We start from the raw sequence: 72,089 nt of genomic DNA, 5'->3' as shown, positions 1-72,089 counted from the left end.
ATTCTTCTGTTGAACAGCAGTTTTATCTGAGACTCTGATCCCAAACGGATATTTAGCAAACCGTTATGCAAATTGCTTTATATTATAATGGCTATTGAGATGCAATCCATGAGCTGACACATTTCAACTGGGGAAAAAAGCACGAAACACTTTGTAATGTGTTGTTACATACATAGAGGACTCAATTCAGCTGCTTCCTGTACAGTTGCCCAGTGCTATCTGCGAATACCATCCTGCTCATTCCTCATCTCAGAATATTTGTATCTCATGATAGATTTCCCACGTGTCATATCTGCCAGCTGCACGTAGGTGTCTCTCATACCCCAACACTTCTTAAATGATATTACATGCCTGAATGTGGCCAAGGTTGGTAAGCCATGGATTTCTTTATTATTGAATTTAAATTATGTACAGGCCATCAAATATTAACTTGTTTTTGTTTCTTTCATTCAGCAAGTCTGAACTGCTTGCCACATCCCTGTAGAGCCGCTATCACTGTCTTCTGGCGCATGAGCAATTTACAGCATATATCTGTAAAGTGTTAATCATCAATGAGTAGATTTGTCCAACTTGCTACAACGAAACTGCCTTTATGTAAATTATCATTTATTTTAACTAAATGATCGAAAGAAAATGGAAAATCAGTTTAACTTCTAGCTATGAGAAAATGTGGCATAAAATCTCGTCACTGCATATATAAGAAAAGCTGCAAAGAAGTAGTCACTGAAGAGCAGGCTGGGTCTCTGAACAGATATAAATTGGGCATGATTTTCTTCATCTTAGTATCACTGGTCACGGTAAGGCATTGTGTGGTAGAGGCAATGGCTTGATTGTTAAGTGTCAGTTTTTAAAATCGTACGTCTGATAAATGTTATGTGGCATTGAACAGACCATGAACTGAGAAGCTTTTCATGTGCATGAGTTGGCGTAAACTTTGGATTCAGGGGGCTTTGGTAATACTTTGTAACCCATTTTGTGAGAGAAGGGAGAATGAATGAGACTCTTGAATGAATCAGATATCCATTCTTTGTATTTCACCTACGCTTACAGCATGAGACTGTTATGGCTATAGCCAAGGACAGATTGGCCCTTTAGAAAAAACCTCTGATAGCCCAGCTGCTGCCTGTGGAGTTCAGGCATGCTGGCTCAAGCACAAGAGGTGTGTATATTTCTGAGTCCCATTAGCTGCCCATGAATAGAGTTCCGGAATTCTGATTTTTTGGCTCTAACATCAACTGAATTTCTGAAGATCTTGAATTTCGGTCAGAAGCAGCAATAACAGAGTTCATATGGGCTGAGAAAACAGACGGGGTCAGTTTGCCAGGAGCTTCAAGCCTGCCTGTAGGAATTACATCGCTGGTTTAGATAGAGCACTGAAGAACTTGCCAATGTCTTCATATCTGATTAACATCAAAGTGAGATAGGAGAAGGTATCCTCAGTTTCTGCTTTATCTGAAACAGTTACCCCTATGCCAGAGGCTTTGAGTTTTTAATTTGCTGCCCTAAGAGTACTCAGAAAGGGTGGGACTGAGAAAGCTTTTCCTCAGATAGAGAGCAGTAGATAAGGCTGAGCTTGTTGTTTGAGGAGCCCTGCAAGGCAGGCATAAATAAGGGACTGACTCCTTTGCAAGTCAAACTGTGTGGCATATCACCACTTCAAATGATAAAGGAAATAGCGGTAAAATAAATGGTGGGGATGAAACAAAACAGTCTTTACAAATCTAGAACAAAGCCTGGAAGGAAGGGAGCCCATAGCTCTTACACACTGGGTTAACATTGCTTAGTTGCATCTTTCTATAGTCTGACAAGATTCCTCTCCACCAGCACTTGACTCCTTACTCTCCTGTTCTTGGTCTTAAGCTTAAGCTTCAACACATTTTCTAGCTTCCCTTCAGCTCAGTCCATTTTGTTTGTTTGTTTGTGTCAATACAAGGAAGCGATATGAACTGCAAGCACCTTTACTCACTTACCTGTATTCTAACCCATTTAGAATTTAGAAGATGCACAAAATGTGTCAGAATGATAGGTCTGTGGTGGAAAATTTTCAACAAAAATTTAAATTTCCTAAAGGAAGTACAGACCTACACATTGAAAGATTAGTCCCAGTTGCTTAGTCTTTTGTCAGCGTTTTGGTCAATCATCACTAGCACAGGCTACAGGGCAACAGAAAATAAACTGGCTAAAGGACCAATGCTGAGGAGAATTGTCTATTACTGCAGTCTTATCTATCGTAAACTTGTTTATGCAGTAAAACATATCATTGTCTACCTGCAGTCATTTAAGAATATGACAACAAAGAATTGCATTAAGAAGAAAGATTAGGTTCATTTGGAGTTATGAAAAAAATCTGCATTACAGTCAGGACTTTCATTCTTTGATATATTTATCTAAAGGAAATTGTGCTTCCTTTTTGCCCGTGGACAAGACTTTGAATGTAACAAACTCACCAGTTTAGCTACATATGAATTGTTGAAGTCATTTAAAGAAAATCCTAAATTGCTGAAGATCTCTCTACTGGATAGTGTCAGCAAAAGCCTTATGAATTACTTAAAAGCCTCAGACTATGTGTGCATATATATAAATAAATATATATATACTTTTTTTTTGGTATTTTTTTAAGGGAAGAGAGATGCTACTGTAGTTTTTCTACATCTAGTGCGGATTTTTTTTTTTTTTTAAAGTTCCCATTGCATGATACAAGGCAGGGCAGAGAGGTGCAACAGCTGGGATGTGCATGAGGATGTTGTCTGACATTCTCATACAAGCCAGGGTTGTTATTTCAGGTGTAAAAGCAGCATAATATGAGACATTGAAATCCAAGCATCTGCAGAAACAGAAAGACTGAAGGTTCTTCTTTTCTAATAGTTGTTAATATACAAAAGTAATGACAAATGAGTTTTTGGCTTATGAGGACCTAGAAAGCTGAATTTTTAAACTGGCAGACAAGCATACATTTTGTTAGATGTAAGATTCATGTAATTAGCTGTCAGTGGAACTCAGCATTTGTTCTCCCCCTTACCTTTAAACAGAGAAAATAATCCAGATATTCTTCTGGCCATGCTCAATGCCCTTTGGACTGATTCTGGCTTTCTAAAATATATATTATATATACATATATATAATATATATATGTATTTTTTTTTCACTAAAGTCATACAAAATGGAAGTATCCAAAAGGAGCATTCAAGTACAGACAAACTGTAATACTTCCAGTTGTGAAATCCCTGTGCAACCAGTCTGTTTTGTTTTTTTCCTTTGAATCGGATGTTATGAAGTTCTTTGTGCACTGATAACAACAAATTTTGTTATTTGCAGCAGTATGTTGCACTGCTTGTTATGGTTATTGGTTTTCTGAAATTTTCTTATAAGGAGAAATTGACCTGGTTAGCAGCAAAGCAATGCAACCTAACACACCTGATTTATAGCACCTCACCTTGCAGCTGTGGGGGACTGTAAGAAGTTGAGAAGCCTGTACACAACTGCTTGAGAGCTACATGGGTTGCACAGATTATGTGTCCCTAAAGAGGCCAAGAAAGCAGGAAGGGAGCCAGGCAAGGGACAGATTTAACTAGTGCACAAATTTCCTTATTACTTTTGGGACTGATTCCGAAGTCTTAACCTAAGAAAGAAAAACCCAGGCTTGGCAAAATAAATAATCTGTACTGTACAATACACGATGTCTCAGGCTGATTTGTGACATTCAGTAATACTGTATGTCATCAACAGCACCGGGGGAATAATCTGCAGAAACACAGCTGGTTGAAAATTGCTTCCAAGGCTGTTTCTAAATGAACAATGAAACCAAAATTTTGCCCATTTTATAAGCGCCGTAATGTAAAAGCAAAACAAAACAAAGAAACTGTTTTCTTTTCATGAAAGTGCAATTTCATTAGAGAAATCATCTCAAAAAATACTCTTGCTGGGAATTACTTGGCAGAGATCACTTCTGCATTTTTCATAATTTGCTGTTTTAATTTTGAGATGGCTATGACTAGAAGAAATCACTCCTATGATACAATTCTGTATTAATAATTAAACTAACAGCAGTCTTGTTGTCACAAATGCACGTGACAAGCAAGTTTAGTATTTTACTTCTGCTAAATATCCATATATAGATGGTATTTCCATTTAATTTCTTACAGATACCCTGACTGTACCCAATTAAAATGTGATGTACAAGGAGAGGAAAGGCACATACATTAGTTGAGAGAGTTTGGGCATATTTAAGTTTGTTCTGTTTAGCACCAGCTACATGCATGGAACATTATCCATAAACAGTAATAGTGGAGATGTCTTTTATCACACTATCTCCTCTGTTTGTCATTTTTGAGCAAGGATTAGCGGGAAAAGATTTTTCTATGTTTTGGAAGTTTGCTGTGCTAAAAAGCTACTCTTAAAAATCCTCTCTTTAACAGTCTCAAGCGGTTTATAATGTCTAGCGAAAGTAAAATTAATATTTATTGATTGGAAATGTACAGATCTATTGTGTATGTTTTTACTAGAGACACTTACCAGGAGGAAATATTCTCTGTGATATCGGATATGTATAGACTGTTAAGTAACTGCAGTTATTGTTATCCCAGGACAGGTGATGTAATTAAAAACATCTGTGGACTCTAGTTAAATGGGAAACCACCATTTGCAATGCTGTTTTTCTCATTAGAATGAGAGCCGGAGCAAAAATTAACTTTCCATGAAGATTTTATGTCTTCATAATAGGCCTGAGTTACAGCGCATTTTGGACAAATTTGAGAGATTGCTACTGTGTGGGGAGGACCGTGTCCATAGTGAACGGAGGAGCTTAAGGACATACAGCTATCAGAGAGCATTCAAAGGAGGGTAACAAAGGTGGTGAAGGGTCTAAAAGCAAGATGTATGAGGAGTGGCTGAACTCCCTTTGTTTGTTCAGCCCAGAGCACAGGAGCTGAGGGGAGGCCTTGTGGCAGCTTACAGCTCCTCACAGGGAGCGAAGGAGCAGCTCTGATATCTGCTGTTGGGTGGAAGCAACAGGACCCAAGGGAATGGCATGGAGGTGAGTTAGGGAAGGGTCAGTTGGGTGTTAGGGAACGGTCCTTCACCACAGAATGGCGGGCATGGAACAGGCTGCCCAGGGCAGTGGGCACAGCCCCAAGTGCCACAGTCCAAAGAGTGTTTGGGCAGTGTTCTCAGACATGAAGTTTGAAGTTTGGTGGTCCTGGGAGGAGCCAGGAGTTGGATTTGATGATTCTTGTGGATCTCTTCATACTCAGGATATTCTGTGATTCTATGGCTCTGTTCTATGATGCTATGAACTACCTGCTTGTTTCTGATTCTTTTGATGCCATGGTTTACAGTCTACCGTAGAGTACATGATTGATGCTAGTATGCACTGTTTCTGCCAGCACTTACACAGTGCGATGAATGTGCCAGCAGTGCAGTCACAATAAACTCTGCCAATCACTGCCTTCAAACCTGTAAATTCATTGTCAACAGTGACCGTGTATGTGCCAGCAGTATCTCAGACCTAACATTTAATGAAATTTCATCCTGACTCTCAGCAATGCTATTCTTGCAGCAGACCAAATAATGTTCCTTGGGACTGCAGCAGAAAATAGTCAGAAAAAAAAATGGCCCAGAACTTAGACAGAAAATCTTGTGAGTATGTGTTTGTGCAAAAGAGGTGCTTGCTCTGTGGCAGGCACTCTTAAATACTGCCTACATAAAATGCAGTGCAGTAAGTGAAAGCGACGGTATATGTATGAAATCAGAATAAGCAATGTTATTTGGGAACTGCTGCCTGATTTCCTGCTGTGTTTTTCCATTCTAACACAGAGTGCATCTTTATTAACGTATGTTTAATATGCATGGTTTTCATCAAACTGTAATGTTTCATAGAATCATAGAATCACAGAATCACAGAATCACAGCTTGGGTCGGAAGGAAGGGACTTCTAAGACTACCCAGTTTCCGGGCTGGGCAGGCATGTTACTCACCAGATCAGGCTGTACAGGGCCCATGGCCTGTCCTTGAGTGCCTCCAGGGAGAGGGCATCCACAGCTTCTTTGGGCAGCCTGTACCACTGCCTCACCACCTTCTGAGTGAAAAAGTTCCTCCTAGTATATAATCTAAATCTCTTTGTTTAGTTTAAAACCATCCCCCCTTATCCTGTCATTATCAGATGATGTAAAAAAAAAATCTGTCTCCCTCCGGATTAGAAGCCTTCTCTTCCAGTGCATGGGCCTTTTCCACAGCATATGGGTTGTGTCCAGATATCCCTCTCCATCGTATGCACAGACCCCACTGTTCTGTGCCTGCTGATGAAAGACATTTCAGGGACAGTATGGATGGCAATTAGTCAGCCTTTTGGCTGATTCACCACCATTGCTGCCAGGGCAGTTAATGGAAGAAATTTAGGTTTAGTGTAATGACAGAATGGCGATAATCCACATGCTATCCTGACTTGGTGGAGTAATGAACTTCTCCATAGTTTGAGATGTCTGTATGCAGAGATGACTTTTGCACACTAAAGTAGGATTTTCCCAGTATTACTTGAAATAGTAGCCTCCCCACCCTGACTAGTTTGCCGTTATAAGAAATGAATCCTTCAGTTCTGGCTTGTATCCCACAAATGGCTTTTTACCACTGGAGTGAGAAGGGAGGCACAGGAGAGCCTCTGCTTTTTGCACTTTGAATAATCAGTGGCAATACTGGCCACACTGAAGTCTTTTCCACATATACCATGAGGTGTCCCCACATCAGTGCAATCTTTTCCCTTTGGAATTTCCCAGCCTCTCCCCTTTTGGGCCCCTCCTTGATGCCCTGGCGCAGGCATCCCAGCAAGGCGCTGCGGGCAACCCCGCCACTCCCTGCCCTGCCTGGGGACACACCTGCCAGTGAGTTGGAAGCCAGGGCGGTTCCTGACTTGTGAGGAACACCGGTGTGCCTGCAGGTTGAGGAAGCGATGCTCAGTGCCTCAAGGGGTGCAGCACTGTGTGTCTGCCCTCCATCCTCACCCAGGCCTGCTTCTGGAAAGGAGCTCCCATCTGGAGCTGCTAGAGCTGCTCCTGGCCCCTTTCTGAGGGAACCTCATGCTGACTCTTGCAGATGGTAATGATACCTCCTCTGCAGATGGCCCCTGCTAATTTTCTTCTGAAAAACTAGAATTTGTTCTACGGAGGAGTACAGTTTTATGAATTTAGAGTCATAATTGTACACGTTTACAATGTACAAACACTGCAGGCTCCTTAAGCCTTGTAAAGGAGGCTAGGATCTTATAACTGAACTTCAAAAGGGACAGGAGAGAGCCACATAGAAACACATAGTGTCTTCTATTAGGACTTTAAACTGAAGGTTGCCTAAAAGTATCCTGAGTTTTATCAGTTGAACAAGCATTTTCCTTCTCAGAGCATCTGAACTCATAACTCAAGTTCTGTGTTAAAAAACTATTCAAAAAGCATTACTTAGTAATTGTTTCAGCGTTAGTGTAGAATTTATGTTACAGTAAAATAAACACCTGAGCAAAGTAAACATGGATTACCTGGCTCTATAAAAAGGGGAAAAAAGTGGTATTTTCTCCCATGCTGCTTTTTTCCTCCAAGGTATACTATTTCTCCTGGTACTTAATGAAGGATGCTTCTTATTAGTTTTGTGTTAAGTCTTGGCTCCCCCAGGTACTGTTAGGCAGACAACCTCAAAGGTGACTCCTTCCCTTTTCTTCCCAAAGAAACCCTAATGTGGCTAGCTACAGGATTTCACAGAATCACAGAATTGTAGGGGTTGGAAGGGACCTCCAGAGATCATCAAGTCCAACCCCCCTGCCAAAGCAGGTTCCCTACAGCAGGTCGCACAGGTAGGCATCCAGGCAGGTCTTGAACATCTCCAGAGAAGGAGACTCCACCACCTCCCTGGGCAGCCTGTTCCAGTGCTCCGTCACCTCACTGTAAAGAAGTTCTTGCGCATGTTTGTGCGGAACTTCCTATGCTGCAGTTTCCAGCCGTTTCCCCTTGTCCTGTCTCCTCTCACCACTGAAGTGGTGATTTGGGCATTTAAAGGAGTCACCTGGCATAGTGGGATGACTTCTTGTGGTGGCCTCACTTCTACAAGCATGATGGTGCCATGAAAGCTGGGCAAACTGTGCCAAAGCATTGCCATGGGCTTGTCAGAGGAGTGTGCCAGATCATGTCATCTCACCTCCCAGCTAACTTGGAAACACTATGTCCAGTCTTGCCTTATGCAAGCCCACAATACTTCCAGCATCACAACTTGCTGCAGAACTCAGTGGGAGTCTTAATTTAGCTCTCAGAAGTGAAGAATACTTGTGCTCTCAAGCCAGTGATATCCAGGCACATCTCCAGAAGTATTATATTCTTCCTAAGAAGGATGCTCTCTAATATCAAGCTTAGAGATTTGCAAAGTGATAGCAGGATAGCCCAAATGAACAATTAAAATTTGGCAGACTGCATTTCATTTCCCATTTAGAACAGCAAGGACTATGTTAAACTTTTATTTGATTAACATTTCACTATCTGTAGTGATCAAAAGACTGTGTCTGAAAAATTAGCATTTTAGGTGCTGGTCTTTGATAGCCAGCAATAAAATTCTCATACCGAGCCTGAAATCGTTCCCATCTGCACTCTTTAATGGTTTATAATTTATAAAGTATCATTAATAAAATCAAACAGATAGTAACCACACCTAAAGCTTCATTCTAATACAACATGAAGGCTCTACGTAATTAGGGTAACAGCTTTTATTTTACTTCTTTGCTCTGCCCCTCCTGCAATTAGTGTGTTTCACAGTTCAAGAGGGAAAGAGTCCGACTTTTCTCTAGATGCATCTTTAATCTCACGTTATGCTTTGTAGATGCCTTCTGAGAAAGCTGAGTGCTGACTCCCCCTTCACTGGGAGTCTACCAATTAACAGCTTAACCATATGGATTATGTCCAGGCAAAAAAAAAATAAAAAATCAGATACTTCAGCTAGAGTATTGCCTACTAAAGGACTTTACTGTTTATCCAATGGTATCAACAGAATTTGAAGAGCATGACTTACAAAGCAGGTACTTTTCCAACACATACAGTGCCACTGGGCACGGTACTTGAGGAAACATGACTATTTATTGACAGTTGGTATAATGCATAACTCAGGGAGCACAAAGGGTAAGGAAAGATTATTGTAGTAGGAGTTGGTTTGGGCTGTTTTCCAAGACCTGAGACTATACACTATAGAACATTGTTATATAAATATAACCTTTATAACATATTGCATTTAACCTATTAATGCCCCAGGGAATGTTTTATTTGGGTTTATGCTGTTTTAACAAAGTCTGGAAAGGAAGTATCTATCATTTATTACTTCTGACGGAAAATTGTTTTTCAACAAGTCAAACTTTTGAATAGCAAAATGTCCACAGAAAATTGTAAGTATTTTCACAAAGAAATGCAAAGTTGTTAGCTTTTCAGTGGGGAGTGAATGTTTTCCATTCAGAATTAGGGATCAGCTTGCATCTGGGCACAATAGATAATGCACGTGACTCTGGTCCCCACCTGGGGACCTTGGCTCCCCAGGGCAGAGCACACCCACTGCACCTGCAGGAGCTGCCCCCAGGCAGCCAACCTGACCACCTCTTCTGCCACAGGATCCTGCTTCTGTCACCTGCTGAAAGGAGCAAGAGGAGTCCTCCTGTCTCCATCACAAAGGTGCTGCCTGTCATCATGCATTTGCCTCTGCTGTTTCGAGGCAGGAAAAGCAACCATCTCATCACAGGTGCTGATTTCTTGTCCTCACAAGCGCAAAATCTAAGTGGTTTTACAAAGAAGCTGAGAATTTTAAAAGGCAATAGCAGAGTACTTACAACACACTGAGCAGTGTTTGCCTGCAATGAGACAGTAGATGGTCAGCTTGATGGGACTAACAGGGGTCTTTTCCCTATCTAATCATTAGTTAGCTGGCCAAAGAAACTAGGATGTGTGGTGCTAAGAACTGTGGTACTGTTTCTTCCTACTAGATTTTGGGGCACAGAGATGAAAATCAGAATGTGCGAATGTGTCATTGTTAAACTTGGCTCTGTGTTTGTGGGGGCTCTTCTGTGTTGAATTATCATAAATGTGTCCTGCATGTGTATGTCAGAACTGAAAAACTGCTGAAGACTCTAGCATCCCACAACAGTAGTCACAAGGCAAGAAAAGTGCCCATAGCACATATGGTGAAGTAAAACAGATGGAAAAAGATAAAAACCCAGCATCAAAGTCAAAATTCCAAACTGTTGTGGCAACTTAAAGAAAACATGTTGTCAGAAGTCACATTTTCAAAGCACTTCACAGAAGACGTGTAAGATGAAAATCACTGATTTGCAGGAACTTAATAGTATCAGTCCATTCTTGCTTGCAGTGACAGAAGTGTCCGTATTTCTCTCTCAGTCTTAGTAAACTATAAGGAAATGGATATTTAAATAAATTTAGTGATTAACAAGTCACTTAGGTGAGCAGATAGAAACAAAAAAATCTGGACATCACCTGACATAACAGCAGTTTGCAAGTCAGTAACCGATACTGAAGTTGAAATAGTAGTAGTAGCAGTTTTAGATAAGCTACAGAGGCTTTCTGCAAATACTTTGGGAGTTCTATGCAACATGTTTAGACTCTGAAACTTTAGCAAAAAAAGATTATTTTTTCAGCAACTTAGAATAGTACTTAGGGCATATCCAAATATGAATGTGTGGTATTGCACCTGTGACAGGCACATTTTGGCAGTGAATGATACTGTATGAGAGATGACAGGGATTTGTCACATGTACTGAAATTTTTACAATTTATGTGTCTGCCCTCTGCAGTTTCACTTAAACACTCTGAATAGTGAGAGATCATCCAGTCCAAGCCCTGCTAAAGCAGGATCCTTACCATAGGTTGCATAGGAAAGCATCCAGGTGGGTGTTGAATATCTCCTGAAAGGGATACTCCACAACCCATCTGTGCAGTCTGTTCCAGTGTTTTGTCACCCTCACAGTAAAGAAGTTTTTCCTTGTGTCTGTATGGAACTTCCTAGTTCCAGATGGTGCCCATTGCCTCCTTGTTCTGTCGCTGGGCACCACTGAAGAGTCTGGCACCATCCAATTGGCTCACACCCTTTAGATATTTATAAGCATTGATAAGCCCTTTCAGTCTTCACCAGACTGAAGAGACCCAGGTCTCTCAGTCTTTCCACTTAAAGGAGATGCTCCAGGCATCTCATCATCTTTGTGGCCCTCCAATGGACTTTGGAAGTTCCCTGTCTTTCTTGAACTTGGGAGCCCAGAACTGGACAAGTGCTCCAGATGTGGCCCCTTCAGAGCAGAGTAGAGGGGGAGGATCACTTCCCTCAACCTGCCAGTTTAATACACCCCAGGATAGCACTGGTCTTCTTGGCTGCAAGGGCACACTGCTGGCTCATGGCCATCAAACAGTATCTTCTTTATGACCAATATAGCATTAATATGTACTACCAGACATGGTCTGACACGGTTCTCTCTTGAGCTGTGAAAATGGCTTGCAGAAATAACAGAAATATTGACTTTTATAGTATAATAAATATCCTTGCTTTTTTCTTGAAGCAGCCCAAGAGGCTGTAAAATCGTTAGTATTTTTGGGTGTTTGATTTGCAGTCCCAGAACAAGGGGGGAAATTACAGCTGAGGAGCTACTTTGGATACTTCAGAAGTTCAAGAAAGGCATTAAATCAAATTTCTAGGTAAAGCTGAGAAGTGCTTCACTGCTAAGGAAGCATGAGCTCCTGCAAAGTGTGGACCCCCCAGTCCTCAGGAAATTGTTTCAAAGAAGAACTTATATTCAATGACAGTAGTTTTTGGATAGTCTCTATATCCACACAGAATTCCTAACATTAGTTAGGCATATGAATTATTAAAGTCAGACTGTACCATTGTAACTCAAGCCTTGAAAGCCTGGTGCCAGAACTGTCATTATCTCAGCATCTGTGTCGGATGTTATCATACCAGCTAGATACTCTTCATCATTTAGAAACTTATTGATCCACTGTTCCGAGTATGTAAATTCAGACTATTGGCGATGCAGTGCAAATAGCACAGGAGCCCTGTCATTCCACTGCTCTCTGGTACAAGATAACAAATGTGACCAAGCCTTTATGTTGGCCACCTCACTGAAGCAGCAATCTCATTCAAACCATCAGCACGACTCTCTGAAGTTCCTGCATTACTTTCCATGCTTAAAAAGCATGTCTGGACTGACAGAAGGTAAGACCTGCTAAGAGCCATTCAAAAAGCAGCAGACTGACATAAGGCAGTGTAAGCCTACAACAATCCAATAATCTTTATGAACACATTCTTTTATTTAGGCAGACTGGTTATTAGATTTGCTGCATATATTACGTGTTACAAAGCTGATCATTGCTGTGCAGTTGGCTCACAATGTGAGAAAGGATTGGTTTTTGCACTCATATAAAAAGGCTGTCAACATAAGGACTTAAGCTCTCTGTTCCTAGATGTATGAGGTACTTTGTTTTAATAGTGTTATTACCTACCTGACATAAGTGGTAAGCAGATGAACACAGAAAGCAAAATGTAAATGCTGTGAGCACAAAAATGATCTCAATGGATATGGGTTTGGTTCCCAAGTGAAATATGGGAACTCACATGCTTGGGATGAAATGACAGATCATTTCCAAAAAGGAGGAATTTGAGCATTTCTGTAAGGACATACATAACTTCTTATGTCAGGAATGAAACTACAGAAGAATAAACTCAGAAAAGAACTTTCTAGAAAAGAACTTTTTTAATAAATTTAGAAAAGAACTTTTATTTGATGAACCTTTGCCTACACAATAAAATGAAAAAAATTTAAATTAGAAGTAAGGATGCATTTTTTTATGAAGTGTTCAAAGTATGGCCTACTTTTGTCCAGTCATGTAGTATTTTCCTTAAAAGAGTTTTCACTAACTTGAAAGGAAAATGCTCACCAGATCTTGCAGAAGTAATCGTCGTTTCTTTACATGTTTCCAGACTATTAGAAAGTAGGTTGTAATGAGTGAGATCACTGGAACTCAGTTATTAACACCGGCCTTTTGGTGAGCATCTCTCAACTAGACCTTGAAGTTATTTCTGCAGCTTCACAATTTCTTTCCAATACTTGTGTTTTAACCACTGTTCATATCACCAAAAGTCTTTGAGTTTCCTTCAGCTGAACCAAACCAGAGCTTCAGTCCATGTGCACAGTAGGACTGCGTTCCTTTTCTCATGTTTCTTTTTAAAAACAGATGATGAACATAGCTAGACTGCCTTCAGACGTGACTTGGTTCATATGCGACCAGTGCAAAAATCACTACTCTTTGGAGCTTTGTGGATTATTACTATGGATAATTTTTTCATATTAGCTCTTGTATATTTTTATTGTAGTTTATGCCCACAAATATTGTATGTAGTCCTTTAACTCAGGAGATTCTCACCAATGTGTTAATCAGAGTTCTTAATCAGCAGCAACTTATCCTGCCTCCGTACATGCCAGTATTTGTCCATGGAAAAATGCAAATGGCTATATTCCCTCCAGATGGGAGATGGAGGATAAAGATAACAAAAACTGAGCAGAGGAGCAGAAATTAAAAGCTGTGCTACTCTTTCTTCTTCTTTTTGAGAAAATTCATCACTTTTTTACCAGCTGAAGGGAAGAGAATGTGAAAGATATTTGAGTGATGGCAAAAAGTGAAACTTTCTCTCAATCCAAACACTGCTTTGGCAGGGCACAATGTTCTCGTGAACTCTCTTCTGCAATATCAAACTAACCTCATCTCACCCCTTTAGTCCTAGGCTTCTCTGACAGTAAAGATGACAATATCAAATATGATGTTTGCTGTGCAGGTATTGTAAGGCACCACTGGGGCCTCAGTTGAGAGGGAAGCAGTTCTTACTGAAAGGGTCCCCAGGAGCTGCTTCATCCCACAGGTGTGGGGAGCTAACAGGCAGCCTGGCACAGGGCAAGGACTCAAGCTGGGGTTGCAGCATGCAGTAAAGCAGCATGCAGTAAAGCAGCAAATAATAGTATTAAAATAATAGGCATCACCACTGTTTTGACATAAAATGTAGTCTAGGCTTTTTTGTGATTCTGACAGTGTGCCTGAAGATCTACAGTTGCTGACTCTCATCACAGTGAGGTGCTGTCTGTGGGAATGATTAGTTTGTTGTTTGTTGTTTTATTGCAGTGTATTAGTGCAGCATGTAGCACCCTACAGGCACAAATTACAGTCTTTGCTATGGTCATAAAACATCACAATCAAAATTTCAAAGGTATTAGGCAGGTATCCAGTGTTAGATCCACCTCTTGTTAGGAAGAGTCTCTCTACCAACTTGCCCTACCCTAATTCCCTGTGAGCTAAACTCTCCCCACCCTGAATCACAGCACTAATTAAGAAAGTTTTGGCTAATTATGTTCCATACTGCTGGTTAGGTTGACCTAATTTGTGCTTGGCAGGCTCTGTAAGGAAGGTTAGTCAGACAGAATAAGGCACCATGTGTTGCCGTAAACAACGCAATGAGGCGATATCTGGGCAATCTAAAATACACATTTGTAGCTCTTCAAAGGTTAAAGTACAAAATGATTTTTGCTGTTAATTTTATAAGCAACTTCTCCAGCAAAATTAAGCAGTGTATTTGTTGTAGCACAAATAGTGTTTGAGCGCTGTGCTGAAAACTGGTGAATCATTTCCTGTTTGCTGCATTGTCACCTCATGGCTTTCCCCAAGCATGGGGAGTTATGTTGCCCAAACCAATCTAAAAAGCACATCTGGACATCGAGTTCCATCTGTTCTCCCTCTTGGCCATGGGGCCATATGCAGTGTGTGCAGCCTGTTGCGTGCCAGTGCAGACATGGTGGCCAGGGATGGGAGTGGAAGGAGCCAGGCAGGGATGGGCCCAGTTCCACCCAGCCCTGCCCTTCCTGCAAACTTGTGTTGGGGAGGCACTGCCTCTGTGATGGAGAGGTTGATGAAGCTTGCCCCCCCCCCCTTCAATGTTGTGAATTTTAACTTACAAGAGATAAGGGAGATCTAACTCCTTTCCTTGCTCACCTCATTCTCAGTCCAGCATAGCAATCTTTGGCAGTTCACACTCCCATAAAAAACATTAGTGAAGGCTGACAAGCAGTGACACAACTGCATTAGCAGGGACAAAGTCCAAACAAGTGATTACCTGCATGGCTGCCCTTGTGTCACACAAAGGTATAAAGATATCATGCTTGGAGTAACTTACTGCTCACTTTGCTGAACTGTTGCTGGAAGATCAAAGACAAATGATAGTCACAGAAATATTGGTCAAAAGATGCCCATGAAGGCCATCAACTCCAGCCTTCCTCTGCAAGCAGACTGCTGGTTAATCAGGTCAGTTGAGACACTCTTGAGACCTGGAAACATCCACAGGCTGAGGCGCCACAGCCTTTCCAGGTACCTTCTTCCAATGCTGCACTACCCTCCTACTGATAATTGGTTTTTGTAATGTCCATTCTGAACTTCCAGTTTGTGGCTGTATCCCTCTGTATCCTATATCATACCATCTGCCATATCTAAGAGGGGAGTTTGGTTTTTACACTTGTGTCTGACAGCGTTAAAATAATCACTGAAACCAATACATCCTCCGTCCAACCCTCTCCCTTCATCAGCATAGGCCATCATTTCATCACAGGCTGCAGTCAGGTTTGTCAAGGAGGATTTGCCTTTACATCCATACATGGCTGGAAATAATTTTCAGGACAAGATCCATGATCTTTCCAGGAACTGAAGTGAACCTGACTTGTATACTCCTCCTCCTCCTGATTCCTCCTTTCTGCTTTGCTTAACAATGGACAGAACATTTGCCTTTTTCTAGTAAGAATCATAGACCTCCCTTCCCCAGTTTTACCACTGTTAACAGCTCAGCAATTGCATAGTGACTTATGTAAAAGCCTCTCATGTGTACCATGTGTTATATGTGCTCTGCAGACCCCCATCATTTCAAAATCATTCCTGATGCTGCTCAGGACATTAGTTTTCTCATTTTCCTTGTAGAGTGCATGATCCACACGCTTTGTTTTTTTCATTTGGACACATCTGTGCATCTGGAACTTGAATAAGAGCCATTGAAAGTGGGAATAATTATGCAGACAGAAAAATTAATACGGGCTGAGAGGGAGCACTGAGTAGTGTCTTTTCACTGAAAAAAAAAAAAACCCACAAAATTTTCAGTCTTTAAGATATGTTTCAAAATATTCTGATTTGTTCATGTCATTTTTCTATAGAAACATTGCACTTTTTCTTCTTTTTGAGGGGAAAGGCTTGGAGGGGGAATATAGACTGTTTAGTGCTTTTGCAATCAAATTGCCAAAACATACTTTACACCTTTTTGAGTACTAGCAATAGATGTTTATGATAGGAGCTTTTTCTAAATTAAAGCAAATGAACTTAATGACTATTATGCTTTACTCAAGTTAAATTCGGCCTCCCAAAATACAGAGTTTACTTAATAGGATTTAATTAATGCTTTGGACATGAGGAACGCATACATACATTATACAGTTCTGTGTAAAACATGAGGAAATATTCCTCGTATGATTTCATCATGGAGCTCATATATCACATAATAACAACTGCTGAATAACAGTTGTCATATGAGAATATACATCATCCCACCATTTTTTATATAGCACTCTTTTTCCATAAGTCTTTTAAGTCCCAAATATGGTTCCTAACTCTTCTTGTTGATGTACATCTGATATAAATCTTAGTCAAACGGTTGCTTCTTTATTCTTTCCATTCCTTCTGATGTCTGAAATCACTTATCTGAAATGACAACATTAAAAAGTGAAATTACAGGGGCTGACAAGGCAATCAATCATATTTACTCAAGTTGTCTTTGTAAATAGGCTTCCCTCTGACAAATAAACTGGGAAATTGGCTAATGGAATTAAATGAATTGTACATGGGAATTCTGCTCTGTGCTTTGTATGCATAGGTTTTTGCCTAGAGATTCACTTTGCTAACACACATGTAGAGGTTCTGTGGAGATATGTGCTAAACAAGACACCAAAAATTAACTGCCAGCTTTCAACTGCTCACCCTTCAGAGTTGTTTTAATCCAGTTTTGCAGTGTTCTCCTCCCTGAACTGCTGGTGAGCCATCCTGCCCCATGCACACTCTTTTTTCAAGTCACAGTAAAACTGTGAGATGATGGCAGAAGCAAAGCTGCACATCACATATATGTGAGGAAAACAAAAGAGTTCTGCAGCGCTGTAGAAATTGCACAAAGAATGTGTGCATGGACATATGTGGATTAAGTATGGGGAACTTAATGGAGCTCAGTGTTCTCTTGGCGGCTCTCAGAGCAGCTCCAAGAGCCCAGTTTCAATGAAGGCAAGTGGCCAGCAAGTAGGTATTGAGAGCCTTTGTATCTCCTTAGCGGCAGTGCAAGCAGGAAAGCAGCAGCCAGGGTACAGCTGGCAGCCTGCAGGACAGTCCATAGCCAGTTTTAGACCACTCTGGCAGTGCTGTGATGGGCCCATCACCTGTGCCATCAGTCAGCCTCTGCAGCAGCAGCAGAAGGGCCAAGGTCTGGAACTGACAGCCCCCAGTGTGAATATTCTTCGTGCTAACAGTGCTCGCTCATCCCTATATCTGTACAGACAGCTAGTAAAAACTTAGTGCTTTGGGTTTTTATCTTCATACTTGCATATTTTTCCGTTTCCTGATCCAAAGTCAGATGATTTGTGTTCATTGCACATTAGAATGAAATTGCAGGTACTGCCCTGTCTCTCACACAGCAGTGTGTGGATCAGCACTCACGGCTGAGCTGACACATTCATACCAGTGGGTAGAAGCCAGTGGATCTATTCAAGAATAGTATATTATTCAATTAAAGGCGGAAGGGCAAGGAAGGAGGCCATTCAAAGCTCAGTTTCCTCCACACCAGCTTTATGGCTGGGAAGATACTTATTTACTGACCTATGGCAGCAATCAGCAAGAGAAGCAACAAAAACGATTGCAAGACTGCTGGATTCTCAGGAAGGTTTAAGGTCTGGTGTTGATACATTGCCACACAGGAACAAGCAAATTTGTTTTCAACAGCTTTTTTCTCCGGGTGATTAGATGGGGTAAGACAGGTTTGTTCTTAGCCAACCATTTCTCTCTCTTTTCAAAAACAGTACACAGAATCTATGAAACATAACTGATTGGACACACCCTGCAGGAGATAAATCCTTCCTACCCTTGTAAACCAACAAAATCTGTGTTTTTGATCTCAGACCAATAGGGTGAAGCAGTCTGGATGCTCGGGGCCAGCACCTCACCACATGTAATCAAAGCACTTCTTCTCCAGGCAGCAGAGCAGTGCCAGCTGTGCCACTTGAGATCAGATCTCCAAACCTCCATGTATGTGTCAGTCTGCCTACAGGAGCCATCTGAAGTTATCTGCTTAAAGAAATAGGCCTTCAAAGCTTGTGCAGAAAACATATTCTGCCAAAAATTTGCCCTTGTCAGGAATCACGAAGCCAGGGGTCTTTGCAAGAATGACTTTTACTCAGGCCTCTTGCATAACAGTCCAGAAAATGTCATCAGCACTTCCTCAATTAACTGTGGTGCACTGTACTTTAACCTGGTTTTGCTTATCTAGATTCCAGATATCTGTGCTAATATCTACAATTACTATTTTATGTATTACAATGTCTTACAAGCAGGTACAAACAGAAAAACTGTGCAACACAGACTGTTCTGTCTGTCAAACAGCATCCCTTCCAAAAAATTCCCTTATAGGCACTGCAAATCTTTTAAAATATCAAATGATATAATGTTTTTGAGTTCAGATTGCTTTAGCACATTGATCCACTCAAATATAACCAACAGACACAGTTCAAAAGAGCGGTCCTTCTCATTTTTCATAACCAGGGGTTTGCATGTTCAGCCAATTCAGACACTCGAGAAACTCTGGTTGCAGGAGGCTGACCTGCCTCTGCTCTCACCCTCCACTCTTTTCTTTCCCCATGCATGGTACATCCTGGTTTTCCAGAAAAGTTTCACAGAGTACTGGAGCCTGCCCAGCTCTATGCTCCTTGAGGTCCAGCAGAGGGAAGGGGTGAGCAGGTAAAACTTCTCTATGAATACAAAGTCTTTTGTCAGAGGAGAGTGGGACTGCATCTCCCAGAAAGAAAACGGCCTGTGGGATAGCAAAGAAGCCAGGGAGGAGTTCAGTCCTACCTGTGTACCCAGTTTAATGCCAGGCTGCATCCACCAAACCACAACAATTCAATGGAGGATCAGGTGCTGACCTGATAAAAGCCAGCAGGGTTTGCTGATCCAACATCATAAAACAGCACGCATTGACAGCATTGCACATAACACCTGAAAACTCTGAAAATAAGTGTCTGCACACATCTTAACACATAGACAATGTTTAGATACCATCCCCCAAAACAGAAAAAAAGAAAGTAAAATGAAGTCAAAACTCTGGGTTTTTGCTATTAAATTTTTCTCATCTGTCTTTCACTTGTTTGCAGTCATCCTTGGTCTTCTAACAGCTTAGGCAGCAGCACAGGTAAGCAGCAGCATTGTGCTGCCTTGGTAAGTGCAGACAGTTTGGTATTAGGAATACCATACACACATCTCTTTCAGTGTTTGGCCCTGGTTTCTTTGCTGCCCTGGCTTACTGCAGACCATCAAGCTCTGGAACTTCCTGAAGTGCAGGCATCCTGCATCAGGGACTGCTGCAGGGAGTTATCACAGGACGCCCTGGCTGCCTCTTCCTCCAGCATTTCTATGATCTAAGCATATGTTTGATATTTGGAAAGGTCTGTGACAGAAAAAGAAAGTAAAATTATTCTGTTTTCACTACTCCAGCATATCTGATAATGAGGATTGTACTTAAAATCTGAAAATATATATTATACATGGGCATGGATGTATTGTGATGCATCACACAAACCAAATATCGTTTATCTGACAGACCATAAGGACTAGAACACTAATCCCTCAAGGTGGTGTCCTTACAGACTTCTGATGTGACTTGCATCTGGCTGACAGCTGTGCATGAGAGCAAAACCTCTGCTCTCCCCCTCAAGCACTGCATGGGAAACCTCCAGCAGCTGGATTGGTGAGATGAATGCTCTGTCTCATAGAATCATAGAATGGCTTGGGTTGGAAAGGACTTTCATGATCACTGAGCTCCAACTCCCTGCTGTGGGCAGGGTTGCCAACCACTAGATCAGGCACTCAGGCTACCTCATAAGTCTTGGTAATACAGTCTTGGAAATACAGCTCAGAAATGGCACTAATCCCAGGAAAGAGATATCAGCACAGGTAACACCGGTAGCAGTGCACAGTAGGATGAACAGCACTGATCAAAGGCCATGAGATAATGACTGATAGAGCTGTGCTGCCCTTTTACAGCCAGGAGGAGGACAACTATTTAAACTGTCCTCAAGAAGGAAACTTCAGTCAGTGAGGGAAAATCTTCAATAAAACCTTACAAAATAAATCATCCATTTAAAGTTTCATACTTACATGTAGGAAAATCTGAAGTCAATAGCAGATTTATTGTTAGAAAGTACTCCACTTATATGCCATGACATTTCTTTTATGACGGTATACCAGACAACCATCTTCAAGAGAACTATGAGAGCAGAACATGAGGGCAGTTTAGGTCCTGGTGGAACATGTCTGAGGCACACTGCTCTAAGAAAATACACGTTCACAAGATGACATTTTGAATGTTTTCATAACCCATTCACACTGAAGGAGCATTCAGTAAGAACGGTGCGGCAGGGCTGCTCAGGGTACAAATCTCATTTCAGTGCTTCCTTGTGGGACCAGCCCAGTTTTGTTATGCTCCCCACATCCCACTGCTCTATCCGAGCACAGGAGAAGCAGCTTGGGGCTGAGGCTTGGCTCACTGGTAAAGGACAAAAGGCACATCCCAGCCTGGGTAAGTCCATCTGGAAAATAGCTAGAATACGACCAGAGATAAGTAGGTTAAATGACCAGAACACCATTAGAGCATATGATCCTTAATTACTACTTCCAGAACACTTTGATGTCCTTAGGGAGGGAGCATATAAAGTTCAAAATGAGTACTTAATAAGTGAGATTTTCAAAAGCATTTAAATAGCAAAGGAGTTCCAGAGACCGCTAAGTTCCATGGGGAGCTTTGAAATTCCCCCTCAAGATAATAATTGTATGTCCCACTATTTGTTAAAAAGCCTTTCTTCTCCAGTGACAGTGTGTATTACTTATACACATTCTGTAGTCCTGTTTTTGTTCTCTGACTAACTGAAAGCATAGCCTCAGTGTATCTCTCTGTGTGTTGTGCAATAGCAGATTTGGAATTTGCATTTTTTAGATTACCAGACAATAAAAAAAATAGAGATTGCATAGATATGCACCACCCTTCATTAAAGGCAGCGATATTCTCTCCCACCCAGCCCTGCCCAACCAACACAATATTGCACATATGCCTCCAGACAATGAGGCTACCACACCTTTTGCCTCTAATTAAAATTATTAAGTCAAGAAGGAAAGAAATGCATTTTAGTCTGTGCTTGTTAGCCAAATGTCTCGATAAAACTGAACATGTTCTGCTGCTGCCCACCATCTGCTCTTATAAATACTTATTAAAAACACTGAATAGGAAAATAAATTTGTCATCACTGACTTTCAGGGATTTACACCAACTCTACCCTCAGCTTTGTCTCTAGTGCAGAATAATAAACATCCATGGAACATGATACATTTTTTTCCCATTAAAAATATTTTGCATTTCACAAATTTCCGTAGGAAAGATTCCAAACAAATATGCGCGTGAAGAGTACATAGAAGAATGAGGCCATCTTTAAGAGGATGGTAATTTAATGGGGTAATCTTGCTTTTCCTCTCTTGACCCATTCCTTACATATTCTCAATCTTTGCACTGCTGAAGACGTCAGCTACTGCAGAAGCGCTGCAACTCCCTGCCTTTCACGAAGAGGTAACTATTCAGGGGGCTCAGCCTTTGAGGCATCAAAAAAAAATTTATTAATGTTCCTTCACTACTGGAAATTCAAATATCTTGCATTAATGAGTTAAAAAATAAATAAAAAATCAGACTTAACCATAGCACCCAGTCCAATCATGATTCTTCATCTATTGCAAATGATAGAATGAAGAAATCCCAGCTGATGCAATGCAGGCATCGATAAATAGGGGTTTAACAAGAACGTCAGTGCTGTTTCTCTTGCAGGCTCCCTGTTGAACTTTAGGCCTAATCATCATTCCCAGGCTCTCCTCAAGCTATTTTAATTAACTTGCCTTCAGTGACTTCTGTAGAAGCAGATAAAACATTATAGGTACAATGCTATGGCCAGGTGCAACATTAAAGCCAGCAGTATTTGGAAAATGAGGGAAAAGGGGACTTTCCTGAGAACAGTGCTCATCTCTAGAACCGTCATTCTTCAATGCCTGAATGACAGGTAAGTATCGTACTGTTTGCAGGAAAAAATGCAAGCTCTGTTTCCAGAGTAATTGTTGTTAATTCTTATTTTTTCTGTCAACTCTTCTCCCTTCTCACAGATAGCCCTCCCAGTCAAGATGCAGTTCCCAGCACAGAAGTGCCTTTACAAAAGAGATGAAGGAATGGTACCAGATATCAACATTATCACATTCAGAAAGGGCTCATGGGTACAGGTACTAAATTCCCTGAGGCTCTACTTCAGGTGGGACAGAGATCATGTTTTTTTTTTGACAATTCTTGGTAAGATAGAAGCTGAGCCAGGGCTGTAGAAGTAAATGCTGCTCAGCTGATATCAAATCAACTGTGGGCACCTTGATACTAATCCCATCAAAGACCAGCAGTGTTCAGGTGGTTCAAGGCTGAGGCTGGGTTGGGACTGCTGTAGAACTGTAAGTAGCAGTCACGTCTGCTCCTCAGGCCAGTGTTCTGCAGCCTGCCAGAGGGGGAAGGAAGAACAAGGAGAGAGCTGAAACTTATTCATACCAACTGGAAGGGAGCATGGTTGTTCTGAACTGCAGAGGCACAAGGCAGTCAAAAAGAACAGCAGCATGTCTTGAAACAATAATGTGCAGTATTATTACATATGCAATATGCAATAAATTGATTCTAGCATACAGCATGAACAAAGAGTGCCTTTTCCACCATTTGCAAATTCTCTCTAGAAACTGTTAGCAGAAAGCAGTTGCTTTCCACTGCAATTCCTAGTACTATCCATTTCAGGTTAGACTGGAAATATTGTGTAAGAGGCTGTTGACTCGTTAACAAACCCAGCTCTTTCAGGCTTCTGACTCCTTCACATTTAAATCCACAAAATGTCTCAGCGTGTACTGATGCAGAGGTGACTGAGGATGTTATCTTATAAAAGACATTACACTGGCTTCAAAATTCAGAAATGAAACTTTGCATCATCACCAAGGCTATTTCTAGGCCAGCAAAAGTGAGAACAAAGAGGAAAAAGTGAAGATGAAAGCAGGCACTAGATTACAGCTGAGATTTCTGGGTTTAGTCCATGCATTTGGTTGGTATTCGGGTTTTTTTTCCCCATCCTCCCTTGTTTTCAGTACATACTATAGTTTTACTTTAAGCTAGCCAAAACTTTCTGAAGGCAATGGGGAGGACTTACACTGGTTGCAAATACGCACTGGGTATATATGGTCTTTTATAAATAGAAAAACATGAGATGTTCCAGATCTAACAATATACTTCAGTAGCTTCACTCTATGTCTTGTTACTGTAGTATATTGGAGTCTCAGATTGTGTTTGGAGTAAATAGTTTCTGACTAAAAATCTCAACAAGTATACATACAAATTTGTTTCAAAATTCTGAAAAGAAACAAACTGCTGTCCTCTTCTAAAATCTCTGAAGTTTTGGAGTTCTTGCAGATTTCCATCCCAAAACCACAGAGCGAGAAGCTGGAAGTGCAGCAAGAAACATGGAAGGAGATTGACATCTGTTTTCCGTTCACCTCCCTGAAGCAGGTAGCACTTTTTCATGTTAATTTCTAATTTAAAGATCAATTCATAGTTCTTTTATGTATCTATGCATATACAAACGCAAAGATAGTTATAAATATGCAAATGTTTGCAAGTACGTATGCATGAATATATATATATATATTCACACATCGGTATGGAGGAATATACAAAATGTACACAGCACAGTTTGGGCCAGAGAAGTGCTATGGTACACAACTGCACAAGCTTCTAACACAACTGCAAAATCTGGATCGACGTGAGCAGATCAAGAACTGCTCTGATCCATTTTTCTTGTTGGGATTAGAAATTGTCAGTTGGGCTCATAGATATTTTAAATAAAGATTTCTTTATCCTATTTTAGAAAAAGAGTAAATCTAATTATTGGGTGGACATTTTTCTGATTCAACTCTACCGAATGTTATAAAACTATTATTTACTCACTTCCATCAGACAATAACAGGAGGAAAAGTAGTGCTAAAAGATTTTTTTTTCTCTAGTTGCTTTTGTTTTAAACTTCTCTCTTCCTGCCTTACTTTGTTATTCTGTATCTTCTCAAAGTTCCCGTATCTTTGGAAGGATTACAATGGAAACAGGAGGAGTTTTAAGTAATGGCAGAATAATTTCTGTTAATTCAGTTTTCCTTTTAGCCACTTAAATTGTTTACAAGGTGACAAAATGATTGATTAGAAAAAGTTACAGAAGAATGACAGACAAATATGTGTATTTGCTTGTTGCAGAAGGGAAGAAAAAGCTCAGCCTTCTGGCAGTTTTTTCTTCCAGCTACTGAAGAAGATAATTAAAAAGGAAAATTAAAAAAAAAATAAAAATCACAAGTTGAAGTTATATATCCCAAGTGGTTCCTTTTAGAGTTCTTTATTTATTTACAGGTTTTCATCATTTCTACCTTTGAGTGCAGAGATTTATTTTTTAATTTTATTTTTTAAATGAGCATAAATAAATGCAAATGACTAATCAGTGACAAGAGTTCAGCTTGGGACAGCTTTGGTGCTTTGCCCTCCCAGCTTTCTGTGCTGACTTTCTCTGGACAGTTCTTCTTCCTGCTCCAGGTCTAGCTCAACAGCATACCAAGCTCTTTCATCGTTAGAATGTGGAGGAAACAAGGATCAATTTCCTTTAATGCACCTGCCTCTAATTCCTGGCAGCGCAGCAGCTGTTCCTGAGCTGCTGTGGTACCCCTGCTGTGGAGGAAAGAACCTTGGAGAGAAGGGCAGGGCACATTTCCTGGCTGAAGTCAAAGGCACAGGGTGAGTGCCTGCATTAAGGAAATTTGGGGAGAATGCACTCAGTGAAAAGCAAATAGAGCTTGGTAGTAGAAATATTTTGGGAGAATGTGAGAAGAAAAGAAGTGATGCTGAGCCTCTAATGAGGTCAGATCACTGTTCAGGTCTTGAATTGAATGTTTAGGAGGAGGTCTTATGTCTAAGGTCTCAACTGTGAAAGCTCTTGTCCTATAGCAAGGTATGAAGCAAAGCTGTGGTGTCCCATTCATGTTTAGCACTGGTAAATTAATGAGTATCATCAAGAGCAGAAAAGCAAAACCTAGATTTGTCAGTGCTGAAGACTGTAGATTTGCAACTTGCTAAAATGATAGACAAGAGAAAGCAAAAAATGTTTTAAGAGTCAGGCACTGGCAATTTTCTGCCACTCTAGGGAAACAATGCTGGAATGATGGCCTCTCTCGTTTTCTACCAGGTGCTGGCCAACACCGAGATACCAAACTAGAGGCTGGTGTACCCAGCAGATCTGATGTCCCTAAGAGATTGTACAGGTCCAAGCAGCAGCTTAAAGCACCATGAAGTCAAATGTAACATTAAAAATGCATTCAGCATGATAAGTCAGGTAAGAGCATTTGTAATTGTGTGTTTTATTGATGTTGGGTTGGGTTTCTTTGAGTTCTGGCTCAAGAAAAATGTAGCACTGGAGACTGTGTCTTTAAGTGCTGAATCATCTCAGACAGAGTCTGAAGAGCAGATTACTGCTAAGTGCTTGCATATATTGTCAGCTGGACCAGCTATAGGCAGGCTTGCTATCATGAAGACTGCAGTGTCTTGCTTTCACTACCAGTTTGTTTGTAATTTTCAGCTGTGCTAATATAAGGGAATTTGGGCCTGATTATTTCTACAGTGCAGATAATCTTTGTAAATTTCACTGCGATTTTTTTCATCACATGCATCTAATTTTTCAAAGTGTCAGAAACTGGCAATAGAGAACATTTGGGAGTGAGCCTTGGCTGATTCAGCTGGCAGAGAATTGGCATTTAACCTTGAAGAAAAGCATAGGAGAGGATCTGGTTGAACACTCTGGAGGAGGTGAAGTCCTGCTGAGATGCAGGACAGCAGCAGAGTTGTGAGACATGCTGGCTTCTATATGGGGCTCCACAATGTGTGCCTGGTAGCAGGAGGGAGGCCGCTATCTTGCTACGCTCGCGCTCTCGAGTTCTTCCTCTCATGAGCAGCTCCAGTGTCTATAGGGGAAACATTTGCTTTAGCCCACCATTTTCCTCCTCAGATTTTCTTCTGGCTTCCAGCTTCTTTTAAGGGATGAAGTGTAGGAGATAACATGGAGAAGGCAATGCAACTGTCCTAGTCACAGGAATGGATAAAAATGAATTATTTTAAATGGCAAAAGACAATGAGTTTAATGAAAATTGACTTTTAGCTCAAATGCAGCAGTGTATAAATGTGTGAGCTTGACAAATCCAGCATGGCCAAACCCAGCCCTGGGTGCTACAGGCAATCCTTGAGAGACTTTAGCTGCTTCTGTGCAGCACTGCTTCTGTGTCTGCAAAGAGTAGGCATTGTTTGCTGGGTCTCATTAGCTCAGACTCAGTAAAGAACTTTCTGGACCTGCTCCAGCCCCACACAAAGCCACCTCCTGAGACCATGGTCCATTTATCGAAGAAGGTGGTAACTCATTTAGAGGCAGTTAAGATGACTGGTCCCATTTACACCATGTTTTTTGAGGAATCTCTGCATAAATCACAGAAAGACAGCATCCAGTACATCTGTCAAATCTTTCCTCAGCAGGAGAAACTCCTTTTCCACAATGCAGCCTGTGCGTTCCCTCTGTAATCTTTATAGAGAGAACCACTCACACAGCTGGTGTACAGCTGCTACCTATAAAAAAAACACATATCTCAGTGCAAACAAAACAGTAAATTGTTTAGTTGTATAAAGTGACAACGTAATAAACAGCTTCTCCATTCCTGTGTTTTCATTACTGAGTATCTGCTTATATTTGGGAACATTTATGGTGTTCAGGATGATTTATAACTGTTTGAAATACCTGCTTTAAGGTTTATGTTTTTCTCAAGGAAAGAGCAGCAGCTTGTTATTCTCTGTATGACTCTTTGCTTGGATGATGCTGCAGGTTTAAACAGGAATTAGGAACTGCATGGGAACACTGAATGTATAGATGGAAGTGATACAGTGGGATATTATTTAATTACCCTACCAGAGAGCCAAATCCCACCAAGACTTGCAGGGCTATCTCTCTATTTCTGAGTAGATACAAGGACAATTTTCATACTGAGGGTGGTCAAGCACTGGAATTGGAAAAGATGTGGTGTCCCCATTTCTGTAGTTAGCCAAGATTTGTGCTGATGTGTCTGTGGGCAACCTGCTGTATGTAGCTCTACTTTGAGCAAGAGGTTGGAATGAATGCATCCACAAGTTTCTCCTGATCCACATTAGCAAATGTTTCTATGAAACCCAGTCCCTCCATGTAGCCTGGGTTGCTCACCAAGGCACGCAGCTAGGGATACTCATTTATTTTGAATCCATCTCCAATAAATTTATCCTGAAGAAAAGTCCTGCAACCATTTCCTAGGAAAAGAAAAATCAAGGATTGCAGTTTCTTTTAAAACTTATGGCTATGGTAATGCACCTCCTGAAGTCCTATGTGTCCCCGCTGGCTAAAGCTCTTGCCCAGGAAATAGCTATCCTTAGTGCCATCCTTAACCTGAGAAGTTAAGACACGTATTCTTCTCATAAAGGGAATTTTTACATCTATATTCTGTGGACTGTCTTGCAAGGAGTCAGGGGCAGGAATGGCCATGGAGCACCTGTACTTTGCCCCTTTCCTAGCATTGCTGCAGTCGCTTTGCCCCTGCTCACTCTCCTTCTGGCCCTTTGAGCAATGTATAATTTATTCCACCAGGGCTCATCTTCAACAAGCTCTGAGTTTCTTCCCCTCCCACAGCTGTCCTGCTCATTAGGCTGCTTGCTTGGGAAACATCAGCTTGAGCTTCTCCAGGGTGAGGAAGGCCTAATATTGAGGTTTCACTGGGCAGGAACCCTAACCGCCTCACCATTAACAAAAAAAAAAACATGGCAGCACCATCCTCATTACCTCCTCCATCATAACCAAGACATAATTTCAAAGAGCTTGGCCTCTGTGGAGCATTGAGGGCATCTGAACATGATCCGTGGGTGTTAGGTGTGCTCTGGGAACAGCAGTGGGCTGGGCTGCAAGGGAGCAGGGCCTGGAGCTGCTAGCTTCCCACATAATAAATACTCAGACATCCAGTACAAGCTGCAGTGTATGCCTGTAAACTCAGGAAGCTGCATTAAGTTTCCTGAGTATTTATGATGGGCAGCATTTCTCTGCACATGTGTCTTCTTCTGGCTACCATAGAACACATGGGCACAGGTGTATAATGTGTTTTGTAACTGCCCATGACCACTGGCAGGTCAGTGAGCTTCTCTGGGGATTTGACAAGGGCTCTGATCTGCTTCTTCCTTTGTTTGCAAGCAGGTATGAGCAGAGAGCATTCCTCACTCCTCCAGTGTCAGCGCTTAGTCTTGAAAAGTGCCCCTGAGAGTGAGGTGCTCACAAGCCTTCCTGTAACACAACCCTTCTCACAGGCATAACTCAGGAATTACATGTGTGTAAATTTGGTCTCAGTCTTTATTCTGTTGTAAAGCATTTTTCTGCTTCAAAGCAATTCCATCCAAGTGTCCTGAATAACACAGCACACAGAGCAGGAGACTGGGCACACAACCCGAGAACATATTTTTCGCTTAAGGTGCTTAGCAAAATCCTGATTATTGGAAGTATATATGCTGAATTCATCATATGATACAATGAAGTCTCTGCCATGCCTACCTCTTACTCCTAACTTATGTCAAAATACACTAATATTCTCCCTTTAATCCTTATACATTTTCCATTAAGGCCAACGGAAGCTTTTCCATTGATTTAACTCCATAAAATGCCTTCTGAAATACCCATACATGGCTATTATAGCTGCTTTATAGCTAACTACAATATATGGTTATATGTTCATTTTATGTAGTATTACAGTAATAACCAGATACTTATATAGTGTAGTTAACTATAATATAGATAAATAGCAGTTATAGCTCATTTTAGCAGGAAAAAGAATATTAACTTTTTACTGGAATGATTTAGCATTTGCTGGTGAGTTCCCTGGAATGATTTAAGAGCACTGCCTGTCTGCTCTGCTCAGAAATCGAGTGCAAGCTGAGAAACTGACTGAATAGCACAGAAGTTAAAGCATAGGTCTAAATTGGTTTGCAAATCTTTTGGCCAGTCTTGAACAGGAAGCAAAAGAGTCAAATGCATTTGGCTAATCCCATAGCTGATTCAATGCTAAGGCACATTTGTGCATGCTGTACAGCGAGATCTCTGGAGCACATCCATTTTGTCCTGTCCTGCTGCAGCAGAACAGAATCCATCCATGTGTGGCAATGTTGGTCTAATCTATTCTTACAGACCTGCAGTGCAGATTTGCAACGTAGCCTGCCTGGTGCTTATCCCCTGAGCAGGGTCGGTTGTTTTCATATATAACGTAAATCTTCTTTTTTGAAAATTAGACTCTACCCTTCCCAGCGAACATGTTGAACACTTAATTACTCAGTTACCTCTTTAAAACAACCTTTAAGTAGTACCAACATTTTTCCATTTCACAACACAGGATGCTGATTTACACTAGCTGAGCAGCTGGTCTACAGTTTTAGGAGACCCATTCTACTGGCCCCGGATGCATTGGGATACTGGTGGTGGAAATCAAGATTTATGCTTTTATGTTCGTGTTTCATGATTCTAATGCACTTATATTTGATAGCAACAATAAGTAAGTGTGAGTTTACAGCTGTGATGGTGAATTGTAGAAACCAACTGTCTGAGGATGGTAGGCAGCAAGATGGGTTTTGCACTCGCAGAAAAAGCTGTTTCTTACAGATGCCTGATGCAGTACTTTCATGTAAGTGGTCCATTTGTAGAAAATTCCTACATCCATGACTAGTTTGGCACGACAAGTGACTAGACTATAACGCATTGAAAACAAAACAATTTCCACTAATAACAGCTTGGAAATGTGTTCCTGGGAATCCTGTTCACAGGGAAAGCAACACAGCAGCAACTGATTTATTCTTAATGACTTGGAGATTTATCTTGAACTCATTACCTGAAATAACTCAGAACCAGATGGCCTAGATATGCAGCTGAAAGTTGTGTGACCAAGATTAGGCTCTGCCACACCTTATGGCTACTGCATAAGATGTGATGATAATATCTCTGGATGTTGTAGGGAAGGGAAAGATGGGAGAAACTATGAGGAGAGTGAAAGTACAAATCAGCAAAAAATAGCATCAGTATAAGATCCTTCTGATGTACTCAAAACACAGTAACAAACTGTGCTGCTCTCTTCTGGACTGGTACAGCTTGTTCTGAAGGTCAGTGAACATAAGGCACAAAATAGGCTGAAAAAGAAGCTCCAGATGAAAGGAGAATGTGTCTCAGGAATAGGACCATGTAAACAAGAGAATGGAACTCAGACTGGAATAAAATGAAACCCTGGAGAATCATAGAAACATAAAACGGTTTACGTTGGAGGGGACCCGAAAGGTCATCTAGTTCCAAGCCCCCCTGCCATGGGCAGTGTTGCCAGCCATCAGATCAGACTTCCCAGGGCCCCATCCAACCTTGTCTTCAATGCCTCCAGAGATGGGGCATCCACAACTTCTCTGGGCAACCTGTTCCAGTGCCTCACCACCATTTGAGTGAAGAATTTCTTCCAAACATCTAACTTAAACCTCCCTTCTTTCAGTTTAAATTCATTCTCCCTTGTTCTATCACTGTCTACTGGCATAACAAGTTGATCCCAATCCTGCCTGTTAGCTCCTTTCAAGTACTGGGAGATTGCAATGAGGTCTTCCCAGAGCCTTCTGTTCTCCAATCTAAACAACCCCAATTCTTTCAACCTTTCTTCGTAAGAGAGGTGCTCCAGTCCATCTTCATGGCCCTTCTCTGGACTCCATCCAACATTTCCACATCCTTCCTGTACTGGGAGCCCCAGGACTGGATGCAGAACTCCAGATGGGACCTCATGCGGGCAGTGCAGAGGAGGACAGTCACCTTCCTCTCCCTGCTGGCTGTCCCTCTTTTGATGAAGTCCAGGATACTGTTGGCAATAATAAATAAATGTAATGCTGACAGTTACCAGAGATACAACCTCATTAGCTGCACTGAGCTCCTGATGCTTATACCATACAAAGCTTTCAGGATTCACAAGTGAAGAATCTCTCTGTCTGAGTCCATCAGACCATTTGTGACCCTGCCTCATGCCATCCTGGTTGTTACAAGCTCACCGTGGCGCACAGCAAATAGAACCACACTCTTTGGAGAATGTGCCCAGTGTGGGAAGAGGTGGTGTCCACCTTGTGTACCCAGTACTGTCTCAGGATACCATCTGCTTTGTGCTTTGTGCTACCATCTTCTTAAGTGGCAGTGCTTTTAAAGAGCACAGCTACCAGTTCCCCAGAAAATGCATTTTTGTGTGCCTAGTGACTGGGCTCAGGGACACTGAGCCCCGGTCTGTAAGAGTAACCAAGGGTTGGTTTAGACCCTTGTGAAGTGGGGAGAGACATGGAGCACAAAGATGAGTCCCTCTTCCATAGCACTTCTGATATAGGTTATAACAAAACACAACAGGCAAATAAGGCAACCATGAGGTAAGGGTGGAAGTGATAAAATGAGATGACAGTGACCCAAATACATCATCAAATCATAAGCCTTTCTAGGCACTGTTACATGGGACTGCTTTTGAGGCAACAATAACAGCAAAGGGGAAAAGGTATGGAGTAATTAGGAGGGAGCAGTTTTATGAACTTTAACTGGGAGTTTGCCACTATTTCCAGTGTCAAGAAGCTCATTGAAAAAGAAGCCAACAGAGAAACAGTGTAAGGAAGCCTTAGCTTCTGGTCTGGTGGTAACCTAGGAGAGTTAAATGGAAAGAGGTTTCTTTTGGGCCGCTTGGGCAGATCACTTACCCTAGGAATCAGTGAGTGAGCAGAATAATCAGTATAGTAGGTGTGCTTGCTAAGCATTATAGGAAAAACGTTTTGCTTAGGCATTGACATAAATTAACATATAGAAGAAAGATTTGAAAATAGACAACAATTACTTGATTTTTCTCTGAATCAGATCTACCAGGAGACGACAGGAAATTGTCCCCCATATCAGAGTTCTGCCCTGTTTTATGAACAGTCAATGCTTCTTCGTGTGATAACAGTATTTCTTAGACAACAAACAGGGTTATAGTGAGTACTCAGGCTGCCAGCGCCATACAGAAACTCAAAGACAAGTGCTGAAGAAGTAAATAAAGAACAAAGAAACCTTTGACACACTCCATGGCCTAGGAGTAATGGAAGAACAAAATAACAAAGCAAAGGATAAAGGCAAAGAGGAAGGGAAATGTATTTGATGATTATCAGGCTGATAACCAGAGATTTTGTTAAAAGGGTTGAGCCAGAGTTGAAGCACACATCAGGAAGAAGGCAAAGCAAAGGGATTAATTAATGAGATGTCGTCTCAGGATGGAAATACATGCCACTGAGAGTGAGTGGGAGAAGAGGAGAGCCGGAAGGCAAGGCAAGGAGGTGCAAGGTGATGGCAGGTGTGATGTACATCACAACAATAAGCAGTAGGAAGAACAGACAGAGAGAGGATATGGAGTGAACTGATAAAAGCAAGGACAACATGACAGCTAAAGGGAAAGGAACCATTAGTTTTTGTTCAGCTTGCTTCCTGTGTAGAGGCTATTACAGGATTTTACCTTCTGTGTTTTTCATGTATTTGTTTGCTCAATTTCTGAAGTGTCTTCACAGACAGCAGCTTTAGTTAACCTTACCTAACACTGCCCTCTGTGCTGCCAATATTGAGGGCGCTCAGTAAATGGACTGGCAAAGATTTTGATGGCTGTATGTATCTGGGTGAGGTAGTGAAGAAGTGCTGTTAGAGAAGAGAAAGCACAGATGGTGTGGGAACTGCTGAAACGCAATCATATTTTAGTGGTTTAACTATGTTACTTCTCCTGGTACTAAAAGCCCTCTGATATGTCAGATTTACAAAGGACTACAAACAAAAGGCTGTAGCCAAAAGGTTGTTTCCTGAGCTGGTGCAGAAAAGAAGAATTGTAAAATGCTAATTCATAGCCTTTACCATTATAATTGTGTAAATCACATTCCCAATCTCCTCAGATCCCCTCTCTCCCTGTCCCAGGCCTCTGGCTTCCACATCTCCTGCAGTGGGGCCCTGTGACTCTCCCAAGCTCAGGTTTCCTGTGGTCACCCAGGATTACCTCATGGTCCTGAGTCATCTCCATTTCTTCTGACTCCGGGAGCAGAGCAGTATCCATCAGCAAGCAGCCTTGCAAGAGCAGAGCCTGATTTGCTTAGAACAAAGACAGGACAGAGAAAATGGACCCACAACAGAAGAGATACCTATTAGAGTCAGCCTGCATGCCTCTCACCAAGGCTATGCTGGCTTTCCTCCAGGCTCCCTCAGCAGAGCCTCTCCCTGCATCATCCTCTGCCCAGTGGCAGCTCCTGACAATTGCCTGTTCCCTCCTAGGAATAGAATTTTTGAGTGTCTATCCTGGCAAAATAGAGCCTGAAGCTTTTCACTCGAGCAGAATATAGGATGCTCAAAGGAATCAGCTTTTCAGTGCCTGCCAGGATACTCTTGTCTGGAAAGTCACTGTACAGACTGACATGCTTTGTTCTTCCCACAGTCCTACTTAATTATAGCAATGCTGGCTAGCCAGGAAGCATTCTCTTACACTTCCAGAAGTCAAGCAGATTAGCTTAATTTCCATGGGTACATACATTTATATTGCTGAGAACATGCTGAAGACCAACCTAGCACTGAGCTGATCTGGCAAGTCCACACAGCACAGCAAAGTACCGTGTAGATATGCCAAGTGGGACTTGAGAAGCAGAATAATCCTGTTCAGCTGGCACAGCACTCAGGGCTATATTGCTTCTGTTTCAGTGCTGGCTTGCAAAGAGTCTCTGTACCACGTGTCCATTTCCCAGCTCTTTAGGCTGTGAGAGTAAACTGAGCAGCACCAGCCTAGATGTCTTTGTGCACACCCTAAGTTGCAGATCAGATTCTTAGATTATTACATAGCTACTCTGCTCTACCACAACCTCTGTCTTTTAATCAGTGAGAAAATGTCCTTTAGAACCATCCATTTTACCTCCATCTTGTTACACTTCTGCTGTGAGTCACAACCTCTACTTTGGTGCATTGATTTATTTAAGCCTATCCTCGAGAGAGTCATGTAAGACCTTAGATGCCTCCACTTATCCTGATCTCTTTCTTCACAGAATCATAGAATCACAAGGTTGGAAACGACCTATAAGATCATCTAGTCTAACCGTCTCCTCATCACCATTGTCACCACTAGTACTAAACCACATCACGCAGCACGTCATCCAGACACCTCTTGAACACTGCCAGGGATGGCGACTCCACCACCTCCCTGGCAGCCATTCCAGTGCCTGACCACTCTGTGAGAGAAAAAGTTCTTCCTTATGTCCAACCTGAACCTCCTCTGATACAACTTGTGGCCATTTCCCGGTGTCCTGCTCGTTGCCTGGGAGAAGAGGCCAAATCCCTCTTCACCACAACCTCCCTTCAGGAGGCTGTAGATTGCAGTGAGGTCTCCCCTGAGCCTCCTCTTCCCTAGACTGAACAATCCCAGCTCCCTCAGCCGCTCCCCATAAGACTTGTGCTCCAGACCCCTCACCAGTTTCGTTGCCCTTCTCTGGACACGCTCCAGGGCCTCAATGTCTTTCCTGTAGTGAGGAGCCCAAAACTGAACGCAGTACTTGAGGTGTGGCCTCACCAGTGCTGAGTAGAGGGGAATGATCACCTCCCTGCTCCTGCTGGCCACACTATTCCTAATGCAGGCCAGGATGCCGGTGGCCCTCTTGGCCACCTGGGCACACTGTCGGCTCATGTTCAGCCGAGCATCAACCAACACCCCCAGGTCCTTCTCTTCTTCACACTCATCCAGCCACTCATCCCCAAGCCTATAACGCTGCATGGGGTTGTTGTGCCCAAAGTGCAGGACCTGGCACTTGGCCTTGGTGAACCTCATGCCATTCACCTCAGCCCAGCGATCCAGCCTGTCTAAATCCCTCTGAAGGTCCTCCCTGCCCTCAGGCAGATCGACATCACCTCCCAGCTTGGTGTCATCTGCAAACTTACTGAGGGTGCACTCAATCCCCTCATCTAGGTCATCAATAAAGATATTCCCTTCAATGTATCACAAAGCCTTTTTGAGAAATAGCTATACAACAGTTATTTTACTAATATAGAGTTAAGATTTGGTGCTAGATACGGTATGATAGACAGTTTTGGCAGCATCCTATATTAGTTACCCAAAATTCAAGAAAACATTCCTTCTAGCAGGTCCTAGCAGAGCAAAGAACAGCCAGCATGAGAAAATTAGCCATCTTGCAAAGTTTTTGTAGCATTGACTATGTTCTTGAAAAGCAGCCAGCACTCCATCCCATCTACCTGTGAATGTTCTGCAGTTATTATACTCTTAATAACTCAAGACTGATGGATGAGTGTAAGGTTGGGCAGCTTTGTTTGGTAGCCTAAGGGAAGGAGAGGGAGGGAGGTGTGGGGGAGAACAAGTATCAGCAAATAGATTGTGCATCAGACAAATAAAGAGGGTTACACAATACACTGTATTTTAAAATAAGCAATCTCAAATGCTGTCATTACCAGTTGATGATGCTTAGAAGAATTCACCAGTTAGTGCTGCTATAATCCTACCAATAAATTAATTTGAAGAGAAACAAATAGGTCCAAATCATTGAGTCTGCTGGTGCTTAAAGGAGTGTCAAAAATGAAGAACAGTATTTTCAATATTTCATTTTCTAAAGTGAGATGCTCCCTTCTAAAAAGAGATATTCTCCTCATTCCTGTCTCCCTTATTAGCTTGAACAACAGCTCAAGAGAATGGGAGATTTCAAACATAAGGTGAGTTTTTCACACTTTGAAGTCACTTTGCTGACAATTCATACGAACCTTTTCTTAATCGTTTAATTACATGATTTCAGCTCCATTAGAGGTACAGAGTAAAAAATTTAATCTTTGAAAATTTCAGGAGTGAGAAATGTTAGATTTAAATTTGGTAGAAATAGGCATTGCCCCTCCACTTGGTGAACTCTGTCAAAATTGTTAATGTTCATTTGAAATCAGTTATGAATTATTCTAGTAAATATCAATTAATTACCTTCTGCTCGTTGAAAATGACATAAAAGTGCTTTCTTTTTCACCTCTGGTCACCTCTAATTCATTCCTGCTTCCATTCCTTCTACTTGCAGAATCAACATCTGCCTCATTCTCTTATCACCAGTTAACAAGACATACCAGTAATGAAAATTTCTCTACTATTAATTTTTTTTTATTTTATTTATTTATTTTTTTACCTGAAGCATGAATTTTGCAACAGAGAATGTATGGAAGAATTATGGGAATCATAATGATTTCAGATTTACATGTATGCAATCCAACAAACGTTAAGGACAAAGTATATGATCATGCATAATGTAGCTCATAGATCATCAGATTCATCAAACAACCCTCCAGCGAGAAAGCGAGCTACAAGTCCTTTTCATGTTTGGGCTGGGCTCAGTGTTTCACATAATTAATAGACTTTTTTTCAAAACCAGAGAACAGAGTATTCATGCATTGATGAAGAACAGGCATACACAATGGGTACTCAAACATACTCTTATTAAAATCTACATTAAATTGCCTGTTGACCTGAGTTGTGATTAGCGGGCTTTCAGCGTATGATAAAATCCATTTAAAGCCATTGGAGGAAAGCATTTTTTTGCAGAGTCTGAGGCTACTGTGTTGCCAGCCATACATGGCCACTATTGTCTAGGTGAGCCTCAGAGCTCTTCAGATCCAATTCAGCCTCTTCATGTTGCAGCCACAGTAAAGGCCACTGAGAGCTGCAGAGTGAAGTCTGTGATCAGTCTTGATGCTCACGGCCACAGTCCTCTGAGATACAGCAATCTCTGTGGTAAGTAAATATTCACGTGGGAAGGAGACAGAACTTTTTTTAGAGCTCTGAATCTGCAGAATTAACTTTCTGAGAAGCTAAAGGCCACCAAAAACCACAGAACTTTCTGCTCCCACTATTTCACAGAATCACAGAATTACTGAGGTTGGAAAAGGCTAGTCAGACCATTTAGTCCGCTCGTCAATCCATCACCACCATGCCCACTAAGCATGTCCCTCAGAGCCACATCTACACATTTCTTGAACATCTCCAGGGACACTGACTCCACCACCTCCCTCTATTGCCTGTTCTAACACATTACCACTCTTTCCAAGAAGAAATTGTTTCTAGTAACCAACCTGGTATTATTTTACTTATCCTACTGCAGTTTTTCTCACTTAGAAGGTCCAAGAAGGGTTGTTGCAGAGAAAGCATTGAAGCAGTATTTAGGATTGATCATTAATGGTGGTGATGGGTTGATGGTTGGACAAGATAATCCTAGTGGTCTTTTCCAATTTTTATGATTCTGTGATTCTTTGACTGTGTAGGGGAGCCTACACAGAACAGAATACAGTGCCCATAGGAACTATTTGCAGTGCAAACTGCAAATCAACAATCTATGTTACAGTGCATCAGTCACACCAGCGTGAGAACTGGTTTTACTCATATTTTTTCCATCTAAGCAGTTTGGGAATAGAGAGCAAGACTTGCATTTACTTTATGGGGTGTGGATGCAGAAAGGTTTAGACAAAATGTTGTCAGAGTACTTACATAAGTGTCCTAAAATGAATCCAACTGCCTTCTGCTAAGTACCTAACTAAAGCCTCTGTGAAGCTTTGTTTAGAAGGCAGAGGTTCCTCAGTCCTACACCATGTTTCTTTCATCCCTCATTACAATAATACTGAATATTATAGCACCAGGTAATCTAGTAATTACAGTTTTCCTTTTCAAATCTACTTGAGTTCACTGAAGCAGTTGGCATTAAATCAATCCTGAGATTTCTCAAAAGCAGACCAACTTGCTAAATATCCTTATGTGCAAATGCATTTACTCATATAAACAGTTTAAAACTAATTTCTGAAAAACATCACGTGAATTGTGTTGTGTCAAACTTGAAAGAAGTTTGACTGCCTCATCACTATACGCAGAGGATCCTGCTTGGGCAATAATACTATCATCCCTTTCTTTCTAAGGAGGCCTCTTTGACTTGACAAAACATGTGTTGTCAAATACATGACAGAGACAGATGATGCAGGAGATAGCAAGCAGTCACACAGTCTGCAATTCAGATCACTACCAAATACCCATGAGGCTTTTATTTTTATGCTATAGTTCTTGTGAATTTGTTTTCTCAATGCATTCATCATTACAGAAGTAGTTCATCAGTTACTACAGTGCCAAGGTGAAGAATATGAGGAAGAGTGTGCAGATAGGAAATGTCCTGCCATTTGTACACTAAGCCGCAGCTCTCCTGCTTGTCACACTCTAGGCTTGGTGCAAATTGAGATTTAAAAGAAATAGGAAGGATTAGGAAAAGGCATTGAAATCTTGTATTTGCACGTTTCCTGCAGCCAGATTATACACATTAAAAATAATCATTTTGGTGTGGAATTACTTCTTAGAAGCTAAGTAGAACTCAGACTGTAAGAAAAGCAGCAAGCCAGAAAAGCCAGGGAAAGTATAGCATTTCTGAGAGCATATCTGCAGATTTCTGCTTGAGCTGCATAGTCAGGTTTGTCACAGAGGAGCTGCTTGGACCTACAGAGCAGATGTTAGGTCACACCATGACTGTTTTGTAACATCATTGCTGAGCCTCTCTGAATAATTTCACTTAGAATCATAGAATCATTAGGGTTGGAAAAGACCACTAAGATTATCTAGTCTGACCCATCCCCACATGCCCACTGACCGTGTCCCTCAGTGCCACATTCACACATTTCTTGTGCACCTCTAGGGATGGTGACTCCACCACCTCCCTGGGCAGCCTGTTCCTATGCCTCACCACTCCTTCTGAGAAAAAAATGCTTCCTAATGTCTAACCTGAACCACCCCCTGGCACAACTTAAAGCCATTACATCTCATCCTTGTGTCGACACTGTGACTATGAGCACTTGAACATATGTGTATTCCTAAACAAATCCAAATGACCAGATTGTCTTCTATGTGTGAGAGCATTTCTAGGTAGATATATGTGTATAGATACTTATGTGTGTTTCCTTGCTTCCCTCCTTATCCCTCTTATTCACATTTAACAAATCTCCAGTACTATGGACATAAAATAACAAAATCGTGAGGATAACCTGACACTTGTAATCTCTTGATGTTTTTTTGTTGTTTTTTATTTAATTATTTATTTACAGTGTATCTTTCTACCTAGATTCCTTTGAAAATCATAGCTCATCTGGGACAAGGGTGACTCCATGTATGTGAGTATATAGTGAACATTGCTGAACTTGTTGGAGATCTTTAACGTTATCAAAATACAACTAATAATAATTAATATTTACTTGTCATATAGCCTTTCCAGTGAAGAACTAAAATCAAAATTACAACCCTTCTGGGAGTACGCCAAAGCCGAAGGAATAGCTAGAAATGCACTATTCTGTAATCAGGTCAACTTACCTCATAGCACTTGCTGTAAAAATATGAATTACATTATGTTCCTTTGGCATTTCTGTGGTTGCCAATTTTTTTTACACTCAAACATTGTAAAGAGCCTCGCAAACAATTTGGATGAATTCATAGCTTGCAGTAAGAATGGCTGTATCCACAGAGCAAGCCTGTGCCATAGCAAACTCCTCTGCGTTGGTCCTGGCTGCATCCCAGCAGTACCACAAAGCAAGGTCTGGGGGGTCACCAACTCCTGCCTGTGGGAAACCCACAAAGCAAATAGAAAGGGAAATACTGCAGAGCACAGCCCGTCAGCAGTGGGTGACACGCAGTTGCAGGCACTTAGTCCCTCAGGAGCAGGATTAACCAAATCCGTGGTTCTTGGGACAATGATGGGCTTCAGGTTTAGTAGAGAAAGTGCTGGTGACAGGTATAATGGAATCATAGTTTAAGTATAGGAGAACTACATGTCCTTTTTCTTTTTCTTTCCTTTTTTCTTCTTTTTTTTTTTTTTTTCTACATCAGTATGTAAATGGAAAGTCTACACTGCTCTTATAGTTTAATTTCTTTAAATGGATGGAGATCCCAAAACTTTTTATTTGTTCTGCTGCTGCACATACACCTTTGCACATATGACTTTGGATCCTCGGTGCCTATTGAAATTCAGGTCATATATATTTGGTAGGTATGTTTGGGCCTAATTTTCAGTTGTCTTTTAAAAAATGAATCTTAGTAGCAGTCTTCAGAAGTAGAAAAGTAGTGAGAAGTTTCTACTGTCATGCATGTTCTCACTTTACAGCCAATCTGAAATCAGTAAGTTCAAATAAATCAGTGCTCAAGGATGTTGCTGTCTGCTTTGGGCTTAGGGAGTCATGCCCAAGCTTGTGGGTGTGTGTCCAGGTGCCTAATGACCAATGTATTCCTTAGATGTTTAAATATTACCACTTAAAGGACCTGCATCCATCCCTGGGCAGAAACACAGTAAAAAAAAAGCCAACTCGGATTTTTGTACCTATCAAAGTAGACAAAAACTTCTACTTGGGATCCTTCTCAGCACTGCTGCAAGGTACAGAGTGGGGTGGATAGGACGTAAGGGTACCCAACATCAGCTCGGATTGACTCCTACAGCCAAACAGGGCCACAGCTCTCAGGCTGCTCAGGACATGCACAGAATAAAACCTGCAGCAGCATGAGCCCAGGAGAGCTCTGCTGTTTCCAAACACGCTGCAACAGCTGCAGATGCCGCCCAGACATAGCATAGCACCCATGTTGCTCCCTTAACACATGATACAGACCCTGCTGCTTCTTGAAGCTGCCCACGTGCTTGTACAGACCTGTACTTTGCAAATGCTCACACACAGTATGTGCGTGAATTATTCCCAGGTATCTGTAAAATTTACTTTTGAAAACTGTAGAATAATGGCCTGACAACAAGCTGGTCGTATTTTCCATGGTTCACTTACCTCAAACAGTCTGAAGGATCAGCAAATGTTGTGTATTAACCTATTGTTGAGCCATCCTTGGTTAAGAAATCAGGTCTTCCTTAAATTTTATCAGGGAGAGGTCAGGTCTCCACACAGCATTTCTGCTAGTTTCCTGAGCTATGGAAGGACCAGCACCAGCAAAGGTGAACAACACTTGAGTATTGCTGCCTATGACACGATCAACAGAGCCCCACAGCGCTGATGTTTGGATCATTTGGTGCCCAGTTATGCCCTCCCCGAGTTCACAAGAGTTTGTGATGGGGCATGTTCAGGCTTCCAGTGTATTAGAAATAATGCTAATGATATTATATGTTTTGCCTGCATTTCAGTCTGGTGCTTAGAAAATAAACATCTTGGCTTTGCCTCAGTGTTTATCTTCAATAAATACCTCAGCTTTGCCTCCACAATTATCTCTTCACAGCAGACAATTATCCAGCAGCAACATATAATTCCATTAACATTACCGTTTAAAATATATCCTCTCTGTGCCACAGAGAAAGGAGCCATCTGTGGGAAATGTCAGGGGCCCCACGTATTTTTGGAATTAAAATTAAATCATTTGGGCTATTTTTTAATCCTCCTAGTTTTTGTTTTCCTATTTCTTGTTTTGCAAAATACATGTTCTCTGTAGCTTATGAGAAGACTGCAAGTGGAGAAACTTGGAAGGTGCCCAGGGAAAGCATATTTCAGGGCAATCACGTGCCAAGGACCATGCAGGGGATAACTGATAAAGGTCCAACATATCATCTGAGCCTGCTTTGAACCGACAATAGAACTTAAGGAGCAGGTAGATATTGGGCTTTTTTGTAACTCTGAAGGAAGAGCTATGAGAACCTTCTAGTGATAGCTGTTAAACATTAACATCATGTTGACATTTAAATCAGATTGCACATAAGCCAGCAAGACACCTTGAAGTTAACAAGCTGTTTAAAGAAAAAAAAAGCTCTCAGTAATTTGGGAGTAGTGTAGGAGCACTGTGGGAGGGGCCAGACCAGAAACATATTGCCCTGTGCAAACAGCATCTGGAAGGTAACAGCCCCTGTTACGCACAAGTCCTTTTGTCCTCTGCATGCTGCACTGAGCCAACCAGGCAGTTAGCACTTAGCAAATATGCAGTAGTGCAAATTAAATGGGACAGGATCTGTTCTCATGTACATCAGTATAAGTCTAGAGGAACTCTATTGAATTTGCAGAAGTAAATGAGATCAGAACCTGGCTCATTGGGTTAATGGCCAGTTAAATGCTGGCAAAGATGTCAAACAGTAGGATCTCTCTGAGGGAAAAAGTTGCAGTGATGAGACGTGACTGAAAAGGAATGCACTGTGGCAGAACTGGGCAAAAAGAGTCCAGGTGTGAATGGGAACAATACATGGAGTCTGCAGAGAAATCCTCTGTAGCAAAATCCAGTAAAGGACACAGGTTTCTACGGGTTAAAAAAAGAAGGTGGAAGGAAAGGAAGAGAAGGGTAACTGGAGCTGTTTGAGAACCTTGCAACCTAGCTTGCCATTTCCCACACTCATGCAGTATCTTGCTGTTGGATCTCAGCATTTCTGAGTTTCTGCGCAGCTCAAAGTCACCATTATTTCATCTGTCCTGAACCCACTATGGCTGTGTGACATCCCAGCATGAAGGTCTCCTGAGAGAGCTTCATACAAGGCACCACAAACATGGCCTTGTGCCTTCTGAGGGCACCCAGTATTTCCTGAAATAACAAGTAGCACACTTTATTCAGCCTTTGGGAACCAATATGGATGGCACAAGCCTACAGGAGCAGCATCTCCCAAAGCAAAGACCCATCTCTGCCCTCATCCGTCATCAGCCACCACTGTTTTTGTACTGCTGAAGTGTGGTTCTGGGAAGGTGAGGGTAGAGGCCACTCAGTAGCCTCAGTTATGGCAGGACCAGGAGTTTCATGTGGTTCTATAGAAAGGCTCCCTGCAGCATCATCTCTAGAGATGTTCTCTACCTCCTCCAGCAGCAGTGAGACAAATGACAGTGTCAGTTGGGTTGAAGTAAGTGTACAGGCCACTAGCATGACTGAACAGGCCTGGCAAATTTGGCACTTGCTCGTTAGGATATACGAGCCACAGGCTTCCTCCATAGCCCTCTTATCTCCACGAAGCAGACAAAATTGAAGTAAATCTAAGAAATGTGACTTAGCTCCGTGGTTCAGGAGCTCAGGCGGGACAGAATAATCTTTGCTCCTGTTCCTGTTATGTATTTCATCTAGTGTGAAATGCATGAATAGCCCTGAGAGTAGGGACAGAAGTAAAATCACGCAAACTGGTGGAGTGGTCAATAATGAAGAAATCAGGTCCATGAAAAGGAACAATTGACATTCTTGGCAAGCTGCACACAAGGAAACAATTTTTAATATGAACTTCAGGACAGCCAAAAGTAAAATTATGCATGAGGGCACAGATTTTGAAGGGCAGCAACACAGGTTCAAGGAGATGTCAGAAGCAGTGACTCTGCAGAGTGGCCAAAACAGAAAACTAAACAAAAGGAGATTTTAGTGAAAGTGCTAGAGGAATCCTTGTGTGGGAACTCTGGATGTTGAGGACAAACTCCTTAACTGGTCATGTTTTAAAAGTGTCCTGGCCTCAGGTGTACAGCACAAGAAGAACATTAATAGATTAATGGACTTCAGAAAAGAATTCCCATAAATGACTGAGGATTGGAAAATGCATTTCACAGCAAGAGTTTCCAAAAGCTGAAGATCTCCTCTAGAGCAAAGAGAAGGGCTCAGACAGGTGCAATATGGGACAATCTGCATTTCAAGCAAAACTTTGGAACTGAGCTCTTACACACATCTATCTAGACAACCTGCCTTGGAAATAAAGCAAGCTGTTTCAACAGAGAGCAGAAATTAACTGCTGGAACAATTTAGTTGGAGTGGAAGTAGATTCTTGTCACTGGAAGTGGTTAAAATAAACTTGGCAGTTTTACTCAAAGAAAAGCAATAATCTGAACAGGAATTATTGTAGGGAAGCCCTTGGGTCTGTTTTGTAGAGAAGGTCACGCAAAATGTTTCATTCCAGCCATCAATCATTGAAAACAAGCTCAACCTGTGACCTGTTTCCCCTCTATCCTCCATTTCTCATCACAAGACCTGTGAGAAATAGAAGGGAAATGAAGCATCTCCAGCATTGCCTTTCCCCTTCCTGGGATGGAGAACCCCAGGAACTATAAAAGGAGGAAAGAGAAATGGGCAAGAAGTCTAAACTGCAGGAACTGAGCTTGGAAATTCAGGAATTAATAGCATATTTCTTGGAGTTGCATAACTAATTATTGAGCAAGAGAAGAGAGTAGATGTGGGCTCATAGGATGTAGGATAAATTCATTAGAAATGAGGAGTCTGATGGCCAGCTGGAAACTTCTTAGTCTCTGGAGGCCAGAGAGAGCTCTTGCAGAAGAGGGTATCATTCTCTGTCCACCTAAAAAAACTAGCAACGCTTACTGCCTGCCTTTCTCTCTTACATACACAAGAGAAAGAAATAAAGGAAGAAAGGAAGAAAGGAAGAAAGAAACAGCCCTTTTTGAAATGTCTCATGGTACTAAGATTATTCCCGGGGTTTGAGGAGTGCTGATTTTTCTCCATTTCTGGAATGATGAGTACTGTGCAAGATCCAAACCCTACAAGGCATTCAGTGGCCCCTCAGACAGCCTTCCTGAGCATGTTATCTCATGCCTTTGTGAGTGTATCCACTAAGGATGCTGCAATGACCTCTCTTGGCAAGCCATCCATGTGTCAAATTACAGGCATGTCTTTTTTCACAAGCTGCTCTTTACATAGTGTCTGCCAGGAGACCCAAAAAAGAAATCGGCTCAAAAAGCTTTGTTGCTAATTGTCTGAAAGTTAAAGTCAGAATGTTACCTATCTGGAAAAAAAATCCTCTACTCACTTTTTTAGTGTTAATATATCATTAGTATAACAGTTCAGCCAGAAAATTTGTCAAAGAGCCAGACCAGATTAAACATAAAATATTTGATCTCTGAGTACTCAAATCTCCTGCTCCTCTAAAGAATAGCACTTAGTTAGAGTCATCTTAAGTGCATTAGCCTCCCTTGACAACAATTGTATAAATCCCATCACAAAATTAGGATACAATCCTATGATGCTTACACAAACTGAAAGCTCATGCCAATATTTACTTCTCTGACTTCTCTGCTGTTTATCCTGGGCAGAAGATGTATTTCAGCTATCTGAATGTGAACTCCAGGCTTTCTCACAGTGTTCCTTTCAGCATCCCCACCCTGACCTGAAGGAAGTACTCGTACTATCTTTAGGACGCAGTACAAGTCATGATAGTGGTGCAACATGCAGCTCCACCTACCTGTGACTGGACAGGTAGATAAGGAATCTAGCCCATGCTCCCATCTGAATAAAGAAAAGCTCCCTAATAGGAAGGATAATGAAGCACTGGAACAGGTTGCCTCAGGCACTGGTGGAGTCTCCATCTAGTCTTTAAGAACTGGTTAGACAAGCATTTGTCAGGAGCAATATATGTGCAGTTCATTTTGCCTTCCAACCCCATTTTTCTAGATTCAGAATCAAGTTCTGACCCTGAACAACTATAATGAGCATTTTATCTGTTCCCTGTGTCCTGGGAAGCTAACAAGACTGTACAGCCCTTATCTACTATTGTCCTGCTACTGGAGTCATTGGTCTTGATGGGCATTTGGATCATCAAATCCGAAGGCAAACAGCAGCTTCCAGACTTTTATAACTCGCATTATTTTTAGGCCGTTGCACAGTCCTCATGATTGATCTGCGTGCAGTGCAGTGTCTTTGCTGTAAACCCTGAGGGAGGGCAGAGAAGGGGTTCATGAAGACATAATTTCCAAGGGTGATAAGCTTGCATCTGTTTTGAGCTGTAAAGTGGCACTCGTTGTGAAATCCTCTCAGAGCTTACCTTTTAAATGCCAAGCAAGCACAAGACCAAAAGCACATAAAGAAATAATTGAAAGGCTCTGGAGGGAAGCCAAGAGGACGTGGCTGATGTTTCACCTAACCTCACCCCCTCGCTCGCTCTCACCCGGCAGCCCTGCCTGTATGACGTGAGCCTCGGAGCTGCAGCAGGCAGCTGCTGCTTGACTGTGCACACTGTCTGAGCCACTGGCAGCAGGACAAGAAAAACAAAGAGGCTAAAAACATAAAACAGAGAGAGATTAGGAACTGTGTGGCCGGGAGTACTCTCCTTTCGCAAGGGTGCCTGAGCCAGGCCCAGAAGGCCCAGCTTGGACCTCTGCCAGCCATGCACCACAGCGCCTGCTCCAGCAGGTCCCCTTGTCCTGGCAGGGGAGGCCCAGCTTGGAGGTATCTGCAGTGCCTCCTGGCCCCATGTTTGGTGGTTCAGCCCTGTCAGGCTAGAGTTAACAGAAAGAACTTGCCATCGGATTTGCCAGGCTTTTTCCTTTCGAATAAACCGCTCTGATTCCCCAGCCTCCAGCCGCTTGGCCTTTATATGCACACAGTCATTTACCTCCTCTTCGCACCCCCCACATACCTTTCCTTTGCACAGGACAGTTTGTTCTTCAATAATCTGTATTAAAACTAATTACCCCATGTTCTTTTAATTACTTGCAGTTGTGTGCTTACTGTGTAAGTTATTACCACGAACAAAGGATGACAAGGACACAAGAACTGCAGAGCCTGACCTGTCAGTGCTGCTAGCATGCTGTTTCCATGTAACCTGGAGAGGTCACATGAAAAACCAAGCTGACAAACCTGACATACTAAGAGAAACCGAGCAATCCTGTATACAGAAATTTGGGCTCAGTGGAGGTGAACAGTGTTAATTATTGATTGATCATATTCAGTTCAGGTAAAGTTTTTAGGACTGACCTTTTATTTGGCCTTAGAATATAAACTGTGCTAATGGGACAGTGAAGCCACAAAGCTTTACAATGGATTTGGAAAAATTCTTCATGTTAACATCAGCCTAAGTGACAAAAGTATTCCAGATCCTAAATGAAAAGAAACAAGTCATAATTTTTTACTAGGTGCTGTCCAAAAGCCTGGAGTTCCAGTCATAAATCAGCAGAACCATGGTCTCCTGACACAAGCAGTAGCAGAGCAGCAAAGCTGTTGCTGAATGGCAGTGAAACAAAAGCAAATATCAGAGACTGGGAGGGGGCTGAAAGCAAGTGTGATTCTCCTTGCTAAGAATGTGAGAGCCAACAAGGAAGAAAAGACCTAAAAATGAATGCACAGTTTGGCCAAAACCAGATACAAAATCAAAATCAACTGGATTTTAGAAGATTTGGTTTTGATTGTTTATTTGTTTACTAGACTTTTTTTTTTTTTATCTGGCTGTTTTTCATTTTGGTTAGTTTCATTTTGAGGCCAAAGTGATGAAACACAACAAGAAAGGAAGTTCTTGTGGTTTTTCAAAGCCTTCCAGAAACAGAGTAATGGAAAACCAATAACAAGCAGGAAGGACTGGAAAGTGTGTGAGATCTCTCCTGCACAATTTGTTGAGTTCACAGAATAGTTAAGGTTGGAAGGTGCCATGCAGAATATTTCTTGAGGCTGTGCAGCCTAGCACAGGGATAGGAAGACATGGTAAACTCAGAGAGTACCAAAATTGGATTACCTTTGGAAGTGTACTGCTCCATTTATTCCCCTTCCATTCCAACCACCCCTTTATGAAGATCTTTTCAAAGATCTTTAGTCTTAGTCCTCCATCAGCCACAGGACTCACTTCATGTATGGCCAGCAATGGCTGGTGATGAGTTCCTATGCTCTCTTCCCTGGGAAGGTCATGCACTTCCTGAACTTAATTAACACTGGTCAGAGATTGCATTAGCAATGTGCAAGCTTGGGCCAAATTCCCAAACACTGTAGAACTTTTTTTTTCTTCCTCTTCTCAGCAAAAACTTGTGAGCTCTAGGGAAGGTGCACAGCCTAGCTCTAGCTGGTGTCTTATTTGCTTCTCTTTACATAGTAACTCCTATTGCAAAAATATGCATGTGTCTATCATTCCATTTATCTAGTTACATTTCAAGTTTGTTTTACAGACTAGTCCAGACAGACTTCTGAACATAGTTAAAATTATTCTCATCCAACCATTGTGCACAAACATAAAGAAAAGTGAATTAACTCTGAACACTGAACAGGCGAGGTCCAATTGGGTACACTCAGTGCAGCATTCTGTCGTACTTGTCATCTGAAAAGATGAAAAATGTTCAGGAACTCACATTTGTCCCATGTGCAGACAGTTACAAAAGAAGCAGGACATCAGGGAAGGGCAGCACGTAGGAACTGAATTACACCCTCAGAAGGAAGTTTCATACTTTAGTCAATGCAATTTGTGGAAGTGTTTTGAGTAAAGAAAGAAAATGACTTCCCGCCCCCCCCCCCCCCCCCTATCTGCAGCTGAAATCTTTGTTTCACTGAGCATGCAAATTCCTTCTGCCTTTGACACGGTGAGTAGCTGCCATTGCTCAGTTATGTGAGTCCTTTGTGGTCTGTAATGCTTGTTCATGACCTCCTGTAAGCAGGGAAGTGGGAAAAGCTCCCACCTTCTTTCACAAGGGGACTGATTTGGCCAAGGTTCTAAATCTCGGACAGAGCTCAATCTATAAAGTAATGGCTAAAAGATTAACTGTCTTTTTCTGTAATTATTGATTATTGATGAACTAGATCTTCAGTTGACTGAAGTCAGCTTGCCTTCAAATCTTTCAGGGAATGTTTGCCACTTTGTCCCATCTCTGAGTTTAACGTATGTGTCAGAAAGACTAGTTTCTGGAATTGTGCAGAAAAGCATTTAATGACCTCCCCATCCTTGCCAGTTCCCCAGCAAGCAGCAAAGAACACGTGGGATTGTGTCCATCATGGTGAGGACCTACAAAGGATGAGTTCGGCTGGAATGGATGCAGGGGCCAGAGAGAGGGCATAGGGGGCTCAGGAGGTCCCCCTGGACATTAGGGAGTTCTCATCTTACCACCTACACAGAGCTATTACACACAGTGGTGAAATGCTTGTGGGTCACACTGAAACCGCCTTTCAAGCTGGTGTACACAGAAAAGTTTCTTTTGTATACTGAACTAATGCGGATAAAACAACAGCACAGGATAAATCGCACTTCACTTTAAAATAAATCTGAGATGGCAGTGTTAATTCATCTTCCACTGTAACCATCTTGTAAAGATTTCTTAAGGCTGTTCACTGAATTTAGTATGTTTCCAATATTTTCAGTCAAATCAAGACTGCATGTCACTGCAGAAACTATTAGTCAGAAAAAAAATAATAATTCCTTTTTTTTCTTCCTCTTTTTTTTCCCACTCTACGTTCTAATTTACCGACCACTGTACAAATGGAACCCTCAGTCCCCCATGAGTGATTACAGAGTATTTCTCAAAGACGTGACAGTGAAATTACTGGCAATTTTTAATGAAAGCAACTGAATATGTTTCACCTTTTAACCAGCTGTTTGTTTCTTTTAGACTACTTGTTCAACTGAAATATTCATCAAACACTATTAAAGGAAACGGTTCCTAAAAGTTCAACACTCCTTCCTATCTGCTCTGGATGGAAAAACTCAAGAACATAATTTCTGAGACCACCCAAATTCAGAGGAGAAGAAAAGGCAGAGTGGAATTGTCAACTTTCTTGTGACTTTATATTGTAAGTTTTATTCATGAAACACAGAATCCAGACATCTGAGAAGTTCACTGTTCTCTCTCGGGAAAACAACAACCACATGAAGTTGTACTATAGAGTAATGTGTTTTCAAGTTCCTAAGCAAATTTGAATCCTGTATTTCTTCCTATTTTGGGGATTTGATGATCTTCCAGAAGCGTAAGGATACATGGTCTTTTTTTCTGCAAATAATCTCATAGAATCGTAGAATCACCAACGTTGGAAAAGACCACCAAGATCATCCAGTCCAACAGTCCACAATGTATTATTTTTTTTTTAGCTACAAGTAGGCATTTGTTTCAGCTCTTTTTCATTCCAATTCAGTGTATTAGAAATGTTCTGCATGGGAAAACAACTAACAGCTAGTTAAAACATGTATTTAATTCTATTCAGTAAAGCACTCCCATTTTCTATCACCTGCTTCCAAATGATACTGGACATTTTACTTTAATGAAGAACATCCTGTCTTTATCAAGTCAAACTCCAGGCACATGTTTGGTGGAAAAGATAAATAGAAATTAAAGAGGAAGGACTTTGTGCAAAGGAACCACAATTTATCGGTGTTAAACCTACAGTAAATTAAAGCAATATTCTCTGAGGCATTTTAGCTAACAGAGGAAGGAACTTCCACACCATTTTGCTGTGTTAAGATACACTCCTCATGATGACTGCATCCACATGTACCTGCACTTGTTCAAATGAACTGTTCTGGACAGCCATGTCCTCAGGCAAAGTTCATCATTTTCTCCCCAACCTTACAAGCATTTAGTGGCATATTTACAGAAGAGAAAGGAATGCAAAGTGCCAGCATGTGAGTACCTGTGAAACTCCAGGGGTTACATGGCTGTGCTTTCCAAAAAGGCGGATATTTTGCATTTTTATATTCACTGGTATACACCTCAGCTGGGACAGAAAATTCAAAAGCCCAGGCACAAGAAAGGAATGAGGGGTGGTTTTTTACAACATAGACCCAAGTAGTCAAAAAGCAGCCAAGGTCAGAGCACCCCATTCCTTTTCAAGGAGAGGAGGTAGCAGGAACTGTGACCCTGCCCTTTCTGAGACTTTGTCCTTTCTGTAGCTTCATGGCTGACACAGAAAATGTAGACGAGAGAAATTTTTCCAGCCCCACAGATTTTAAGTGGGTGGAACATCAAGATACACACAGAAGGTGGATAGATAGTGACAGCACAAGAGTTGTACGTACAACACCAATCTTAAATGGTATTATTTTGTAAGAAATCCACAGGAAACTCTTAGAGGTCTTGAACCACAAAGGTGCCTGGCCCTGCTGCTGAGTTGGCTGGTGCCTCCTCACTGCTGCAGAAATGAACCACTGGGCACCTGCACGGCCACTCCCAACAGACTTGCTTTGACAGCAGACTGAAATTGAACACAGCATGCGCCCACAGTTTCTCCCCTGCACCTGCAAATTGCTCTGAGATGTGCTACAAAATGCACTCAGAAAACCAGTTGACTGATCTACGGATAAGCACCATAGAGTGCCATAAACTCCATGTGTTTTAAAAGACATCTGTGGCCGGATTGCGGTGGCCTCCACCCAGCCTCAGAGCTGAGAGCAGGAGGGAGACAACCCTTCCCTTCTGTCAACATGGGGACCCCTCCACCAGTATGGGCCAAAGGAGCACTTCCTTAGGCTTCAGGAACTCCGGTGAGATCAAGCATCACTTGGAACACTGAATTTTGCAATTCTCATAATCGTCTCACCTCATAATCGTAGCATTTGATAGCAGTGCTGTTCCCAGCCCATCAGTTCATATAACCTTTAATTGCCACATAACAAACATTTTTTTGCAGTACCAAATCAAGCAAAGAATTTATTTTCTGTCATTTGTGATGTCTGGCTTGGAAAAGTTTTTTATTTTTAATTTTTAATTCTGGCTAATAAAGAAAATAATCAGCCTCTGAAACTCAGTCAGGATGTTTTGTTTCGACAAAATCTTTTAGCTAATTAAAGTATTTCAGCTATATTTCAGAGTTTAAGTACCTCAAATATTTTGAATGTTTTAAATATTGCTGAAAGTGTATACTAGGAAATAAAAGTGTGCTGAACAAAAAGTACTGAAAAAATCAGTGACAATTCCATGTTTAACAAACCACTTTATTAAGCAGTTTACTGAATACTTTTGGTTTTCAGGAAATGTGTAGATGTGGCACTGAGGGACATGGTTTAGTGGACATGGATGATGAGTTGATGACTGGACTTGGTGACCCCAGCGATCTTTTCCAACCTTAATGATTCTATGATTCTGTATTACCCAAAGAATTCCACTACATTTCCATGGATTTGTGAACTGACCCAGTATTGTTACAGAAGCTTTCTCCATTTAAACAAAGTTGATTTCTTAGGTTTCATGAAGCCCTGCATTACCTCCTTCAGCCACACTGAATGGACACTCCACAGAGTGAAGCAGGAAAGTTTGAGATAATAATGGAAAAAATCATCTTGGATGTCTTTGTTTTGTCTCTCACTTCTTTGCTTTTGCTTCATGGGAAAAGATTTTTGTGGGAGCTACTCTAAAATGTTCTGGTTCAGAGAAGTTCAGGGATCTATTTTGTTTCAGCTGCTGAATATTGCAATTCCTGTCTTATTATTCTAATCTGAAATTAATTGAGTAATTTGAAGTTACTCTCGTAACACTGAACTGGGAGCTGAAGTTATGCAGCTCATAATAATATCAACCTTTTGTAAACCCGAAGCTGTCTTTCACAGTCATAATGGAAATAGGGAGCTTCTTAAACAGTCAATCTTATTTCACAGATAACAGAGTAAATGTGAGGTAGAAAAAACACTGGATATAAAAAAAGTAATTGAAAGAAATTAAGCCCCACATTTACAACAGCAAAACTAAACAAGCACATTAAAAACTGTATATTCCGCTAGGAGTATTACAATGAAAGCAGTCATCTTACTTTAAACACAGTAAGATTTTATAGAGTAAGCACAGGAACTGTAGTATTATAACTGTTTTCTCACTTTCTGCAACCTTTCTTTCTAGCAGATGCTCTTTGGAATCTCATTGTCTTGGCTATAAATGCAGAAAAAGATAAAGCAATTGGAGAAAAGTGATGAGATGTAAAACAATGGTTAAAGAGTTGAAGAAGAGTAAAATTCCAATTTGCAAAAGCTGAACAGGGAAAAAAAAGAAAGCAAGCATATTGCTGTGACCACATCATGTCAAGACTAGGAGAGCTATTCTGAGCTATGACATTACTTCAGTGAAGAAGAGACTTTATCCTTCATCTGTAGGGGGGAAAAAACGAATTGAAGAAATCTCAAGTTACAGTGTACCTTGCTAAGTGCACCAGTGCTTTTGCAAAATATATGTAAAAATATTCCATCTGCTGGGCTGCATGCCGACACTTCTTTCTTCTAGGAATCAGTCTCTCCACTCAGTCAGGACGACTGTGTGTTTTGCCCCTTACTCCATCAAGTAAATCAAAGGGAAATCACCACAGTAGGAGATAATTTTCATTTGAGTTAACTGGAGTGCTAGCCAAATGTAGAAAAATCATCACCTCTCAAAGGCTCAGACATACCATCTTTTCTAGCAATGTTTCCCCAGATCAAGCTTATTAACTCATAATAATGAAGTATTTTAAACAGTTTAATACCACCTGAACTCTTTTAGAAATTGTTTGATGTACTCTCATGCTGGTTTGGTTTGGTTCAGTTTGGTTTACTTTGGGTTGTGGGAGTTTTTCTCTGCTGATTTTTATGATGAAAGGCATGTATCTGATCTTAGTTCCGTGTTGTGGTACTGGAGATTTGACCACTGAGCAGTTCTCATACAGAAGAGATAATTATTGAGCACACAGCCATGAAAAAAATGAGCCAGGAAAGCATGGTTATTATGTGTATAAGATGAGAACACAATTTGAGAAGATTTGAGAATATGTATTTTTGAAAACTGGATATAGCAAGACCAACTGCTGCTTTCTCTCATGCACCTCATGTTAGTACATCAGGCAAGTATACAGGAAGAATGAAGAATTCTTAAACTAATAAGAAACTCTGACCTGAAACCAAACAAATGTTTTAGGCTGGAATTTGGAAGATTTTATGTCATGCAAGTGAAATACTGGAACAATCCATCATTAGGAGCAGGGAGAAGAAAAATCCTATCTAAATCAATGATAAGGTGTGATAAATACGTGGAGCTGACAGGAGCCAAAATCCACGTGGATCTTACAGTGTCTGCTCACATGCTCCCAGCAAAAAGCTGCTGGAAATAAAAGAAGAATTACAAAGTGCATGCAGAAGCCACTTTGTTAAGCAGTGATTCCCTCTGTGTTTAGGCACTGCTTTTCCTCAGCATCCTTCCCAGCAGTGTGTTTGGCTCTCACAGACCTGGGCTGGGATCAGATGCCACTTGGTGAGAAGCAAGGAGGAAAAATGTTGGAAAGGGTGGTCAGAAAGAAGGTTAAACCACACAAAAATGCTGGCTTCCCACAGGTGGCCTTTCAACACACTCTGTCAATAGCTACACAGATACAGGGAAGAGGGAAAAATAAGTTTTCCTCGGCTGTTATTTGGAGATGAAACACATTTTACCAACAGCAGGGTGAGAGAGTCACACCAAGCAGCTGATTCCTGGTAGACAGCATTAGACAGAGGAATAGGTTAGAGCCCCTTCCTGCTGCTTTGGAGAGGGAGAAAGCTTTCGTGGCTTTATCTGAAAGGTGTGACGCACAAAGATGTGGCAGGTGGAGCCAGGCTGGTACAGGCAAAAGTGACAGGGTGAAGGGAACAGCATGATGTGAAGCAAATGGGTGCTTCTGCTGCAAAGCTGCCATAAGGGAAGAGAGAGTCTGGAGCCGTGGGAGGGTGTTCACGAAGGAAAGTAAGAAGGAACTGAAACTGTGAGGAAAAAGGGCAGGCCTTTGGAGTTGTAGTCTGGATTTAAATGCCATCAGAAAAAAACCGTAAATAGCTGAAATAAAGGGGAAACAATAGTAATGTGGGTAGGGAGAGTAATACTGCTCCATCAATCATATTTCATTTCAAGCCCTGGCTAAATGGGCATTTACTTACACTAAATAGCTGTAGATGAGTGCAGTAGGCATTCCAATAATCCCCAACGCATTTTCTATGTGTAAAAATGCATAGCGAAGTCTCTTTAATATGGCCTGCATTTCAAATTGAGCAGAAGAATTTAATAGACTGCAGCCTTTTGTTGAAGGACAAAGGCAGGGGGCTGTGTAAAGCTGAGCAATACAAAATACTCAGGAGGCTGTATCTGGCTGGTACTTATGGCTCTGTTTTACAGACACGGACTTTGAAGAGAAATGCACAAAAAAAAAAAAAAAAAAGAGCAGGAGGGGTTTAAGGTGTTTTTGCCATGTAGTCTATTACTTCCTGCAATTCATGAGGACTCTTTAATGGTGCATAAAGGTCACCTTTCATTTATGGACTGTCTGTTTGGTTCACAGAAAAAAAAGTGTTCAGATACACTGGGAAAAAACAGGGAAGGACGTGTAAAAAGTAGGGGCCTTCCAAGACATAACTTCTTCTGTAGATACTGACTGTTAAGAAGAGTTGGTCATTGAAACTACGCAACAGAAATAACCTGATTACAGACTGAAAAAAAAAATTAAAAAAATACATTTGCTGTCTACAGTTACCACACAGAGACTTTAAAACCTCAGGCCAAGACTGTTTACTGATGTTACATATGGCCTAAAAAATGTGAGGAGAGATGTGAACTGTAGCAGAGAGAGAAGCAAAAGGAAAATGGTAGCCTAGAGAAGCCTCATTTAATGACTGTATGCATTCAGGAGCAAGGGTGCAGGATGTTTACCTGTGCCCCTCTGTGCAGAGCTATTTCCATCTTAAGCCGGCCCTTTCAAGCAGAAGGGAGAAGTCCTTTTGCTTCAGCATTCAAAGGACACAGTGATTGGCCTGTAGCAACCCTGCCAGACACCTGTGGGCCCACCACAGCCCTCCTGTTCTCTGCTCCTGCAGCACTGCACCAAGGATGGAGCTCAGCCAGCTGCCTTTTTGGCCTTGAGATCCCCAATATCCAAACAGGTCCCACCTCACTGCCGGGCAGAAAGGCAGTGGTGTCTCGTAGCCAAATATCAGCTGCAAAGGAACAAGGGAAAGCAGTGTGAGACTGAATCAAAACCCACAAATCTCGTGTTCAGCATGGGCAGTTTGGTGCATCTAACTGCAGAGCATAACCAAAGGTTTCCAGAGAATCATAGTATCTTTTGAGTTGGAAGGGAACTTTAAAGGTCATCTAGGCCTGCATCAGCCTTTGTTGGGATTCCCACCAAGACCAGCAGCACTCAGCTGCAAGAACCAGCAACAGGCAGCAACATCTTAATTATGATTGAAAATGAGGGATGAAATTTTCACTTTGGAGGTTCTTTAGGAAATATGTCTGCACCTTGGCACAGCAAGGGAAAAATGTGAATGTTAGCCATGATTACAGCACTTCATAAGCCTTACCACAGCCTAGGGCGAAGAATTTATTTGCAAGAACACATTAGAAACCCTGATCAAAATATGGCCAAAGATCAACTAAAACTAAACCTACCTCATCTAAATCAAGGAAATCCTCAAAATCGAGATTAATAGCAAGCTTATACATTTTAGAAAGCACTGTAGTTGTGAGATTTCTTCAGTTGCAGCATAGGGAGGGGGTTGCTGGGTGCTATGTAGGGAAGTGCTCAGCACCTCCTGCAGCAGAAAGTGCCGAGAGCCTGCGGCTGAGCAGGGCCTGCTGCAGGAGGGGATCGGTTTTGGCAGCAGCGGGGGGCAGGAGGGAGCCGGAACTGCCTTCCGCTCCTGCCCCTCTGCCAGACATCCGAATTCCAGACACAAAAGGGCAAAGGCATTTTTTCCCTTTGAACAGCCTCGTGGGATGCTGGGAAGCTGCCCTGGGGACTGCCAAAGCTTTGCCGCTGCCCCTGCGAGCTGCTGGCACCAGGTTCAACTCATCAGCCTGTCAGTGGTAACTGAAGTAGCGCTGGAAACATTCTGGATCTGCTTCCTCTTCTCCTGTTATTTCTGTAGCACAGCTGATGCCATTTGTCACCTGCAGGTAAAAGAACTGAGGTCCTGCTGTCAGTGGGATGTATTTCTGATGTAATAATGCCTTACAGACCATGTTACCTATATCTTCACTGCATTTCTTCTTCCCCTTGCTTTTCCTTAAGGCTTTCTCTTGAAAAATGTTTTGGTTCCACATTTAAAAAAAAAAAAAAATCACAAGTGGAATTTTGACTGAAGCCAAACAAACCCCTGACACTCTGCGGACGCTGATCAGGCAGTTCCGAAGGTGAGCACCCATCACTGCTCTGCAGAGAGAGTGCATGTCTGGGACTTCCAGCCTCCTGCTGGCCCTGTGTGCAACACAGCTTTTGCCTGGAAAGGAGCTGCAACCTGCAGTGGAAAGCAAAATTTATCACTGATCAAAGTCTTGCAAAAAAATCAGGTCCTGATGTTGTAGGAGGAGAATAAAACCAGGCAGTGCTATTATGCAGATTTATTTTTCTTTAATTAAGCATTGAGCTAATGAAAATATGAATGTTTCTCTATTCACTATACCATTTAATAATCATTCTGCATTGCTTTCCTCATTTAATTCAAATGAGTTTTATGCAGTTGCTGTTGTGATGTGAATTTCTTATTGCTTATATTGTATATGTGATTGTTTCCAGGATGCATATCTCCATGAGACAAATTTCTTCTGAAGGGGAGGTTTGGGCTGGCCAAGGATTTGACTATCTTGATCTGACCAGCTCTTAGAGCTGGCTGATGTTATCAGGAGAGGGAATTACATGAGGCCAGGGAGCAGGAATTAGAGCAGGATTTGGTTTTAGGGTCAGGAATCTCCTTCAGTTTTATTATGAGGTTTACTTCAGTGCCAGTTACAGAATCACATTGCCATTCTGAGGAGGCAAATGGTAAAGGTGAAATTCTTCCCAGCTCTGTAACTGTGCTGCCAGCTTGCTGCAGAGCATTTGGGAGGACCATGCTGTAAGTCAATGGAAATGTCATGCCCATGGGAATCAATACAGTAACTCAGGAGTTATTTAATAATGAGACCTAGAGTTAGATTCACCGCAGTAGGATGGCGGGGTCAGAGTAGTGTGTGTTAATTCATCATACACTGTTCAGAAATCAATATCTATTAAAAAAAAAAAGAGAGAGAGAGAGAGAGAGAGAGAAAGTAAAAAGAGGGCCCTTCCTGCCAGAACTGAATCTTCCAAACACTTGAGAAGGAAAAAAAAAAGACAGGAATTTCCTATCATGTGATAGCCTCTTCAGTAGATAAGCATCTGTACACACTGAGAATGAAAAAGACAGACTTATATTTACTTTAGTACAGTTTTTTAGAAGGTGGCAACACTAACAGCTCTCCACTGCGATTCTCATCAATTAATCTGCTGTAACAGTCTAATGAGGAAAGAAGTCACATATCCTCTGCACATGACTACACCATTTTCACAGACTGACTGCACCATTTTCACAGGACTTTTGAAGCTCAGTAAGACCAGCGAGGCCAGCAGAAATAAAGAGAAGAATGAGTCTCCTTAACTCTAACTCAGCACATTCTTTGCAATTGTCCTTGTATGCTTTTATGACTCAGATCAGATTAGGTCACTAATTCTGATTTTAGACTCCTAATTTGTCCATATTTCTTGAAAATTATAAGTCTAAATAGTCTACTTATTTTGACTTCTGGTGTACAAAGCTGATTGAAAAAAGTAATAGAAAGTTAGCTTTGGATGAAAGTATTAATGTTTTTCTTTTTTTTTTCTCTCCAAAAACTAGTTGCTTTGGGTGGAAAGTTTAGTTTCTCCACTGGGATTTTGCTACTCAGAATCGAAATATTCCATGCCACACCAAACCAAAGAAGACCTGAGCCCTGCAGCCCTCTGAATCTGCACCACCTGTAAGGGAAGCCTGGAGGAGATCCCAAGCAGCAGGCTGTCCCCCTACTGCATCTCCTATCCTCACATGTGGCTGATTCCCATATGGTCAGAGGGGTTGCATAGAGGAAACTGAGAACTAAAATAAGTTTCCTGCCTAATGTAGCTTTGCATTAGGGATGCACCTTGTGAAAACAAGTTCCACAGCTAGGCTCGGCACAATGTAAAGGACAGTGTCCTGTTAAATGTTTTAAAATCATATCACCTTCCCAGCAGGAAACTGTCTATAATAACACTCCCTGTGCCAGAATTAACTGCTGCAAACATTTTCAGAAAATCTCATGAGCAACATTGGTAAAATCCGAGCCTCACACACAGGTAGTCCCAAAGCAAGGAGAAGGGCTGAGGCTTCTTCAGGGAAAGAAGAGCGGTCATTCTCTTTGACCTGTGTGCTGGTGGCTGAAGGGACACCCAGTGCACCCAGTGCAAGGCACTCATCTCCTTAGATACCCTAATCAGCCATGGCCACATGGCTCCATGTTCCAGAGCCACGGAGGCTGCCTGGCTGGCAGGTTGCCTGGTCTTTCTTGAAGAACAGCAGTGGTGAGCTGAGGCACAGACCCCAGCACCTGTGTGGTGCACCCCTGTCCTCCATTACTTAACACTATCTCTGCCAATGCTCTCCATCTGTGTCTTCATCTACACTTTCCTACTGAAATTGCCTTTATAAATCCAAAGCAATCTTCCCAGGCATATGTATGAATACTCCATGTACATGGAAAAGCTCTGCTGCCATATACCTTTGTAGGCATATTGCCTCTCTATTCAGCTCAGGATCCTATTCAAAAAGGGCTGCTTGTTTGTCTCACTCCACAGATTTCCTCATTACCTTACTTCTCAGGCTTTACTTTTTTCTCTTCTTGCTTTCTGCTGCCTCTGCTAGGAGCCATTCTTTCTTTCCTGGACGTTTCTGAGTGCAGGAATAGAGAAAAAGACACTTTTTCTTCATCTCAACTGCTGCCACAGGAAAAAAAATGTTTCTGTTTTCCAGAGACATTTTCAATGTTGCAATTGGGAAACTTACATTTATTAGTACTTTTTTAGAGACAGAAGAATATGCAACCTATGCAACCAAAAATGGTATTAACTTTACAGCCCAGGTATGATTGGGTAACATTTTGGAAGTAAACAATCCTCTTTAGTGAACAAAATTTACTTCCTTTTCGTTCTTTACTCTCTTTATTCCTCTGTTCACATTTATTTCCTTCTGCATCTTCCTCTTAATTTCCCTTCTCATATTTTAGTTTTTCTAGATTAATTTTTCTGAAGCTTCCTTTGTAAAGGGCATGCAGCCATTCACATCTGACTGCTCCTTTAAAAAGAGATGACTTCTGTTCATCCGACTCTTGCAGCAGAAAGTAACAGATAAGAACATGCATAATTGGAGCCTGGGCACTCTCCCAACTGTGCACACCCGTCCTTGGCCACAAGCTGCAGAACTCTCCTGCCTGGGATATCTGTGTCACTTAATGTAGGGTTTTGTGATAAAATGAAGTCCCTCAGAAGACCAAGCTATTAAGTCATGTGCACATTTAATTTTCATTTAACTCATCTGTCTAGCCAGTCTTTTTTTGTCCTAGATCAGTTCAAAGAGACAGTCTGCATCCTCTGGGGTTACCATTGCAGCTTAGCAAATTTCTTTGCTACGTTTTCACTAATTCTTCTGCCGAATATCTTCAAGGCTTCCATAAAGCTCCACAAGAGCCGTCAGTTCAGGCTCCCACTCTCAGAAAACAGTGTTAAAGTCTGGTTAGCCTGGTGCAGTTCTGTAGCCCTCTGAAGCTTCAGGAATGGTAAGAACATCCTTTCTACAAGAATGAGGCACAGTGGTTGAATCAAGGAACTTGTACTGGGTAAATCAAGGAAGATGTTTGACAGTCCCTTTCCTGAATAATGTTGTGAATGCTAACAGCAGAAGATTCAGGGACACTGTAGAGTGGAATACCAGTGAAAGTATAACTCTTCACTCTTTCTGGCATAATAAATATTTAATGTGAAATGTAGTAGAGCCTACAGGAGAGACTTAATAGCCTGGTACACTGAATGTTCATCTGAGAGATATATGTCATGGGTTTTAGTTCTCTCTTGAGCTGGGAAGAGCCAACAGATAGGAACGTTGTAATTACAGGTCTTCTGTCTTAACCTCTTGTACCACAAAAGAGGACTCCCAAATACTAGCATAGATTTTACAATTGAAGGACTTCATGACATTTGCAAAACAAGCAAAGCAAAAATCTACAGGCCATTCTGTGCTCCATTAGGCTTTGGTGGTTAGGACATGAGGGGAATTGCAGAAAGAGAATACACAAAAAAGTTCTATAAAACAATTGTTTTACAAGCTCATGATTTTACTGTCATAGCTACAGACACTTTAATTGAAAATACTGGTAATTCCTGCCAGCTCCCAGCTATGTCTGCAGTCAGATATTAGTGAAGTCAAAGCCAAGAAATATTTCACAGGCCATTTTGGGATGCCCCATGCTTTACCAAGCAACTGTGGAGCAAGACAGCATGCCAGCCTGCCTGGCCATCAGAGAATATCACCTTTCTGTGCTTCCCTAAAAGTGTTTGAAGTGTGCAAGTCTCTGTATCAGACCAAGCCAAATGTCACACCCACCCCCAAATGCTGGCAACCAGTAGAGCTGTCTGCTGTACAATTGTAGCTGTAGTGCTCTGTCCTATAGCACAATGCTGAATGTCATCCAGGGAGGTCCAAAAAAGTTGGTAAGTGAAAACGTAAAATAGAAACTATAAAAGTAACCACTGAACAAAGCAGAGCCATAAGGAATCAATCACTGTTATTCATTCCATAATTGAGTTCACAATAATAAGCAACAAAGAAGTAATAGAGTTATTAAATAAATCAGCAAAATTTGTGAGGTCCAATCCTACTGACACATTTAATTTCTTCGCAATTTTTCTATACAGTGTAAAAGATGGGGTGGAGGGGGAGGGAGGGGGAAGCTGAGTGGCTTATTAATTCTGAATACAGAGCTGAGGTTAGAAGCTTGGAATTCTCCTCCAAATTGCAGGAGAAAATATGGAGTAGTCTATTCTCTGTTCTGCTGGACTGCAAATTGTTAATGATTATGTCCCTATGGACAAATGCTCATTCCATAAGAAAGGCAAAGCTGAGGCTCTGCACTGCAGCAGAACTCACAGAGAGCTGCTGAGACCTCTGGCGTGCATGATGGATAAATCTCCAAGGATCAAACTCTTAAAGAGGGATTCCTACTATTCGGTTGTGTTTCTAACAGTCTGCTTCAGTTATGTCCAGCTCCTTTTCATTCATTAAGCTACGGAAGATCGTGAGAATCTGCACAGGTGTGCAAATGATGTGGAGGGAGAGGCTGGGAAGAGCTGCAAGCACTGGGCACAGAGTTGCACTGCTCTTGTCTCTCCTCCGTGAAACTTCATGGGGTGCACCGTGACTCACTTTGTTCAAATAATAGTTCCACAGACAGTTGGGAAGAGCATTTGTGCTTCAACACCCACTGAGGTCTATTTTTGTGCATTTGCATTATTTTGGGTTTAAAGAGCTTCAGCCAACCACTACAGCAGGAAGGCTTTTAGCTGCCTAATCTTACATGGCAAATAATCAGTAGTGAGCTCTCATTGTGAAAAGTCTGTGACCAGTTTTCGAGCTAGAACTCACTCCTCTGAGATGCCTCAAAATACTGCTAATTAAGACATAGGTAGAAATACAGAGTATTTCACAAGTGTCCTGGAAGCAGAGGAAAAATAAACAAACGAAACAACCCTTAGATCAACTGATTTGTGTGCTTGTGAGATTTCAGACATATTTTTAAAAAAATCATTTTAAAATTCAACTGCGGCACAAGACCTAAAATCTGCAGCACCTGTTACCCACAGAGAAGGGGTAAACTCCACTGCAGAAACAACGTGCACTGGAAATCTACTTTACCAACTGACTTGAGAGCAGTTGCACAAGGGAACTTGAGTTTGCATCTCCCAGAACATTTCTGTTTAGCTGGGGCTTTCTCACAGACATAAGCTCCGCTGCAGCTGGCTTTGAAGTCCTGTGCGCACCTGCACAGATTACAAAGAAGGGAAGGCAGGTCTCTCCACACCCAAACTGTAAATTAACAATGCAACATGTCAAGTTAAGATATGCCCTCCAGCACCCTGTTTTAAAGTCAGGCCAATGGTTGACAATCTTCTGATATAGTTAACCCTTTCCCTGGGTTTTATAGCAACTTCTAGACTCCTGAAAGAAGAAATACTCTTAAGTGACTGTGTGATTTTTTAAAGTAATATAGCAGTTTACACATCTGCTTTAATCCAAGGTAGGAACTGTATCATATCCTACTTTTCTCCCACGAAGCAGAGGAAAGTTACCAGTGCACTGACTCGATTTTTTTCAAACTGCTTTGTACTGCTATATGGAGAAATAGTTTCAGGCTGTGAATATGACACAGGTTGAAGAGAGCCAGCTTTTACTTTTCCATTTCGCCTTTTTCTCTCTGAACAATTCTCTGCCACACGTAGGTCATCACAATTACTGTTGTGTTGTTTTTTTTCCCTCCAAATCTCTCATGAAGCTTTGCTTTTATAGTAGAGAAGTGCATCAACAGGCAGCAACAGCTTCAAAAAGGAATTTTCACTGAGCTAGGAACAAGTATACTCCCACTACCAGATCTCACAGTTTTATTATTGCAATCCCCTTCTTTCTTCCTCTACTTTGCCACGGTAGGTTGTTAATCATCTCACCGTGTCTTGTCGCTTCATACCTCGTGGGAGATGACAACTAATTCCTGCACCATCTGTAATGCTAATCTTCTCCTGACCTAACATCCTCTTGACCCTATCTCATCTTGTTGTTTCTGTATGTATTACGGAACAAGCATAATAAAGAGAATAAAGTATGCTGCTGATCCACTCAGCATGATTTCTGTGGGGCTCAGTGCCCACTACCACTCTGCACTCCAGCACAACCTTTATTTGGTACATGCAGCCCAAACCCAGGCCTCACTCAGATTCAAACTTGCAAACATCCTCCCATGTGTGGACACAAGCAGGCATGCAGGCTCAGGGTAGAGATAATGAAAGTGGTGCTGGGAACAGGCATGCTGTGTCTGCTGTGTGCAGACACCTCTCTATCTCCTGCTCTTCATGGAGCTCAAGAAGTCCCCTGCAGTCCGCAGTGCCCCCTGGTAGCTCCCAGCACCTTCCATGCCAAAGGAAGAGGCTGGAGGCATTAGGTTGTGCTGCCATTTCATAGTAAGGAACCAGTGATCCAAGCCGCAGTTGTCCCACTGGTGGTAGCACTGAATAGCAGAACTGATCCAGAGAGGGACCAGACTGCAGTTCATCTTGCAAAAGAAAGTGATTATTTCTGTGCACAGGTCCCACTTAATACCATAAGATCTGAAATATACTTGGATCAGCCAGATGTCCAGCAGTACTACTCTAAAGGTATCACCACCTGACTGCTGTCAAGGATGTACAATTCAACTTCCAGGTGCTAGAAGGCTGTCCACTTGAGATAAGTTCATCTAAAAACCAGAAGACTGAAGGCTATAAATACTTTTTACTTATTATGCTTTTAACATTTGGATATTCTTTGTCTGGTGGGTGAAAAAAAAAAAAAAAGATTTACTTCACCTCTCTCTTTTCTCCTTTTGTCTCACATATATCTCCTTCTTTGTTGCAAGCCCAGAAGGCAGAAACACAACCATGTTTTCCTGAAAGTAGGAATGATTTATTACAATTAATATCACTGATTTTCAGAAGTTTCTTGTCTCAGTGGAAAACAAATGCACCTCTGAAAAACATTATTTCATATTCATGTGCATATATTAAGTGATTTACTTTCAGTATCTAAATCTAAGAACTTCGGTGGATACTGTTGCGCTGCATTAAGCGGAAATAAGTATCCCAGAAGACAAGCAAAAAAAAGAAGAAGGAGGATTAAGGAATGACAACCACCAGAGACTTTTAAAGGATGTGAAGAGGAAAAAAGGAGGTCAGAAAAAGGACCTGGCTTCTTCAGCCTAAAACTGAACTGTGCCTTCCATTCAAAGAACACCAGATAACAAGAACAAACCATCAGATTGCTCAATGGGTGTAACAGAAGAAATAAGGAAAAGAGAGTTGATTGATATGAGAGATATGAAGAAGGTGCACTGCATGGTGGAGTCTTAATTGCTTTCACAAGGATCTTGAATTCCAGACTGCTTCTCTGTGTAAGGTGCTCTGAATTCAGGTGCAGGTTTTTATTTTCTCGTACAATTATGCAGCACAGTTAACCAGAACAGTCAATGTTGTGCCATTTTGTAGCACCCCAAAATGTTATCATTCACAGAGAGGAGATAATGTAGGGCAATGCAGAAATATTAAAAAAAAAAAGAAGTGGGCAGTGTCCTGGGTCAGTCTGAGACGTACCCTGCATGTAGAGTAACATTCCAGGCACTCTCTGTCTCCTTTTCTTCTGCTGTGGAAATGGCTATAATCCCACATCCACGGTGTGAGAGTGAAAGGAAAAGGGAGCATTAGCTATCTGCATGGGAAGCCAGTAAGACAGTGATTTGTCACCTCATGAAATCAGTAAAATCTAGGGCAATAGAGCATCTCAAAAGCTATCTTCAAAATGCCAGGATGGGGGATGTAATTCCAGATGGTTCCACAGGATCAAAGATATCAATTTCCCTTCATAGAGTGTTTAATGGATTTTTAGCTAAAAAAAGCTAAAGAAGGGTCCATCTTCAACCTGACAACAGATCAAAAAACAATGTAAACACAGACTCAAAATCATTTTTAACATTTATACATGTTATGCATGTGAGCAATAAGAGAGAATACACATAATCAGCACCACTCAAATTCTCTTCTTGATTCAAAAATTTAGATGCTTTTGAATTATTTTTACAATGCCAGCATCTGACTTCAGCTATATTCCCTCTTTTCTGCTTCTCTAGTCTTCACTTTTATCTCAAGAAGCTTCTGTTATCAATATCTCAAACCTTCTCAACAAGAGAATCGTCATGGGCCGAACCAGCCTGTAAACCGTTGACAAGAACATAGTCCCTTACTGGAATAAGCACAGTACTGGAAAGATTGACTGCCTTGGTATTGATTTTCTCATGCTAACAGTAACACAGAAAGTGCAACAAACACCTGAAAAAGGATTGCTTTCATTTCCAAGGAAGGGGCAACTTGATCTATCCTGAAAACTGAAAGTAGTGGTAGGGAGTGCCTTGTTTATTGTAATTCACTGGGTTCATACACTCCCGCTCAGCTGAAAGAGAAACTAAGACCCTCTGATAGTACAGGGGAATTTGATTTTTTCCCTGAGCTATCTTAATGGGCAGAGTACCTATACACTCAGTAGAGAGATATGTCATTAATTCTGTAAATTAATGACAGAAGATGAGAGAAGTACACTTACCTGCTCTTGAAGGCCATTGCAAGTACAGGCTAGGAGTTCTATTGTCAAAAGTTCAAGAGAAGTTTCAGAGAATGTAACTGAGCTGGTATCACAGAGATGTGAAACCAAGCAGCTATTATAGAGCCACTACTCAGAGGAGAATGCTACAGAGACTTGTTTGGGATTGTGTTGGGATGAGAAGGCTCCTAAACCTCCTCATTTCCACTTTCATTCAGCAGCCAAATTTCCACTCCCTCTGTCACGCCTATGTCTAAACCATCTGTTGTTTTAAAAACCATTCCTATTACAGGGACCCTTAGGAAACTATTGGGAGATGTCCCTCTCCCCACAAACTTGTCCACACTGCGTTTTAGAGCAGAGCTGTCACTGGTCAAATCTCATTCAGCTGCCTTCAGAAAAGTGTCACCATTTCAGTGAGCAATGAGAGCGTAGTGAAGCCTCACATCCCTTCCTTCACATTCCAGCAGAATTACCCTTCTGCTTGCCTTATTGTTCTTCCATGAACCTGCCTGATCATGGAGCCAGGCACTGTTGTAGTGAGCACAGAAAGGGTTAACATTCAGGGTCTTCTCATGAGTCAGTAATAATGCAGAGGGCCTGGGTGCCCTGGTAAATATCAGGACTTAACAGTCCAAAGACTGTACAAACAGTGAGGGACAGTACATGCCTGTCAAGCCTGAAATCTAAATATACAGAGCAAACGCAGGTTGAGCTCCCATCCCCACTTGGCAGGTGGGAGAATGTGCCACCTCCCCTCTCTCCACCCCCGTGCTGTCCTGCCTGTGCTGCAGAGATGTGGGGCCCCGAAGCCCTGGGCACAGCTGGCCTTGGGCACAAGAGGAACTGCAGGTGCGGTACCAGCCCAACTGCAGTAAGCTGCTGGAGGAGTCCCTTCACAGGGGCACCCACAGGGACTTCTCCTCCTGCTGATACATGACATGATTCACACTCTGCACTTGCATGACGTGTCACACACCTTTGAACTCACCCATGTTGTGTTTAATTCTGGAAGCAGTCCAGCTTCCTCAGGCCCACGAGTCACCAGGAGTGACGAGCTTCCCTACCTTACCACAGCAGCACTGCACATGGGGTCACACTCAAGCCTGGCCTCACGTGCAACTTCCTCATGTCTTCCCCATTCTTTCAGGGCTGGACTGAGTGGACCAGCTGCCTCCCAGTTAGGTCTGACCACTACCAGTCTAGCAGACTATTTTGCCAGAAAGTGACAAGTCAGAAAATTCAACTGCAGTCATATAAATGAAGCGACTGAGAAACAGAACCAGGCTGAAAGCATTTACCTGTGGGGACTTGGCAGTACTGTTCAACCCCGAAGGCAGACCCATATCAGAAGATACATCAGGAAGCAAACTTAAACTGCTGAATAATTAGGGTTATCCAAGTATAACTTCAGTTTTTCTTCTCAGAGGATAAAAACATTACTGCTGACAGTTGAGATGCCCTTAAAGACAGAAAATTAAATTAACAGTCAGGCTGCCATATCTCTTTCTCTGGGATTTCCCAGATGGAAATATGTGTGAATGAGCTCCATAGACCATGTGTTATAAATGCCACATTTCAGTAAGCTTCCAGGCTGACTGCACATACTCTGTACAAAAGATATGTGGCTGTTCAGTAAATCTGAGAGCTTGGGAACAGGCTTACTGTGTATGCGTGACTCCATTGAATATTGTGAGCATGGCAAATCCAGAATTCTGGATGTTTCAGATAGATCATGCTGCTAATTCACATAAGCAGAAAAGCACTGTCTAAAATCACCAGGACTAGGGCGGCTGTGCACATAGTGGATAGCTAATCTATGCACACAGGATTGCTGAGGTTTGCAGAAACTTCAGGGTCCCTATAGACCAATATATATAGACTTTCACAGCAGGTTGCCCAGGACCATTTCCAGAGGATTTTGAATATCTCCAAGGATCTACACACACATACATTGTAGAAACATTAGGGTGGTGAAGCACTGGAACAGGCTGACCAGAGAAGTTTGTGAATGCCTTATGCCCAGAGCTGTTCAAGGTTGGATGGGGCCCTGGGCAGCCTGATCCAGTGGGTAGGAACCTTGCCCATGGCAGGGGGTTTGGAACTAGATGATCTTTAGGATCCCTTCCAACAGGAGACATTCTGTGATTTTATGAGGCTGGATTCCCAGGTTTGTGGCCACTCAGTCAAGGATCTACCACACAGTCACTCCATGGGGCTGCTCAATGGCCCAGAACCCCAGAGCAGGGTAAAACGTGAAGCTTTGCCTGCACAGCACATCTGCAAGGGCATTCTCAGGATCATCCAGATGCGTGGGGCTCTGTGCTAACTGCCCTGTTAACAAGTGCTTGCTTTTGGCTGCTTCGCCTTTGGCAGACAAACACTTGCCTTTTCTTACAGAGCCTGTGCCTGGTGCCATTATTTGAAAGGTTGTGCTTGTTTACACTAGCCCATCAATAATTAGACGAGGAGACCATGTAATGCGAATTCTATGCTATGTGTTACGCCATTTTACAGATGGTTGTGTGACTTTATAATTTTTAAGGGAAAAATGCAGCAAGTTACATATAAATGAGGCCTGGCTTAGCGCTACAGCATCCACAGAGGACAGAGGAGCGGCAAATAACCCAGGCAGCCCTCCTCTTGGCTGTGAAGGAATCAGCCAGGGCAGCGTGACAGGTGCAGTGGTGAGGCAGCAGTGATGTTCCGCTGTTTCAGTGTTTCATTAGCACAGCCCAGGTGTGGCCCATCCCGAGTGCTCAGCACAGCACACAGGCACTTCCCCTGGCCCCTGCACCCAGCCTTCCCCTCCCGATGCCCCAGGGCTGGCTCCCTGCCCTGTGCTGGTGCCTCCTGGTAGCCCCAGGCCAGCACAAGCCCTGCTGGGGAATTCAGTAAGAAGCATGAGTGTCAGAAGATCCAAGAAAGACAGGGAAACATCTAGGGAAGTAAAGCTCACTTAACCTATGGCCAAACTCCTGGAATGATTTCCTAAGGGGCATCCCATATAACACCACAACATCAGTTCCTATACACATACATGAACAGGCAGTGGTATTGATTTACCTGCTACAGTGCAACTTGTGATGATCAACAGCTTGGCAGGATTTTTAGGACTTGAACCTGCCTTGAACAATGAGGGATCCAGAATTAGATTACATTATGTTTTTTTATAAGAGAGTGGAAGGCTACGTGCTCACCTCACACACAAGACAAACCATCACTGATGGAGATGGAGAAGGACTTTTTCCAAGAGCAGCATCAGATGGAAAATTCACATTCACTGTGTGCTATCCTTGCAGGCAGGAATGAGACAGGAGGTATTTCAAAACCAGACGTGGCTACTGAAAGGCCACACCACTCAATGCTATCTTCAGCTGCTTCAGTGGATGAGCAGGTACTAAGCTAAGCTCACCCGCTGGAGAAACCTCCCTGCCCTCCATTCTTCCTTCCAGACTAGAGATACCTCCCAGGATTAGGTCACCCCTCTGCTTTGGCTGCAGAGCTGGATTGCCAGCCATGGGTGGATGTGCAATTTGTCACATTTAAATGTCTAAGACATTAGCTCTACAAACACCCCAGGGCATGGCTACAAATGCACAGAGTGTAAATGTGAAAAAAGAAGTTCAATATGTAGAATAACAGCATCCCAGGTGAAGCACCCCTAAAAGTAGGTCAGAACTACTCCCTGAAAGTGGGCTAATATGGCTTCTCATTCTTTTTACTTTATAATGTCTTTTGTTATTTAATGTTTGTCTCAATGTTATTCACGTTGGTTGCTGGTATGCTATCTGCTGAAGATACATCTGTAAAGAGTAAAAATTCAAGTCAAAAGATCCAAGAAAAAGGGCAGGTGTGATTGCATGTCTCCAGAAGATGTACTTCAACTACACAAGCAGTTAAAGCAAAGGGACTTAATGTACTGTGACCATAGAGAAAACTGGTTCCACCACCCACCTTGGGGTATACTGGATGCCATTCTGATTTTTTACAAATTTCTTCTCTATTTGGTGATAAAATGTTGCTGTCACCAGAATGTAGAAACATGGACCTCCAGATACAGAGAGTTAAATTTGAAGCCAGTCTCAGAGAAACATAATAGAGTACCAGCAGCTGATGATGACTGAAAACATACTATAAACCTGTTCTAAACTTTTTCAAAGGAACAACAACCAAAAAAAAAAAAAAAAAAAGGATCTATTTTAAAGGTTCATGTTCATGCTTTCCCTTACTTAGATAAAATGAATGGCCAAAGAGCTAATTTTGCTGGGTAAACTGTGTATGCAACACGAGGCTCTTGTCCAGCTGGCCGTTAACCAGCTTTCAAGGGAGGAATTGTGGCCCTTCTTCCTCTTGCAGAACTGGGAACTAATATGGTGCCGTGGCTGTAGCTCTTCAAAGAAAAATCTTAGGGAATCCAGAAAAAGTCCAGAATAAAGTAGCCTTCAGGTGGCTTTTTGGGCACAGGGCTGAGAAATTCAGTTCAGTTGTCTGGTCTTTTTGCTGTATGCCTATCTGTACCCATCTGCTCCTCCTCACCCTGAGCACAGCCCTGACAGCTTCTCCCCCGCACAGCCACCAGTAGATGCCCTGCACCCACCCCCAGACTCTGGCCCTGCTGGAAACAGGAGTGATGGAGCTGGCCACATGTGCACACTGCCACATAACCATGCAATCACATTTTTTTTAATCTCAGACCTGGTGCAATCCAATTTACCCTATTACATCACTTCTGTTCACATTCAATGTTCATTGTGAAACCATCTCAAGACAGGAAAAACTAGATAACTAGGGAAGAGCTGTTCTCCGGAGATTGCCACAGGTGACACCTGTGAGACATCAGTGATGTATGCTTTATTTGAGTTACAGTCAAGAAATTAGCACAACATCCAAAACATCCCAAAATTTCCTAAGCATACCATCATTTTTTACAGCTATGCAGTCCAAAGCATAAAAATATACTTCTTATTAGTTTGAATTCATACAATGCACACTGAGAATGCAAAGCAAGACACATGACACACACATCCACCACCCTTGGGGAAATCACAAATAACAAGATTTTTAAAAAAAACCACCCTCAACACTACATTTTGGAAGAAATTGACTGTACAACATAGGAAGACTTAAACAATTCACAGAAGTGATGGGCTCACCTGTTGAATTATATAGATGTGGTCAAAATCAGTAGTCTCAAAGATAAAGGAAGATGATACTAAAACTCCTCCAGCTGTTACCGGAAAAGAAAAAGAAATCAAGCAAGTTTCTTTTCAACAACTCTGACCCTAACCTTGGGCCATCCCTTCAATCATGTCTGTCCTCAAACCATTATCTCCCCACAGCAACAGTGGCCCTGATATCTCTTCTTTGCTTCACTCATCCAGATACACTCCCTCCTTTCCTTTCTTCCTGGGTTGCATTGGCAGGTGTAGTGGGGAGGGTGGTAAACTGAATTCCTGCCTGCAGGGATAAATTATTAATGCCTTCCTGCTTGGTGGAACTGTGGGATTTGCCTGTTGTTCCACAAAACCATTTCTGAGTTTATGTTCAAGTAGTTCCGTCTTGATTTTTGGTATTCCAAATATAGGATAGGCTCTATCTTATCTTGCTGTTTTCCTCAATGATCTCAAATTATGAAGCTGTGATCCAGAAAATCCATAGTGGTTGTTATCA

General features: G+C 41.9%; 1 long non-coding RNA gene across 2 annotated transcripts; it reads left to right on the top strand.

Moving 5' to 3' along the window:
- The first annotated feature begins 19,512 nt into the window (after positions 1-19,512).
- On the top strand, positions 19,513-54,304 carry LOC122180334. 2 transcript variants are annotated; one of them, XR_006179015.1, is made up of 10 exons: positions 19,513-22,435; positions 22,536-22,649; positions 23,860-23,955; positions 25,002-25,217; positions 25,666-25,812; positions 36,235-36,276; positions 37,238-37,330; positions 39,687-39,735; positions 49,855-50,035; positions 53,071-54,304. It is a non-coding gene; the product is annotated as an uncharacterized LOC122180334 (long non-coding RNA). The 2 variants fall into 2 exon arrangements; XR_006179016.1 differs by having other exon boundaries at positions 23,843-23,955; positions 53,068-54,304.
- Positions 54,305-72,089: the final 17,785 nt, after the last annotated feature.

This window comes from Lagopus leucura, unplaced genomic scaffold, assembly GCF_019238085.1.
Source record: "Lagopus leucura isolate 7727_CA_CO unplaced genomic scaffold, USGS_WTPT01 Super-Scaffold_100004, whole genome shotgun sequence".
NCBI classification, from domain to species: Eukaryota; Metazoa; Chordata; class Aves; order Galliformes; family Phasianidae; genus Lagopus; species Lagopus leucura.
This window is presented reverse-complemented; position numbering and strand designations above follow the sequence as displayed.